Source organism: Poeciliopsis prolifica, unplaced genomic scaffold (assembly GCF_027474105.1).
Source record: "Poeciliopsis prolifica strain line A6 unplaced genomic scaffold, Auburn_PproV2 SCAFFOLD067, whole genome shotgun sequence".
NCBI lineage: Eukaryota > Metazoa > Chordata > Actinopteri > Cyprinodontiformes > Poeciliidae > Poeciliopsis > Poeciliopsis prolifica.
In genome coordinates, this window is record NW_026562442.1 from 1,491,805 (window position 1) to 1,552,905 (window position 61,101).

The 61,101-nt window shown below is 38.6% G+C and overlaps 2 protein-coding genes and 1 long non-coding RNA gene across 3 annotated transcripts; 1 reads left to right on the top strand and 2 right to left on the bottom strand.

Moving 5' to 3' along the window:
- Positions 1–6,817: 6,817 nt before the first annotated feature.
- LOC129351483 (uncharacterized) lies at positions 6,818–8,383 on the bottom strand. The gene is made up of 2 exons (XR_008604742.1): positions 8,248–8,383; positions 6,818–7,481 (listed from the first exon to the last, which is right to left on the bottom strand). It is a non-coding gene; the product is annotated as an uncharacterized LOC129351483 (long non-coding RNA).
- On the top strand, positions 7,273–51,019 carry sema3c (sema domain, immunoglobulin domain (Ig), short basic domain, secreted, (semaphorin) 3C). Its single transcript, XM_055020334.1, has 18 exons — positions 7,273–7,422; positions 11,580–11,751; positions 24,590–24,750; positions 25,293–25,355; positions 29,803–29,922; positions 32,752–32,842; positions 35,506–35,625; positions 35,704–35,846; positions 35,916–36,030; positions 37,072–37,141; positions 38,497–38,641; positions 39,536–39,758; positions 41,624–41,712; positions 42,216–42,257; positions 42,994–43,151; positions 44,901–44,968; positions 46,496–46,626; positions 48,769–51,019. Exons 2-18 carry the CDS (start codon positions 11,661–11,663, stop codon positions 49,189–49,191), a joined length of 2,253 nt encoding a protein of 750 aa, XP_054876309.1. The 5' UTR covers positions 7,273–7,422; positions 11,580–11,660; the 3' UTR covers positions 49,192–51,019.
- Positions 51,020–51,358: 339 nt separating this feature from the next.
- Positions 51,359–59,483, bottom strand: cd36 (CD36 molecule (thrombospondin receptor)). Its single transcript, XM_055020335.1, has 12 exons — positions 59,157–59,483; positions 58,609–58,769; positions 58,377–58,521; positions 56,436–56,591; positions 55,785–55,876; positions 54,755–54,804; positions 54,606–54,675; positions 54,243–54,430; positions 54,041–54,159; positions 53,884–53,957; positions 52,049–52,103; positions 51,359–51,946 (listed from the first exon to the last, which is right to left on the bottom strand). The coding sequence occupies exons 1-12, from the start codon at positions 59,277–59,279 to the stop codon at positions 51,770–51,772; spliced, it is 1,410 nt and encodes a 469-aa protein (XP_054876310.1). The 5' UTR covers positions 59,280–59,483; the 3' UTR covers positions 51,359–51,769.
- Positions 59,484–61,101: the final 1,618 nt, after the last annotated feature.

Below are 61,101 nucleotides of genomic sequence, written 5' to 3' on the forward strand. Positions count from 1 at the left end.
ATATACTGTCTTTACATTTAATCCTGGTGATAATGTGAATATTTACAGTTTGGAAAACTGGACATTTTGTGCAGATAAGTGAATCTGATCAAAACTTTTTTCAATGTCCAATTTATTTGCAGAGCACTTGTAAAAACAGGTTTAACAAGTGCTGCATAAAAACGGTAGAACAGTAGAATAAATTGATGAAAAGAGAAAAAATAATTGAAGTAATAAGTAAATTAAATAAACAGAAAAGTTGCAGTATAGAGCCTCAATTAAATGCCAATGAATAATAAGTTTTAAGAAGGGATTTAAAACGATCCAGACTGTGTTCAGGTCTAATAATCCAATCATGATGCAATGAAGGCATGGATAATTCCTTTAAACTCCTAAAAACAAAAATAAGATTTCACCTTTGCTAAAAGCTGCAGGTGGTTAAAAACTTGATTTATCAACTGAACTAACTTGTTTGTCGAATTTTAACTGGATATCAAAGTTAACACCAAGCCAGACAAAACGGAGCGAAAGAACCAAAGAGCACAAATGTTTTGACCAAATAATCTGACTTGAGGTTTGTTATGATTTCTCACTGATCTTCCAGTCAAATCTAAGCAACAAAAATGGCTGCCATCCAGACTCATTTCTTTAAAACCTGCGGCTGTCCTTTACACTAATAACAACGTCGGCGTCCAGCGATATATTTACTAAAATCACACTTTGACAGGATGAGCCATTCTTCTTGATTACAAGCCCCCGTATCCTCTGCATTCCAGTAATTGAAACGTCCTTCAGGAAGACGTGTTGATGATTAACGGGGGGAATGATGAAGGACTCAGACTCGGCTGGTGATGTTAGAGGAATTAGAGAATCCCTTTTCACGCTGCTTGATGCTTTTCTTCAGTGATTAATGCTGCAGACGGAGCTCCAGTCATCACAAACCGCTCTCTGTGTTGCTCCTATTAGCACCACTTAGCTTAAGCTTTTATCTGTAAACACTTTGCTTTTTGGGGAGCTGTTTGATAACCTGAACTTCCACTCACCTTTCACTGGGACTCATTGCTCGTTGTTGCACTTTAATTTCCTAAAAGCAATTGTTTGGGGGTGGGGGGAACTTTTCCTGAAATGGGAGAGCTTGCGTGGCAAAAACCCTGCGAAATTCAATTGCTCTTCCATCTTTACAACTCCAAGAATTGCTTCCAGTTCTCTCCTCCCAGCAGCTGTGGCCTGCACTAGTCCAACAACGTGTCCTGCTTTCCTTGCCAGTGGTTCTAATCTTGCATCGTTCTGCAGTTATCAGCCTCCCAGAGACACTGAGCAACATTTTAAAACAACTCCCTTAAACACATCGCCTCCAGGCCATCAGATTCAGAAGGAGAAAAGAGGAATTTCACAGCTGTGATGCAAAAGATGCATAATTTACTCAAGTTCATCCCCACAAACATCTGTGATTTAATACATCTTCCTTATTTTGGAATTTCCCAAAGAGATCATCTTATGCAGAAAAGTAGGACTGTCACAATGACAAATAAATTATTGGAATTAATGATAATATTGCCATTTTGAGAACATATGATGATGATGATGATGATGATGATGATGATGATGATGATGATGATGGTATAAAAATGCAAGTTTGCCTAATTAAAGAGAAGATAGTGGAGAACCATCACCTTTTATTTTTAAAATAATACATTTGTCAAGTGACTATACATGAAAATTTAATATATATCTTATGTATAAGTATGTTCATTGCCAAAGCTGACAGTGTTCTAATATTAACACTTATTTTTTTAAATAAGTGTGACAAACGTATTCACATCTGATATAAATTGCATTTATTATTAAAAAGAAAGCAGTTTTTTTTCAACAGAAGCAGAATATTGGCGAAGCTTTACATACATTTTGCACAACAAAGTACATTTAAATATTGAGCGTCTTTATTTTGGAGAAACCTCTTCAGTCATTCTTTAAGAAAAAGTTTCAAATTGATGACAACTTCAAACGATACATGACTTTTGAATTGTTTCTTGTCACAGCTGAGGTGGTGCATATTCACCTCTCCTGCAAAGCTCCTTTTTTATCCGTCTTGTGTTTTTTATTGTTTATATGTGAAAATAGAAATGCGACTGGAAGAAACTGTTAAATGTTTTGAATCAGATGAGTTCATGCTCACTTCAGATGGCCAGATTCTCTTTAAGAAATGTCTCGCATACCTTAAAGACAGCGTCAGGGTTCCTTCAGTCATTTAACATAACTCAGGTTTGGGGGGGAAAAAAGGGACGCATGGCTTTAATTAACCACTGACAAACTGATCAAACATGTCACCATCACATGCTATTTCTCCCTCTTCAAACCTTTTTTTAGGTGAGCCAAATTCTTGGCCACGATCTTTTGGAATAAATCTTTCTGTTCTTTAAGGAGATTCCCATGATTTAGGAGGACGGTGTCCACATCAGAGCCGTCAAGGCGAGCCGTTTTATCCCAGTTTAACATTTTCTGGAGTCTCATGCAGAAACCAGTAAACTGTAAGCTCGTAAAAGCTGCAGCTCAAAACCACAATTTCTGGAACAGCCTCTGTAAAATTTAGTAAATTAAGTTTATTGGTCAAATAAAGTTATGAATGTGAATACACTAAGACTGTTATGAGTTCAGGCTCAAACTGTGTTTCACAGGTTGCATGGCTGCTGAGGAAAGGAACTGGAACCGGGACCGATCAGAACCGGATCTCTTCACAATGAAAGTGACAATGAAATGTTTGTTTTATTGACTCAAACTACCAAGTTTTTCTACTAATTTTTGCATCTTTAATTCAGTTCAGTGTAAAGGAACTGAAGTACAAATGGAGAAGGCAGGATGTCGAGTTTATCTGTTCAAAATGCTTTAGGTCAGGTGTTAAACTCGAGGCCTGCGGGCCAAATCTGGCCCGCCATAGCTTTTTATGTGGCCCTCTGGATTCTCCACCAAACACTAAGTGAGATTAAATATGTTATCAATCTAATTAATGCAGTTTTTAGCTGTTTACTTCTGAATTATATCAAACAGTTCCTCCAGTTTCTTGAGAATTATCAAGGAAATTCACATAAAAACAACAAATTTTGCATTAATATGCAATTGGGAGTTTATTGCAGATTTTTCTCAAATTGTCAAAAACTTTCTTACTTGTACTAAACAGCTTCCTCAGCCTTTATTGATGTCATATTATAATTCATGATCTATATAGAAAAAGATAAAAAGTTGAATTTACTATCATATTTAAGCGCAAATATTTCCAAATTAGTTCAACAAACACTTTGATTCTTATTGCAAAAAAATGACAAAAAGAATCACAAAATCCTGGAGGAACTGAAAAGATGTTCAGTTGATTTATAGTGAAGACTTTTTTCTATCCACCAAACTTTCCATAGTTTCACACCAAAATTCACATTTACTTGAAAGCATTACACACAGTTTTACTTTTTAAATCATAAGTACTTCTGTACTTTTTGTTCCTTAAGACAAAGAACTTTTGTAAATAAATTGGCAATAATCTTTTTCAAGCTTTAAAGAACACGAATAACATTTTTATATTAAGCAAATCCATTCATTTTAAAATATTTTTAAAATACTTTATATAAATTCCCATTACTTTCTTTCTTGTTAAAGAAAGTAATGTTCATTTTCCCCTCAGGAAAATAAGAACGACTACATTGCTTGATAGCAAAATGCAAAGATCTTCAGTTTTTTCAAACATAGGGGGTCACTGAACCTCGAAATCATCAGCATGACACTTTTTTCTCATTATTTCTCGGCTTCAAGGCGGCCGCTTGGAGTTTAGATTCATTCCATCTGAGCAGTCGACACATATTCTGTCCGACGTTTCTGTACGCTTTTGAAAGTGGGAAAAACAAAAGACAGAGAGGTGAATAATGGGATCACTAATTAGCTGCCAGGGCCCCAAAGAGCAGATCTGATGAAGGCTAAACAGGAACAGGCAGCATCCTTGGAGTCCAGCCGCTCAGCCGCTGAGGGATTTCGCCACCCTGTAAAGAAAGAGGTGAGAACTTCTCCTAGAGTCACGCTTGGTGTCAAAACAGCTCAGAAGAAATTTCCCTGCATTCCCTCCTCCACTCCTTCCCTCTTACTTAGTGTCTGAAGTCATCAGCCAGAGCCCGTATGACCAGAGAAAGCTAGAAATCTGGAGTGAGTTTTCTGTTGTAGTCGAGGGTGGTCTTGTTGTTGAATACGGACATCAGGCGTGGATGATCTCGCTTTGCAGATGAAACAAAAAACCATCATCGTCTGGCACCGAAAGGCAGGAATAAGGGAAAACCAAATTAGGGAAGGGAACAATTAAGTGAGCTCTACCCTGTCCACATGTTCGCACTCAAATCCATTTGAACCTTTGCTTTCCTTCATAAGGAAAGAATGCTGTTGAATACAAAGCGAGGCTCTGTGTCGGTGTCTGAGTGCAAAGTGAAACGTGTTGCACAGAAAATGGTGGAAAGTTTGACTTTTTTTCCCCTGATAAAAGCAGGAGAGAGCTCCTCTACACACCAGAAAACCTCAAATAGCTTTTTATGTGTCCCTCTAGAGTCTAAACACTAAGTGTGCTTAAATATTATGTTACCAATCAAATCAATGCGGTTTTTATTCATTTACTAACCAAATTATACAAATCAGTCCCTTCAGTTTCTTGAATTATTGTGGAAATTTAGAAAGGAAATCACCAAATCCCCACACTTTTTTCATTCTGTTACATTTACCAACATAATTATCGCAAATATCTCGAAATTAGTACCAGAAACACTGCAAATTATCACAAAATCCTGGAGAGACTGAAAATATGTTCAGTAATATTTAATTTTAAGAATTCATTGATATTTAAACAGTTAACATTTGATGGTTCCCATAGAGTCTTTGTCTCCATGGTTGTCTTGTGTCTCTTGGTTGCAAAGAATTGGTGACCTTTTTCGGGGAACTGTTCGCATCTTGGTGGTTGACGGCTCCCGATCCCACTGCTCAAAAAGAAAAAAATGAAAACACGTTTCTGCAGAAGTGGAGACACATTTCAATGAAATGCAATCTTTTGTTGATATTTTAAGTTGTTAAACTGCTTGTGAAACAGTCAGCTTTGCAGGAGGGAGGCCTTCTTCTGACTTTTGGTTTCCTTGTGACAAATGCGTAACATCTGCTCTGCTAACGAGGGGCAGCTTCTTCAAAGTGGTGCGCGTGGCTGACAAAGACATTAATTAGGAACAGAATTTTATGCTTTGCAAACTCAAAATCCACAAAGCTGCACAGACTGAAACAACCCAACTGACTGGAAATGTTATTTGAGAGTAAAACCCTAAAACTTGTAACCAAATAAAGATATTATATGATGGCTAACTGTCAAGCGGGTTTCTGAGTAGCTGTGCTTTATGTCTGGATGCACCTGAGTCCGTTACCTCACCGCTCTCATTAAATTAACTTACAGCCCAGTTTGTGTCATGGGGGCTGTAAAGGATACGCTTGATCTCAATTTTGCACTCACCCACTCTTTCCTTTCTTCTCCTTCTCCACCTATGAGGATAAAGCAATCGAGGTTTCACGTACCAATGAAAACGCCGCCGTCGCTCCAGTGGTCCCATCCTGACACTTTAATTGGAGAGGCGTAAATCTGGATCCTTTGTGCAGGAGAGGGGTAATTATTTCCTCCTGGCTGAGCCACCAGTGATCCCCTCTTTCCTCCTCCTTCAGCTTCATTTTTTTCTGGCTGTCAGACACTTTCATTACAGATCTGGTGTTTGTTTTCTTACTGCTTTATTTTCCACAAACCTTCCCTGAAAGCTAAAAAAAATCCTTGCTTATACCTGCAGCGACACAAATACATGCGCACACAGTGAAGAAGGAAAATCTGCAAAGAGCTTTTGATTAAATGGAAATATGGATGGAGGACAGGCCTGGTTTACAACGGTTCTGCTTCAGCTGAATCCACAAAATCCGTCCAAAAACTAATGCTGCCGCAGGTTTGGCATGGCTTACTGACTTAGTATAGCTGAGCAAGGTCTCCTTGGTGAGCTCATTCATAGAAAATATGCTAACTGTACGTTTGTTTCAGCCGTGTGTTTTTCCAGTCATCACTGGGTCTCTCCTCCACACTTTGAGATGCATTCTCCTGGTTTCAGCATTTCCCTTCCACCAAGAAGACCACAATGGAGCCAAAAAAAATCTATTTTATTTATTCCAGTCATGAAATCCATCCTTCCTTTGAGGGAAAGCCTTTCAAATTAAAACTCTGGTTTAAGAAAGAATGCGTGAGTGAAGCAAAATGTCTTAGTTTGGAGCCAAGATACCAAGTCCTGCAACGTTCATCCATAATCTTTAACATGCACAAGCTAGTGTGATCATTTGCCTTCATTTAAACGATAAAGCTTCTTCCAAAAGGAGACTTCTCAAGTCTTTAATACTGGACTCAAAGATGGCGGTGGATTTTCATTACAAATGTGCGCAACACTTTTTTTGATATGCTAACAATGTCAAAAAAACATGGCGGATTCTTAAATTTGGGAGCAGCTACTTGTATCAGAAGCATTTTATTATCTAAAATTGACTTTTTTGAGCTTTACATCATGTTGTAATGTTGCAATGAGAAGTCTTTTAATCTTCATGGCAACCTCTCAGCTGTGCAAAGCGGTGGAAAATGTGGATTTAAAATGTTTCTATATTCTGGCATTTAGGAAACACATTATTTTGCCTCAAGAATAAAACAATCTAGTTTTGTTGGAATAAGGAAAAAATAGCTTCACCAAATAGACTTTTCAATGCATCATAATTTACTAATATACCAGAAATGAAGATGAAACATTAACCAACATATTTAACGTGTGATTTTATTGACAGGACACATTAAAATGAGCTGTTTGTTCAAGGCTTTGTTTAATAACTTTGTAATTTTGTGTTTTTCTTACATAAAATGCCCTGAACTGCCCTGCTGCTGAAATGTGCTTTAACTTGATTGACAGAAAAACAGACCAGAAATGATAATTTGACTAAAATCAGGTGATTTTTTTTTTTTTCGGACAGTCTTGCAGATTAAAAGCCTAATGGATGCATGTGACCTGTGATGCCTCACCATCACTGTGTGAGGTTTGGGTCCTTCTCTGATGCTTCGGGCTGTTAAAGTGATCTGTTTGCTCTCTAGTGAGGAAGGAGGGAGGAAAGAGGGAGGAAAGGAGGAGGAAAAGAGGAGGGGGCCATGAGCGGAGAGTGTAATAGGACACCGGCTCACTCGTCTCTTCATTCTCCTCCTCCTCCTCCCTCTTCCCTCTCCTCTGTCCTGTTCTGGCTCAGTCAAACCTGCTCTCTGAGCACTTGGATGGAAATCTTCCTGTCAGTGTTGGAGACTTGAAGCGAGGCGTTTCAGGATAAGCGCGGGTCTCGTTTGCCTCTCTGCGGTTGGGACAGGCTCTTCCCTGGAAGGTGAGTCCGTCTTCCTGGACCTTTACTCTGAGGGCTTCTGCTCTGCGGTGTGTCGTTTCCTGTTGGATGCAGAGGGAAGTTGGTGTGCCGCGGGCGAACAGGTGCAGAGTCCCACCACTGGGAAATAAAACTTAATCTGACTGAGATAGAATCACTTTGTGCTTCTTTTAAACATCGGAGTCCTGTTTCATATTTAAACGCAGTAGGATTTTCCAGAATGACTCACTGCTTGGCCACAGAATTGTGACCTTTTCAAAGGTCTTCTGAAGACACACAATCAAACCTTTACTGTTTTTATTACTAAACAAGTTACCTAATCAGTTGATATGAAAGAAAGCTTGAACATATAACCTTAGCTGCTGCTCAGTCATGAGTTTAAAGGCGCGTGCGGCTGCAACAACCCCACTGACAACTGACTGACAGGGTGTGGAACGAACACGCGCTGTCCTGTTAGAGCCCGGACACAGAGCAACTTGTTTACCACTGAAAGTTCAATTCTTCACGCACAAAAATGCCCTGAATTGTACAAAAACATAACTGGGAGCAGATGGGATCCCTGGAAACAAAGATCTATGCTGCAAAGGAATTTGTCTTCCACAATATGGGTTTATGAGCGGCTCCTCTGATGGAAAACTCATTGGGCTGAAAGCCAAGGACAGAAGATAATAAACACAATTATCATCACCCTCCGGAGAAAACACAACATCCATCGCAGCAGCAATCTCCTTTGTGCATAGACGCAGAGATTCATGGCAGACTCGCGCTGGAGTTTTTGGCTGAAAACTAATTGGAGTATTTATTATTTTTGCTCAAACGGTAACGCACCTTTTATCGGCGGTGCCTTCAGGACCTCATTCATGCCTGCTGATGTGAGGTGAAAGTGTCCGAACTGGAGCTGGCGGGATGTCAGATGAACTCCCACCATGATGAGTTCAGCAGCTGTGAGACCAACATTTCAATGCCAGACGCTCTCGCGGGGAGATCAGCGTCTCTCTGAGTGAGCAGGGAGTGGTAGGTGTCAGGGCTCGACAGTTCAGAGGATCGCTTTACGTAAAATATCTCAAATAAATGCCTTTCACTACAAAAACACAATCTAGTTTCAAGTGCAAACATAAAGTAAGGCAAAACTGAGTTATAAGTAACTTTTCAGCATAGTCAATAATTCTTTAATATTAATGAAAACATACTTGTCCACTAGCAGTTATTTTACTTATAACGAGGCAGTTTTACCTCTTATAAGTTATTTTGTCTTATTACAAGCGAACTAAAAACGAGACGAGTAATAATGAGCAAACATGCAGAAACACAAAATCTTAAGGATTTTTTGTCTAGTTTTTCTAGACTGACAAGTTTCAGCAAGATATAGGAAATAGTTTTTAGTCAATTCTTTAATATTGCTAGAAAAGTACGACTGAAATAATTAACTGTGGAGTTAGTATATTTACATAAATATTAAAAAAACTATTTATTATATCTTAGTTTTGTCTCATTTCAGAAATCTGTACTAAAAACTAGTCTGGAAATACTTGGTACGGTTTTGTGTTTTTGCATAGTTTGTCCATTATTACTGGAGTTAAACCTGTTTTGATGCTGTTTGAAGATGCAGATTTTATCCTCCAGATGCTGTTGCACTGTTTCGATGCTGTTGCACTGTTTCAATGCTGTTCCACTGTTTCGATGCTGTTGCATTGTTTCGATGCTGTTGCATTGTTTCGATGCTGTTCCACTGTTTCGATGCTGTTGCATTGTTTCGATGCTGTTGCATTGTTTCGATGCTGTTGCACTGTTTCGATGCTGTTGCATTGTTTCGATGCGGTTGCATGTTTAGATGCTGTTGCACTGTTTTGATGCTGCATGCCTGAAAGGAATGTGTCTGCTTTGTTTTCCATACTGTTATGTTGTTCACAGGGATTCTGCTCCCCATTAGAATAACTGAAACTTTATTTTGGGGTTTTGCTTTACTTTGGTGTTTGGTTTCTCCCATCTACTCTGCTCAGCGTTGGTTATCTGTCACAGCTGCACCGAGTTTCTAATCAACCACCTGCTCCTGATCCAGTGATCATCCTGTCCAGTATTTCATTTTCTCAGTTTCTCTGCTGGGTTTCACTCTTGCTGCCTTCTGTATTCTGTAAGTCTCTGCACACTGGAAAAGCCCAAAATCTTACCAATCATATTTCAGTTAAAACATCTTATTGCACTTGAAATAAGACAAAACTAACTTGCCTTTTAGTAACTTTTCAGCAAGGATATGGGCTTCATATTTATATATTTATCATAAAATCATAATCAGCAGCCAATCATAATAATTATGGCCAATTTGGTAACTTTGGTCGATTAAAGTATTGCTAATAGAGTGCATGTTTATAAAAACCGTCACATTTCACAGTTAAGTCTCAAAATGCATAAACAAAAATGCATTAGTTTTGCGGCACGGTCAAGCTGTGGGTTGGGGTAGGTACTCGGTGTGTGTGTGTGTGTGTGTGTGTGTGTGTGTGTGTGTGTGTGTGTGTGTGTGTGTGTGTGTGTGTGTGTGTGTGTGTGTGTAGCTGACGCTGCGCTGTAAGCCCTGCAGCAGTTTTAATGCGCCCCGTGTTGCTTTACTGCTCTCAAGTTGAGCCAAAAAGATCTCATTCCTCATCAGTTTTCCATATGTTGCACCTGAACAGTTAAACTCCACTCCGGCTCTCCATCAATCATCATTCACTTCACTACGCAAACACACGCCTCCACCTATTTGTTTACAACACCCCCAAACTAAAATTTTTATTGCAATCATGTACCTTTCTTTTCTCATGTCATTATTTTTTCACCACACATTCATAAGTCATGAGGTCAGAGATTCAGACCGCGGTAAATAATGCATATTTCTTGTTTTTTTGCATGCAGGAAGGTCACTGGTGCAGTGTGGGTTTGTACAACACAGGTGCTGTAGCAGGCGATTCTTTCTGCAACTCAAGAGTTATGCACTGCAGGGGATAACGGCCCACAGCGCAGAGCAGAGCAGATCCTGCATCCATCAATAATTGAGCTGCTCTTGTCCAGTTATGGAGAAGGAACAAGTAGCAGCTGGAGCGCTTCTTCAGCTGTTTTTCTTTTTGTGTAGATTTGCCTCATCCATATTTAACAGTGGTACATTTGGAACACGGTAAAGTCAGTGACATGATGTTCTACTGAGTTTTTGGCTAAATTTGTCTGTCCAGAACACACCAGGAACGGTTAAAATGGTCAGTTCAGTATAAATGTCTCTGATTTGTTCTGTTTTATCGGCTGTTTGCTGTTCTGCACCGTTCCAAGACACTCTGGTTTAACCAGCGGACAAGAACCTTTCTTCCCCCTGCAGCTTCTAAATAGACCTTCTCTAGAGCCGACCCTTGACCCTTTTAGAAAGTACGCTTTATAAAAATATACAACATGCTGCAGTTTATTGACAAACTCTGCTAGAAATGTCTGTTTCAAAACAGAAAATGAAGATGTTGACAGAAGTTTGACTTTGCTTTCGATGGTTTTTGCCTCCTCATCTTTGTAGATTTCTTTATTACTATCAAGTCACATTGAAATAATGCCAAACATTTCAACCTGTTTTACAGTAGATGTGGGTTTTATTCTTATCTTGTGGCTATTTTAGTTCAGTGAATAAAAATAAATGAATTTCTTTTGTTTGGGTTCTTTAAATTGGGTTAGGAGTTCGTTAGTCAGGTTCTGTTGTCATTGAAGCAAAAAAGTGTTGATTAGAGTTCATTTATGATTTTATTGATTGGGAAAATATATTTTCAACTGCAATTAGATGTTTTGGATTGGCTTTTTGTTCATAAATAAAATATCAAGAATTTATTTACTCGTTTGAAGACCTTAAGACAGGTTACAAAAGCCAATCTAAGGACTGAATAATTTTTTCATAGTTCTGTTTATATTAGTTGTATTTGAAATAAAACGTCAGACTTGAATACTTATTGCTTAGACAATTAAATCAGTCATTCATGCAGACATTCGCACACTTTATTACATATTGCTTCAAAAAAAGTGAAAAAATATGTTTTTGCCACAATTGGTGCCATATAATTGAGCAGAAATTAGATGTTTGAGAATATTACACGTAATCTCTGCGTTATCAAATCGTTTTCTCAGACTTCTTGTCCTCTGTGAAACCTCTCCTGCAGACTGCGGTGGCGGGTCGTTCTCTGAGAGGTGAAGACGTCGGCGGGCCGGAGGGGTCGGCTGGGTCGCCTCTGCTGTCAGCGATGGTGTTTTCCCTCCTTGCTCTCTTCTTCCTCATCAGCTCCGTCTCCAGCTTACCTCAGCCTGTGCCAAGAGTTTTCCTTCCCTTTGGAGGTAAGAAAAATAAACCCGTTCGTCATCAGCGTATCTGTTTACCTAAGAATGAAAAATGTCAGGTTTACAGTTGGTTTTCTGATCAAAGTCCTGTCTTAAAGGCAAACTCTGCCCTTCCTTTTGTCTTGTTGTCGGCCAAATCTCCGACCTCTGAGGGAAGCGGTGCCGCTTGTCAGAACCTCCCTGAATCTGTTCCAAGTTGAGCTTTAATCACAGCTCTCTGCACGGTGGTGGGCCTCTGCACTGCTGCTGCCTCTGGTTTTGATTCTGTAGATTAGATTCTTGAAATTTTAATAATATTTCCTTGAAATCAGAGCATGTTGGTTTGAATCCGTCTAGATGAAAAGATCTAACACTCAAGTCCTTTTGGAAGTGAGGAAGAAGATGTTTGATTAGCTTTCATCACTTCACTGTGGATAATCCAGAACAAAGAGGCTGTGGCTGTCAGGTTTCTGCTCCTAGTTAGCAAAGTGCTGCTGAATGAAGTTGGATCTCTCTGTACATTTCATGCTGTGGTTCCTCCATGCTGGACCTTCTAACGTTCTTCCATTCTGTCTTTCTCTCTTTTCCCTCCATGCCTCCTGGCTGCTCTGCTTATGTTTTCATTCCAAATGTAAGCCAGCCTTGAGTCTGACACCAGGAAGCGGCTCATAGTTTGTCCTAGAAGTTTGATACAACAAATGACTGAAAACAAAGGAAATACAAAGCACTGCAAAGGATTTTATGCAGTTTTTCCAACATCTGAAGACAGATATTTTGTCAATTTTTCTTTGAAATATACTTTATTCTCATTCAGATTTGATAGAGGTGATATATTGACATAACTTTTTAACTTAGATTTCAGTTTGTGCTTGACTAGATTATTTAAACTCATGATCTGAAACCGGGGTGTAAAACTCATTTTTGTTTTGGGTAAAATCAAGACCATAAATGTTCTTAAAGGGTCGGTGCCAGAAAATTTGATGAAACCAGTTCACAAACTGTTAAAATATTTAAAACTAAATAATATTGTTGAACATCTTTTCAGTCCCTCAAGGACTTCAGGATAATTTTGTGATTTTTTATTTATTTATTTATTTATTTATTTAGCAATAAAAATCAAAGTGTTTGTGATATTTGTGCTACTTCATGTTGGTAAATGTGACTTTTTATTACTCGTTGCATAGATCATGGACTAAACTGGTAGCTGTTTAGTACAAGTAGAAAACTTTTTGTGAATTTTTGAGAAAAATCTGCAATAAACGCTCAAAAGAATGCGGGTATTTGTTGATTTTGCGTGATTTTTATGATCATTCTGAAGAAATTGGAGGGACTGATTAATATAAGTTGGCAGTAAACAGATAAAAACTGCATTGACTTGATTGATAACATAATTTGAAGCACATTTAGTGTTTAGTCTAGAATCTAGAGGCCCACATACAGGGCTATGATGGCCCAGATTTGGTCCATGGGCCTTAAGTTTGACACATGTGACCTTAAACTTTGGATGTATGTTTAGTGTCATTACTCTGTTGGAAAATGAACCTTCACCTTTTGCATCCTCCTGGATTGCACCGTCATCCTCTGGGTAGATGTGACACTCTGAGGATGGCGTATCCAATCAGATGTGCTGCTGTTCTCGATGCGCAGTGTTTACAAATGCATTTTTGGCTTTTTTGTGGCGGCACGTAGTGTAACAGTCCTTAACATGGCTTGGGACTCAATTATTAACAGTAACCAGGCAGAAATCTGTGCTAAAAATTAAAATAAACATGTTATTGCTTTAAAGATCATGTATTGTGAAGAATTCACATTTTGCATGTTTTAGTTTTACTTCCATTTGAGTTTCTACTTCTTCTAAAAACAACTCACAGAAAAAACAAGCCACAGTTTTTGGCAAGAAGTTGATGTTTTTGATACATTTAGCAGGCAGTGCTCCTCTCCTAGAAACCCTGTTACCTAGCAACCCCAGCTGAGCTCCAGCACATTTGGTCAGCTGGTTTTACCGCCGTACAATGGCTGCTGGAAAACTACCTATTCCTTGACCTGATAGCTATGCTCCCTGCCCTTCATTAAATTGTTTGTTCCCTTTAATATATAATTAGATCATCTTTTTAAATTGGAGCAGAGATTAAAGCACAAACAGGTGGAGTGCTGTTATGCTACTTTGGGAGGTAATAGATTGCATTTGATTCTGATTAGTGGTATCAAAAGAAAGCAGGCTGAATACAAATGCCTGTTGCTTTTTTCAGAACATGACTGGATTGACCAACTTTCTATTGAGCTATCAATTAAAATACATTCAGGTTGTGGTTGTAATGTAACTTAAAGTGTAAAAGTGGTGCTAATACTTTCCCGAAGCTTGAAACCTGCACTATTTCTGCATCGTTTGAGTCTCTGATCGACCTTTTGAAATGTCAAAGATGGTTTAGGAGGCTCAGTTTTCCTTCTGAATGTGGACTGAATTACATTTATTTTACTTAGCAGTAGATAACTGATCAACAAACTCTGCCCCGAGTTTTGAATGGCCTTGTATCTGCACAACATGTATTTCCTTGTTTTCAGTTTATCAGTTGATCCTATTGGGGGGAACAAATCAAAAGAAGGATGTTCATTTAAGCTTTAAAGGCCAACATCAGGTGAGAGTTTACATTCCTGCTTTGATTTAGCTCATCGGGGGAAGAACCAGGGGATGCTGCTTTGTTTTGGAGTCAGAAATCATCGCAGAGGCGAAGAAAGGAGTTTAGCAAGGTGGAGCACCATATGTAGGGAGACCCCAGGGATGAAGGCGGAGGTTCATTTCTTAGACAAACATTGGAGGGAGTAATTCGGTGAGATGTTGAGTGTCGGACTGGGAAAGTGTTAGCTGGGAGGTGACGGTGGTTTGGCACCTGCTGGGAGTTAAAAGGGTCAACAATTTGACGGGATTCCTCAAATCCCACTTGAGATCTGTTCATTTTTTCAAGCCGGAACCAACTAATCCGAGAAAATAAATCTATACTGTGGACGTTAAATATTCCTCTGTCATTGCTGAAACTCAATCCAGGGGTAAAAGTGGGCCAACGGGACTCCCAGCGCACCCCAACGTCCTGCAGGGCAGCTGCAGCCTCCGGCATTCCTTTCCCTCTATTGGAAGAGGCGAAAGAAAGCAGCCAAACCGCAATTAAAACAGCATAATAAACAGCGCAAAACACAGCTACCCCAAATAATAAACCGTAAAGTGGTGCCTTTCTCTGCCGGGCCTCGGATAATAAACACAGACCCAGCCGAGAGGCAAACCTATTTAAGGGATGCCCAGTGTGATAAAACATAATTACCCCCTCTCCAGGGACTTTAAATGTCACTTCTTTCTCAGCATCTATTCTGGTGAGTTTTATGACAGTTTGATGGCGTTTCTGAGGCATAATGAGCGTATAACAAGAATGTGGACATCTTAAAGAGAAATATAATTGCAGATTTTGGAAATGAATCCAACAACTTTCAGAGTACAGTCTGCCTTTTGTAATTACGTTGCAAGTGATGCTGCAAGCTATGGTGACTTAATTAGCATTTAGGAAACACTCAGTTCATTGGTGTTTATGTAGATTTTCTCAAATATTATATTCTGGTGCCATTAATAATAAATATCTGAAGTGCAAATGTGTTTTTTGCAGGGTAAAAATAAAAACAGAGATTTATGTTCAACATTTTGACAATAAAACCAGTATTTCTTGCAACAAAAATGCAACATATTATCTTTTTAGTTACATTTATGGAAAAAAATGCCATTTATAGCCCAGTTTGGCAGATTTAATCAGGTTTGTTTGCTCAAAACATCTGCATGGTGCAGCTATCAAGTTGTTTTATCATAATAATTCACAACACATGCAAGCAACAATACAGATTATTCCCATATGTCAAACTGTAAATTGCACACAGTGGAGGAAATGAAACTCCCAGAGAAAAAGTTTCATTTGATGTTTATTTGTTCTGCTACTGTATATGAAGCTGAATCAGACGTTGCCAGGAGCGCTACCGGGTCTGAAAGCTCCTCTCATCCGTCCCTCGCATTGACAGATGGTTCACTGGTCTGTTTATGATCAGCATCATTTAACCTCATCAACAGCCTCATTCTGGCAAACTCTCAAATTCAATACAAAGCGAAGCAGGAAACATATACAGTGTGCGTGCCAATCAGTAAAATCAGGCCAGCTGAGGACGGAGCAGGTCTGCTCTGACGTTTCTGTGGTTGATGTTGATGTTAGCACGCTGAGCTTTTTGGAGTGATTGATTAAAACGAGCTTCGTGGTTTCATTCGGTCCGGCGTGAACCACATGGCTTTGAAACGTGTTGGCATGGAGATCAACTCAACGTGGGAGCGGACACACCGGTTTCCTTTCATGACTCATTACTACCGCCAGTTATCCTTCATAATTCATTCAGAGTCTGGCTTCTGTCTTTCCTCCCTGTAGGAATGCTACAGGAATGCATGAAAGCTAGTAAATTTGACAAAAAAGAATCTGATTACAATTAGATGGAAAACTCTCCACTCAGTCATTAAAAGTGTGTTTTTCTACAACTAAACTCTCCACTAAAATCAACTGTTAGCTTTTTATCCAAGATGTTTGACTTCTTCTCTCTTATGGGCATCCATCTAAAATGATTGTTCATAAACAGACAATGTGCCGAGCACTATTTTCTCAAAAATCAAAGGCAAACACTGACAGTTCTGCTGACTGCTCAGTGTGGCTTACTGCCTTTGGTTTACATAAAGCCTGCACAGTAGCTTCTTCGCCCTCTGTTTTTGAACTAAATGAAGCCTGTAAAGTAAAATCAGTGACGCTCTGTGAACATGAGGAATGTTTGGTCTTGCCAAGCTGACACACTTGAATCAAAAACCTCGAAGTGAAATGGAGCGTGGCCGTTTGATGGCATATGCTCCTGTCGTAGAATGTCTTCATATCTGATTAAGTTATGCAGCGTGAATGTTAATAACAATCTGCAGCCACAAATCCATCTCCGTTCAGTTTTAGCAGAGACTTTGACGCCTTCTGGACGACTGTGGGATTTTTGAAAAGGATTGATTCGGCATGGGGGGAGGGGTTGCAGTCAGCAGAGGTCAACTTTTCAATGGTTTTGACACACAATGGTGTGACGCAACGTTCAGTCTGTTGTGTGGCAGTACCTAAGTGACGTGGTTGCAAAGGGTCAATGCCGTGACCTGTGCTCTGTCTGCATTTTTTTATGTTTTTGTGAATATTTTAACACTTGTATCATTTCTAAGATGCTGAAATTGTAAGAAGAATTGTAAGTTTTAAGCTTAAACTGAGGCAGGCTTCAAGATCTTGCCATATAAATGAGAGAATTCAAACAATTTCCCTTGATCAAATACTGGAGGAAGAAAGTTCCACCTGGTTAAGCATTTCCTTTTTCCTTTGGCTGTCCTCTGTGGGTCACAAATTCATCTGCAGTGAAACTCCTCTGACCCGTGTCTCCTGGAAGTCTTCCCTTGCTGTGACAGTCTCCATGAGAGCCTCAGTGACAGTAAAATCCCAGAGATTTACCGTCTGCTGGCTGAGTGGAGAAACCAGAAGCTGATGTGTGTAGGGGAGAGGTCAGCGGCTAAAAGGCCCAGTGGTTGACAGTACGAGTTCGCCTGCCTGCCAGCGGCACGGAAAGAGAAAGTCAGGTGCTAATTGGGGCATCAGGAATGCAAACTAGCTGCTGGGGCAGCATCTTGGGCTGATGGTCATCTCTAGTTTCAAAGCTTGCTGGGGAATATTAGCCATATCCTTAACAGGTTTGGCTAGCAGTGAAACCTGCTGTTGACGTTAGCGCTGGATAACATCACTCTGCACAACGCTTTTCATTCTCATACGTGGATTTAGCGTCTGCTTTGGAAACAGGGATGTCAGAACTAAAGCATTTGCTCCAGACACATGATTCCCATTATAAATGTCTGCATATAAATAATTGTCAGACAACAGCCATGGAATTGATAGAGACCGTTGATAATAAGCTTATGCCATCTGAGTGAGCTCTGGCTTCTGACATTGCTGCACATTTATGCACGCTGGATGAATTTTAAGTGCCGAGAATGGACAACATGCCTGTTGGACAGACAATCGGACGACTCTGTCAGCCAATGCCACACAACTTGGGTGGTCGGCACCTTCGCTTTCCCTTTGCTGCGTAACTACTGCGGCAGTTATTACAGTGAACCGCCAGGGCAAGTCTCAAACAAGAGACGATGGCCAAAGGTTCTGGCTGCGCTCATTTTTCATCGTAACAGGTCGTGCCTGCAAGTTGCCTGGACACAGAGTTTTATTGGCACTGTAGGTGTAGTGGTCTGCACTTCTTTTGCATAAGTGCAGCCATCCAGAAGTGAACAGAAGAGCTCTTAAACCAGCAGGTCAGACAAAGAGCAACAGTATTTGGAACCAAGTCTGAAGCTCTCATTGTCTTGTGTGGAGAGAGGAATTGCAGCGGGGCGGTATAAGCTCCTTTACCATTTGGTGAATGGGGATTCTCCCACCAGCTGCCCCTAACAACCACATAACAGGTACTACTTCAAGTATATGAAGAACAAGCCTAATTAGCTTAGAGTTAATGTATGCATGCAGGCCTTTGAGGCGGAAAGGCAACTGATGAAGACCAAATTTACTGGTCTGCACAGGGATCCTTTACTGTTTTTAACTATCCAAAAAAGCAAACACAAGTTGCCTTTTCATCATGAATGTGCGCTTTTCTTTCTGTTTACTGCTCATGTTGAAAAAACACATTTTCACAATTGCAGTGTTTCCGTTAATTAAGAAATTAAAATTTAAAAAACATGTGAATAAGCTTGGTTTCTGATAAGTTGTGAAAAACCATGACAGCGGCGGATGTAAGCAGTTTTATGCTTACGTGAAACTGTAAGCATGAACTGATGTGGTGATGTCATAACTCATCACATCAGCCAATCAGAGGAGACGCCGGCGTCCTATTCAAACAAGCCCCTTGTGTTATGTAGTGTTATGTCACTCCATGCCACAGTGGGAAGAGTAAGAGGGAAAACTGTGCTCTTTCGTTTTGGCTTATTTTTCCACACCATTACATTATGCAGCAGCGTTTTGGGGAATTTGTAGTCTGCAATTATACAGAAGAACTTTTGATTAAACAAGTTTGATGCTTTTTTTTTTATAAACTGTTAAATGCTGTTTATAAAATAAAACAATAATCCTACTTCTTAGTGTCATCTTGTCCGTTTCGCCAGCAGTAAAACATTCAGCTGTTGATTATTTTCCCAAAACGTGACTTTTGTGGAAATTGGTGTTGCAATTTAAAAATACTTGTGTATCCGGCTGAAAGGAAGGATCTCAAACTAAAGCTGTTCTCTTTTCATAAAGGAAAACACTGAAACATCCAGTTTTACACTAATAATTATGTCCCTTCTTGTTGCAAACATAAAGATTCCTTCAATGCTGAAGTGACACCAACTCACTCATTTGGGCCTGGCTGCCAAAATTTCCAGACCCACATTCGCATCGCCCATGAAGATCCCACATATTTTCCAGCCGCTGCAAATCTCTAATATTTTACAATGCTACATCACAACAAACCACTGTTTGTTTGGGGATCCCAAACCAGAACCATGGCAGCCTTGTTTACTGCTGTCCAACTCTGGTATTTGATCATGCAAGCAATTTTTGGAGCCAAGCCTGACAGAAAGGAGCCTCTTTGTGGCTATTGCATTTCCTCACTTGGATAGTCACAAAGAGAAAAAGCCGAGAAGTGAGCGCCGAAGTCTCTTCTGCACTTAATTGTTGCCATACAAACAGGCACATAATGACAGGTCTCCTCCTTGTTAGAGCCACATGTTTTGGTTTTGCGTCTCATGCTTTTTCACCACAGACTTGTAACAAAAAGAAAAGAATGCTCCTTTTTAAGTCTGTGGGATGCCAAGCTTGTTGCCTCTGTTGGTCAATTCTCCCTTCCACCCAGAGAATGTTTTCTACACAGTTTACAAAAAGATGGAGTTGTTTTTGATGATCTTGCTTCATGCATTTGATGAGAAAATTTTCATGTTAGTCATTTGACTGACATGTTGTGACCTATTTAGGACTTTCCCCCCCCACATCAGGTCACAGAGAACTGAAACTTGACTTGGTTTAAAAATAAAAACTTGACTTTGATGCATCTCTGAAAGACTCAAGACCTGACTTAGACTTTACTTAGACTTAAAGCGTCTCTGGTTATGATAACTTGCCAAGGATGGCTTAAAATTGCAGCTCTCTGATAATTTAAGCAATTAAACAGTTGATTAAACAGTTAACTGTCCCTTTAAGCCCTTCTGATCTGGTGGTGCCTACCAACAAGTGAGCAGTAAATCCTGATCTGACCTCATCTGCAGCTGAAACAGCAATCTGTTCTTGAAAACTGGATGACCTCTGCGGTATCTTGGCGAAACAAGAGGCTTTTGTGGAGCTTCGACTCAGCTGAACTCTTAATTCTCCCGTCACCAACTTGCCCTTTTCTGCTAACTGCACTGTCCACCATGCTGGTCCGATCGGATTGCATCACAAGCGGTTTGCCATGGAGCCAATAGGATATTATGGGTCAAAGCTCATAATGAAAGGCAACACACAGGAGACTGCTGTGAGGTCTGTAGGGAGGTACAAGGCCCACCTGCCAGCATGCATAATACAAAACCCACCAGCTGTCAAATTCAGCCTTGCTTTTTCTCTTCTTATTTTCCTTTTCATTTTCATCAATTTGACTTTTTTTAAACAGGAAATTAGCTCAAGAGTGTAATTTTATTGTCACTATCCTTTGTTAATCCGCACCTAACAAAGCAAGACAGTTTACAGCAATACCTCGTTAATGATCTCTCACTTTTGACAGTCTTTCCTCTGGGGAGTGACCTCAACACCGAGGAATGCAAATAAACCAAACTAATGAGCGTCACGTACTCCTGAAAATTCCTTTTATCCCCAAACACGCAGTATAAATAAAAACTCTACAGCCTTTTTCAAACGCAGCATTCAGGAAATCTAATAAATAAAACAGCTACAACGAGGTCTTGGTGTGCAATTGGACCCCAACACCTGGCCAGATTAGTCAAACTCAGACCGAGGTTATGAGCTGGCAGATATTCTGTAAACACACGGATTGGGTGAACTTGAGGACTGTGGAAAGTCTTGGTTGTTTACAGCGGCCCCTTGTCTCTCCGTCAGAGCAGGTGCTCCATCTGGCAGGCTGAACTTTCAGCGCTGGAGTCCAACGCTGCAGCAGTAGGAGTGACTCATGTGTTTGCACGAGGCTGTAGGCAGAGCGATACCAGATCCAACGGCATGCAGACTCTGCAGGGTTTCCGTTTGGCTCTTTTTTGAGCGGACACACCCCTGCTGCATCTCATCCCAGCGTAACGCTTAACTGACCTTCCACTCTCACAAGAGAGCATAAAGTCTCCGAAAACAAAACGGACCACCATAATGTTGAGAAGTCACCACACCCCTGCAAGAACAATTTGTTTCCTTGGTGGAATGTTCTGGAGCTGTTCTGTCTGTTTTACATGAAAGCCTCTGTGTCTGGCTCGACTTATTGCTTAACATTGTTTTTGGTGGGGAAAACAATAACCTAGAAGTTGATTTTCTGTTCAGGGACTACAGATGGAAACTAAATATGGTGCAAAGCATCGTTTATTGATATTTTCACACATTGTTTCTGCTTTAAATAAACTAAACTGAACTGCATGAAACTTTCTTGCCAGTTTTTTTTTTTTTTGCTTTGTTTCTAAAAAGTTCTCGAACTCTTAAGTAAATGTTGATTAAAACGTGGCCAGCATGTCATTTTGATATGAATATCTATAAAAAAAAGTTGCCTGTTGACACAAAAATGAAAAACAAAATCTAAATTTAAAACAATAGAAAACAATAGTTACCCCTCTGAGCTGCAAAAATTTAGTAACATCTCTCTTTTTTCAACCAGTCTATGAAATGTTCAAACCAGCAGAAAAACAGCTACACCAGCCTGATACCCCAGCCTGATACCCCCAGCAGAGCCCAGCCCGTTACCTACCAACCCAACCTGAGCTCCAGCAGATTAGGTCAGCTGGTTTTATCACTGTATGCCCTGTACAATGGCTGCTAGAAAAGACAAGAGTGTTGCTTTTGACTTACCTTTCAGAAGCCACGTCTTGGTTGCGCAGGAGGCCCCACTTATGCTTTCCAAATATGTACAGTTGCATAACTACGCATGTTTGCTCTGGAAAAAATTGAGACCACCACCTTGAAGGCCTCCTGGTTATTCCACCAAATATAGATTTCTGGACTCTTCTTGAGTTAAAACATTTGTATTGTTTTTAAATGAATATGAACTTTTCTTTGCATTATTTGAGGTTTTAAAGCAACGCATCTTTTTCAATATTTTGACCATTTCTTACTTTCTGCAAATAAGAGATAAATTGTCAGAAGTCCATAGAATAAAAAAAATGTAATTTTTTTTTGAACATGTAGATATGAAAAGTAAAAACAAAGAAAGAGATCATTTTAAGTGGTCTTTTAAGTTTTTCCAGAGTTGTATACATATAACTGCTGCTTTTTGTCTTACCGAGTCCTTCTGTCGACTCGGTAAGAATGAAAGTTCAATTTCTGACTATTCTTTCCTGTAAAACTGCCTTTGAGCTCAATTTACCTAAAAACACAGCTGAAGTAGGGAGTGAAGAGCCGTGGGAAGCGTTCTTGTTCCTGAAGAGGTTAACTTGCCTTTATGTAAAGTTAAACACTTCAAGCCTTACGTTGCGACCGCGCCAACCGACGGCCCCTGATGGGAGTGAAAAAAGCCACTTTACCAAAAGATAAAACCTCAAAAGCATATGCCACACAATCAGGAAAATGTGACTTTAGCTTAAGGGATTGTGGCAAAGCACAACCAACCTGTTTTGTTGATTAGAGGAGGGAATACAAAGAGCGCTTAGAAAGGGTCAATACAGGAGAGGAAACGGAGGGTGTAGATCTACATTGCCGCCCCCAGACTTCGCTCTCAGAGCAGATTGAAAAAGTGATAAATATGCATGAGTTTGGCTTCAATAGTGAAGGCCTTTGATGGCATGGTCAGGGATTTTCCATCTCTGGAGCAAACAGCCTGAAAATAACTGTCTGAGGCCGTTTATAGTGGGTGTGTGAACCATTCAACGAGTGACAAACTTTCAACAAACCATGTAATCACGACTTCCCTTTAATTCAATCAGCGAAGCGAAAGTCATTCACCAGCATGTTACTCATTGACAAGTTTCAGACTTCCCGATGAACTTCTTCCATCTGGAATGTTTTTGGGCTTTCGTGTCAAAGAAAATGTGTTTAAGAACAATTCTGAGCCAATTGATGACTCCAATTTGTGCACATTTCTTCCATTTTATAAACAGACCAATTTTATTTCCAGGTACTGAAATAAATGCGAGGTAATGTTCATGCTTTTATAATAAATTGTGCACATTATTTATGGAAGAAATCACAAAAAGGGTCAAATCTCATGATAATTTTGCTGAAACTGAATATTTTGGAGTTTTACGTTTTACCATTTCAGTCATTCATTCATTCAAGCGTCACACAGCAACGCACCGTTTACCGGAGTCATCATGTCAACAATGGATCGATTTTAAAGTTTCCTCACCAATGGGAGACGACAGTTTTATATCTGGTCAGTTTCGCCACAAGATCTTAACAAGACAAAGGAAGCTAATAAAAAGAAAACAGTCAGAGCAAAGAGTCATCTGATTGCGATGTAATGCAATATAATGATACAGAAAACTTTCATAATTTAAATTTCCAGACATTTTATGCATTCTGGTGTATCACGTCGGGTTGCTTCTGGTGCAGATGCTGCAAAATAACCGGATAGATGCTGCAAAATAACCGGATACTCCTCCAAATTAGTGCCACATACGGAAGTGGCACTAATTTGGGAGTCGGGTAGATTGGAATTGGGTTGTTCAGACAGGAAAATATCTGATTTTGGTCAATTTTTCTGCTGCCTTACTGACTGCTGGAATAGGAAGAGACTACTGCATGAGATTAAGTGGATCCAGAAAAACAATTCACTGATCGAGTTTGCTGCAGCTGATGGGTTAGAAGAAGCACCACATGTTGAGTTTCAGAAACACAACATAACTTACCTGAATATGACGCATCTTATCCCCATCTTCCCTGGTCAGCAATCTTTCAGAGGATTCCCTGAAATAATCTGGAGAAGGTCTGGATTTCCTTCCTATTCCCCACAAACTACTGTCAAGAAATCTGTCCCTTTTTGTCTAGTCTCTTTTTTTAGTTTTTGCTTTCCTTTCACATTTGAAACTTGCCTTCGCCTCGAGTTTTCCCTCACCCTGCAGCAGCTTAAGGGATAATAAAGCTTCTGTTTTATTTCTTTCGGCTCAGATTCAACTTGGCTTTGAACTTGTTTGAGCTTCGTCTTGACTTTATCTCCAACCGTAGACTTTATCTAGTCTAGGAATCACCTTAAGTGGTCATGACTACAGCCCTGTCTGCGTCAAGAATGCTCCCTGCTTCATGTGCTTCTTGTATTCAGAAGAGATTAGGTTTTTCACTTGAGCTTGACAGAACAAAAAAGGTTTGCTTTTATATCTCGACTGACTTCTTGGTAGTATATTGTAGATGGAGCGAGTGCTTTAGTTGCAGTTTGTCTTTGTGCCAAGTCAATATCTAGTGGCATCTGTAGTTTCTCCTGTTTTAAGGCGTATTTAAAGAACAACTGCCAAATCCTGAAAGCCACAATATTAAGTCTTATCTCTTTTTTTATCTGTTTATTAGGAATTTACCTCAAAAGCTCCTTTTATCTCGGTTTATTTGAACATTTCTTTTAACATTTTCTTTGTTCCTTGCAGATCTGAAGGGATCGCAGTCGTTTGAACACTTCAGTATATCTGACAAGGCCATGGACTACAGGATCCTGCACATGGATGAGGACCAGGACAGGATGTATGTGGGCTGCAAGGACCATGTTCTCTCCATGGACCTCAACAACGTCACCCATGGCACACTTAAGGTCAGCAGATGGTTCGAGTTAACACACGAGGAAAACCGCTTCCTCTGCAGTCCGTAGCTTTCCTTCTTGTTACCCCAAAAACAAGACTCAAAAACAGGAAAAAAATATTTGCTACAATTGCTGCTGATTATAATAATTGTTGGTTATATGCAAATTGCCTTATATTTGCCATAATCTGTGCAATTTTAGGGTTATTTGGAAAAGCAGTGAAACTGCCAAAGTGCTCTTATAGCAAATTGTGAATCCCGTGAAGGAATTATCTTCCATGTAATTGACAGGCATGGAGTGGATAAACAGATGAGAAAGCATTTGGTTTTCCCCTGAGAGCCCCTCGCTGCATCCACTTCTTTTCCTCCAGTAAATTGCATGACATATTCATTTTTGCTTGACCTTTGAACCCTTTTCCGGCGTTGCAAACACATTCTCTGCAGGTGAAAGCTGTAATTACTCACACTGAGTTATGAAAATGCATTATTTCAAAACCACCAATTGTGTTTTTATTTCACAATCTTATGTGTTGCTGTGTTTTTTTTCACCTGCAGTTGTTTTGGCCTGCAAGTACAAGCAAAATACAAGAATGTCAAATGGCAGGAAAGGACTCTACAGTAAGTACCTCATGTTTACGTTTTTGTTTTTTAGGTTTGATAATATGAAGTGATGACAAATGCAACAAGTCAGAGAAAAAGATTGAGATTAACTCATGCAAAAATCCAAATTTTTCACTTTTAACTCTTTATTATTTAGGTTTAAGGTTTTGATATAAACTGTATGCAGATCCATTATTAAGAACTGGACACATTTTGTTTTGTATCCTTGACAAGCATTTGTGATATCTTAAAATAAATTCATAATTCTTCTTTTTTCTGAGAATGTTTGGTTATTTATTTGGAATTTGACATAAGTTGACAGACTTAAAATTAAAAGGGAAAAACATCAGAATTTTGATTTTAAAAAAGGGAGAAATTTGATTAAAAGTCAGAACTTTGAGATTGAATTCAGAACTCTGACTTTAATTTTGACTTTTTCATGTGAATACCCAAACATTTTTATGAGAACTTTTTGGGATTTTCACATAGATGGATACAGAAGTACAACTCTGAGTTAAAGAAGTCCAAATTTTGAGAGGAAAAAAGTCTTAATTATTTATTTTTTCTTCAGTTGCCCTAATCCTCCTCCGTTAGAATATTAACTTTATTTTTCCAGCACCGACTAGAAAGCATTTGTGTTTCTCTGGCACGATGGCCAAGATCAAAATCAAAGCTTTTGTCACCTGTTCCCAAATCTGTTCTCCCAAAATAAAGCCTCCCCACCCTGACAGATTCTTCTCCAGCATCTGTTAGCTTGTCCTGACTCCAAATACACTTGTAGCCAGCAGCAGATTTATGTCGAGGCACCAACTGGAGTCCCTGCTTGGTTCATCTTTTAATGAGCGAGCTGGAGGTAAACTGAAGCCTGTTGTAAATTAACCAGAGCTGACTGATGGACAGATTTCATTAGGCACTCTGGTTCTTGTTAGCTGCAACACGTTTTCTAATGAAATCATCCGGCGAGCCTCAGCAGACAGATTTCTCCTCTGCATCTTTCCTCCTTTAATTGGATTGTCCTCAAATGAGTGCAGCAGAGAACAGAAACAATGGTTTAGCTAAAAGAAGCACACATTTCAAACTAGTTTAATAAAGCAAATGGAAGCTTGACTTGTACAGCCAGGTTGTCATTTGCCGTTTCAAAAATAGAGGGAGAGCAGCTTCCAGTAAGTGAGTCGTTTGTGAGTAATCGCATGTGTGCTGCTGACACGCGCTCTCAAATATTCGGGTGAGCCGTCTCCACCCAGAGCCCCAGCTTCCTCTGTCAGTTTAATTTCTTAACACTTTCTACTGGTTTCATTTTCTGTTTGACTGTAATTCCTGCCTTCTTTGATCACTTTTCCTGTTACTGTCGCTGTTTTTTAGCTTTTTTCACTGCCATACATTTCATTTTCTCCCACCCACGGTCGACTGTCTCAGAGTCGTTGTTGCTTGTTCAACTTAAATTTCACCTCCTGTCTCTATAGTGCTGCGGAAAAAGGTTTCTTATCTTTCAGATATAAAAAATAAGACAAAAATAACTTGAATAAACACAAAAAAAATCTGTTTTTACATGAGGATTTCACTTATTAAGGGAAAAGATGCAATCTGAACCAACCTGACCATGTGGGGAAAATTGTTTTGGGTTTTCAAGGATGAACAGGATGTTTAACCCTGAAAAACCCAGACAAAAACAAAAAATTATAAAAAATTTAACAGATTTTTAACAGGTTTTCTAAAAGTTTATTGGTTTTGTTTCCCATCTGATCTTTATCTCGGATCGTAATGTTTTGCTTTTCACAATATTTTGCACCATTGCATGCAGATTTCTTGATTCCACAGTTGCAATAGTAATAATGCCTGAGCATGATTTGTACAATTTAACTCAATTTTTATAAAACGTCTTAAAACACAGTCAATTTGTGATTTAACAAAGACACATTTATGTTTTCAGGCATGGTCAGGTGGGTTTTGATCGCTTTTCTATCCAAGACTTTTGTGTTGTTTGCAGCAGAGGAAAAATCAAAACCAGCTCCAAAGGTTTTATAAATTTACTGCTTTCTCAGAAAACCTCAAACAAAACCCAACGTGATCGCATTGAATTCAGAGTGAAGGCGCTTGGGGGTCATGAGCGAAACGCGAGAGAAAAGTAGAACTTGATAAGGCTCCATGCATAAACGCTACTCTTTACTTCTGATCAGACACGACCGCAGGCTTTATGTGGTTCTGTGGAGATGAACGAGGGATGAAAGCGAAGGGAAAAGCAGGACGGACAGACAGACATAAACCAAATGGGGATGGATAACAGAAATGGGCGTGAGTCAGTGAAATATTCAGTTGCAGCTCACTAATGGCTCTCGGTGGATTTCTGCTCGCTGACCAAGATCTGCAGCAGCTGCCAATGCTGGAGTCCAAGTTCCTGACGACTCCCTGGATTCGTGTTCTTGTCCTCCCCCACTTTGCTCCGATCTCTTTCTCCACACGTTTTCTGCAAGCTTACGCTCAATTACCAACAAAGTTGATCACTCTCACTGCTACTGAGTTTGGTTAAGAGGCAACAACCCAGCAGTGGTTTTCATGTAGTTTCGTCTAAGCTTAGGGGGGCGTGCTATGATTTTATTGACTAAATGTAACATAATGCACATTTTAAAACAAACATGACGTGCAGTAATGGGACACAATATAAATGTGTGTTTTTCTGACTTATTTTGATAAACAACTTAAAAATGCAAGGAACTCTGTAAATGTCTGAGATGAAAGAGAGCAGAGAGAACAAGACAAGTTTTGTTGAAGTCATTTTAACTAAAAGATGCCAGACTAGATGATTGTCTGGTAAGGATGGTCTCACTTTTGAATTGATCCATTTTGTAACCATAGAGAAGTGTAGTAGCCTACTTTCAGCCAGCTGAGCTGAAGTGCACAGCACTAGCTAATGGTGAGCAGCTTTAAAACTCTTGAGCTTTTTCTGAAATGTCTTTTCATAGAAGCCTTAAGGAAGGATATGACACCATCCCTTCTGTTTGTGTTTGTTTGCATGTTTTGGGAAATAACCCTTTTCAGAAACTTCTAGAAACACAAATCAGCAGGCACTGCCCGTCACCTAGCAACCCCAGACAGTTACCTAGCAACCCAAGCTGAGCGCCAGCACATGTGGTCAGCTGGTTTTACCGCTGTGTGCGCTGTACAATGGCTGCTGGAAAGCACAAATGTTTTGTTGTTGACTTGCCACCCAGAAAGGACTTGCAGCATTCTTGTACGTTGTGCAGGAGGCTCTACTTCTGCTTTTCAAGGATAAAAATCTGATTTTCTAACAACAATATTGTGCAAAAAGTGTAACAAGCATGTTTTGTATAGACCATAGGCCACCTTAACCTGTTCACTTTTTAAACCTTACACCATGACGTCGGAAAGAGCCTACGCTTGTATCATTCAGTGAGTATCGCTGATCTTCTTTTTCCACTGGCCTCAATACCAGGGCGGTGAGCACTGCTGGGTTTATGTTATCATGAGCGAGTCATAACTGAGATAAGGTTGAAATACTGCCTCATGCGGAATATTATTCAGGAGCCATAAATGTGCAGTGAAAACGTCGTTCACCTTGTGTTTAAATTTGAAATAACATCCAAGAAAGAGACCGGATATCTGCTTGCTTTTTGTAAAAGGAAGCAGTGATGCGTTTGTGCTTTACTGTCATGTGTGATGAAGTGAATAAAAATTCTTAAAGAAGCTCTGGTGATGACAGAATTCATTTCAGTTAAAAGCCCCAGTGGGAACCTTGGTAATAGCAACATTACTTTATGCTAAGATTAAAACAAGGCCCCATTCAGAGGAACCGAGACCTGCAGCGAATATGCTTCAATGTTTTTGAAAGAAACCCCTGAGATCATGTAGACAAGAACCTTTTTGTTTCAAAAAGATTATTCCTTCAGATTGTCCAAAACGTTGTTTTTATAGACAACCACTGGGAGAGTAAATAGTATTTTTTATTTTACTTTGTCCCAGCAGAAACTTTTGTATTTAACATCTGTTAAAAATATTGCAGAATATTCCCCTTTATTCAGACACTAGAGATGAGAAACATCTGAGTAAAATACAAAAATATGCATATCGGTCACTTTTGTTTTTAATTTACTGAACTTTCATTTCAGTAAATTAAAAATAATCAATTTAAAAATAATCTATAATCCTGTATAAACCAGGATTATAGAAAAATAGTTTGAAAAAAATGTGTAGGATCCTTTTTTTTCAGTCTATTTCATTGGCTTACTTTCATGCCAAGTTTTGCCACAAGGGTAAAGCAGCAATTTAACAGCGACATTTAAATCCAGAATTTGATTTATGAGAGGAAAAAAAACATTTAATTTAGCTCCTCATATTTTGGAAGGTGTTTAAGTGTATTTCCTTCATAATAAAGTCATTATTTTCAGCTTGGAAAGTTGTAAGAAATGCTTTCATGTTTGACTTTTTTGTTTTTTGTCTCACTTTCCAGCACGGCTGTGGGAATTTTGTCCGTGTGGTGCAGCCTTACAACAGAACTCATCTGTTTATGTGTGGCAGTGGAGCCTACAGCCCCGTCTGTGTGTACATCAACAGAGGCCGGAGACCAGAGGTGGGTTCAAAATGATGGATTCTCTTCATTATGGAAATAAACTAGTCAACCGCAGCTGAGAGCGAAAAAGCACTGGCTATTAAGAATACCCTTCCAGACTTTTGGCTGTGGAATAACACTACATCTGGAGCTGGAGGAATTGTTTGACAACTAGTGCATTTCAAATTGCTATAATCACATCACTGCATTAGCAAAGTTAAGCATTGCCGTATGTTTTTAGCAAAGTATTTGATTTCATAACTGCATATGTGTCAAGTTTCCATGTTGTCAGTTTGATGCTGCGTGAGATAAGGGAGTAGAAGAAGAAACTGGAGGTCTGCGCTTTTCTCGTCACTCGTATCCAACCAGCAGAAAAGACAGGGAAGCCCTGCAGCAGAAAAGTCCTCACTCTGTGTTCCCATTGACCGTGTAATTGTGCAACTTGACATTTTGAAAATAAATCGCTTAATGGAAATGCGCCAGTTAGGAAAAAACTCCCTGAAAAGTTTTGTGCTCTGTGGCATAGCGCCATTGCAAACAGAAAAAAAATTTAATTTCTGCCAGATTGTCAGAAATTTTATTTTTTTAAAGAGGATTTTTTTTTTCCAAAAATATTCCCTTTTGAAACTCAATATTGTTCACTATTTTTCTACAAAATTTTTAAGATTAATCACAAAATTTAAAGTTTTTTTTTTATTTTTTAGCAATTTTTGAAAATGTATCAATTTTTGAACATTTTTTGTCATAAATGTACTCCTCCTTTTTTCTGCCCACAATATCCAGTTGTAATTTTTGGGCTGAATCAAAAAATTGTTTATCCCGCGAAACTGCAGTAGCAACACTTTTTTTGCGACATGATCAACATCTGGATGTCGCCGCTGGCTCAAGCCACGAAGAAGAAAAAGAAGAAGAAAGTTGCAAAATTGTGTTTTTTGACATTCACGGAATATTGACAATGTTTTTCCCACATTTGTAATGGAAACAAACATTCGCCCACGAAGCGCTGCCAAACGTTAATAAGGAGTGAAAACCAAACTTTCTCTGCACTCTGAGCCTTTTGTCATTTGTGCTTTTGTTTGAAAGCCAGTCTGCTCTGTTCTCCAGCTCGTAGCTTAATCATGTCGCTGCCTCGTGAAACGAGATCTGCTGAGCATGAAAAGTCGCTCTAGCGGAAAGTTCAGAGCTGTCCGCCTGGTCGTTTGTTTCTTGACGGCGTCCCAGCTTGTTGTGGTGTTTTGAAATTCAATATAATGGAGATGACAAGTTGTTTGACAGCTTGACAAATAATTAACTTTTTTTTTTAGTTAGATTCATTCATTCAAAATCTAATTATCTAGTGTTTCCTTCACCCCTAATTAACTCTGGCGTCTATAGTGTCTGAAATCAACATGTAATTCCAATAATCTTGCATTAAACAATGGCATAAAAATCCTTTTTATTCATCTCACTTTGTTTACTTGACATTATAATGAGGGTTGTGACAATATAATAGCTTAAAACTGAGAAATGTGACACCATTTGTCTCAAAGCGTTTCAGTGAAGCATTGGGGCTCATATTTTTAGTTCTTAAGAACAGAGAAACACTTTAAAATGAAGCAATCAGAGTTCAAACTCTGCATGTATTGGCAACTAAAATCTTGTTTTTTCAAGCTAATTTGAGTGTCTGAGAACATTTGAGTCAACTTTAGCCAATTAAAATGTCTTTTATATGGGCAGTATGTAAATTAGACTTCTTTTCTTTAGCTTTACGTTTTATTTCTTCATCAAAAATAGAGTTGTTGTGATGACTTCCTGAAGGCATAGCTACAGAAAGACCCCATTTAAATCAAATATCCATTCATATTTGATCTAAATAGCATTGTTTCCAACAACTGAATGAATTACAATAAAGTTTATGGGTGTCTGAAAAATACTGTAACAGCATATTGACTTGATAAAGCAATAGGGGAAAAAAACAGATATGTATAGTTTTCCAAATTGGATGCAAAAAGTAACATTTGAGAGCAAATCAAAGCAATGTCTCTTTTTATGGTCACTGAAAACTTATACAAAAACGAAACCAAACTTTAAGAAGGACTGAGACTAAAGTCGTGTATCATAACTAAAAATCTCTTTAATCCTCCTTACGCAGCTTCAAACATAACCTCAAATGACAACATGCTTCATAATATTTTACAGATATAACTATCACATCTGTTCACAGCTTGTAGTCCCACTTTACCTTTTTTCTTCAAGCCAACAACTGGGAGAGAAAACTTTGCACTAAGTGGTCAGTTCAAGGTGTTAAATATGACTCTTTGTCTTTATAGGGTGTCATATTATAAATTCACATGAAAAAGATGGTAGAATTTATTATTTTACCTCTAAAATCTTTCAGCAATCAAACATCCAGGTCAAGTCCCGATAGATGAGTAAAACATTTAGCAGGAGTCGTTTTAAATCTCCATTCCAGGAATCTGCCAGCTGCACTGCGTCCACCTCCACAAGCTTTTGGCAAACGCACACATTTTCCTGGATTAATACTTCCTAACTGATGTCATCCAGCGAGCCGCATCCTAATGGATGGGACAGGAAGTGCTATCATTCACCCAGGCCGAGCCTCTGCCGCTAGCAGGGTGTTGGAAAGATGGCCGCCCAACACATCAGCAGGGAAATTCCTTGTCTGCACAAAAAGTGGAATGTTATTTTCATGTCCCTCATGGGCCGGTTAAGGTAAACTGACGAAGGTCTGGGTCTCTGTCTGTTATTTAAACCAAATGCAAGGAAAATCTGGCTTCTTTCTGACGTTAGCAAAGCCATTGCAGAAAAATCCTGTCAAATTTTCTGTCTTTTTCTGTCACTTTGCAAAAGGAACAAGTGTTTCATGTCGACTCGGAGACGGAATCGGGAAAAGGGAGGTGCTCCTTCAACCCTCAAGTCAACACCGTCTCTGTCATGATCAGTAGGTGCTTCTCCTCATCCTCATTTCATTATCTTCCATTGATGTCAATACAAAAAGTGATCAGTTTCGCCTGCGGGAGGTTAACGGCTTGTCAGGAATTTGCTTGTGTTGCTTTTCAGACAGATGGGATAAACAGCAGAAATGCTGATGTCAGACATCAGGCATTAAAATGTTCTTCAAAGCAGCAGCTACTCTGAAAACAACCTCGTTTGTTTTGAATTAGACTCCTAAATAAATAAAATGTTCATAATACATCTGAACTGAAGTAAATTATTCAGAATTATCTCATTAATTGGTTACATTGTTCTCGTTTTCTTCAGAATTTTTATATTGGTTAAATATTTCCAATCAGTTTTCTGTCCTCTGCAGCAAAACACCTCCACAGCATGATGCTGCCACCTCCATGCTTCACATTATGATGGATTTCTCAGACTTCGTCATTTGGAGAGAAAAATATAAAGAGGCCATTATGACTTAATAGATCAAACATTGTTTAATCAGACAAGAAAATAATTTAATCTGTTTTTAATAACTTTTGATTAGTGCAGGACAATTTTCACTGTAGATAATGAATCTTGCCGCCTTAATTTAGCCTCTTTGTGAGGTTTTGTTTGGTTTTTTTTGCACATTTTCATGATTAGGTCATAAAATATGTCCTTGTTGTTTATATTTGTTGTCTTTGGCACCTTCAGACATCAGAAAATTGCAACAAGTGAGATTTGAGGAAGCCCACACTTCTCTTCTTGAAATATTTTAGGTTTTTTTTAGACTTTATTCCCTCAGTGTCACACAGTAAAGCTGTACATTTCAAGTGTTTACTTAAAATACATCCACAAAGTGTTAAAATACAGGAAAAGTCAGTTCAGTTTGATAAAATGTTGAACAGTGGCACAATATGTACATAAATATGTGGTTTCAATCTTTTATAAACTTCACATTTATTTAATTTGTTTGGGCCAGCAACAAACACAAAACCAAACATGAGTTTAGTTTTAATATTCAAAATTGTAACAGAAGTTTGTAACCAAAGAGAAAAACTCAGCAGATGTAATGACTCAAAAACAATCTGCTGTCTGTTTGTGTTAAATTCTGTGATTTTGGCCGACTGATTTGTCCAATTTGTAAATGTTTCTGTAAACTTTTCATGAGGAATTGAGTTTTTTTTTTTAAATAATTTCCTTATTTATTAAATTATTTCCTCCAAAATGTGTATAAACAAGTGATTCTAGTGCTACATTTATATTTTTACAATGTTTTCAACCATTTTGATATTTTTTTGTTTTGTTTGTTTGTTTTTGCTTTCCTAACTTGAAGTTCCAACCAAACACTTACAGTCCTTGGAGTTGATGTCTTTTTCATGTTGAACTCATCAAGTCCTTTGATCTGATTGGTCGAGGGGTATTGGGTTGCGTTTTAGGCGACACTTTGCACCCTAGCTCGGCTTTCCGACACCTGAGCGTTGCCGTGCCAGCAGCTTTTGGGCCAGGAGAGGAGCCTCACACGAAACGGCGATCCAGAGTGGAATAACCTGCAGGGCGAAGCAAACAAGGAAGGAAGGAAGGCAGAATATAACCAAGCTTCTGGTTTTAATTAGATCACTTTTTAATTTGTTAATCAGCAGGTTTTAGACCCTCTGTGAGCGTCGACATGCCGCCGGCATCAAAGCTTTTTTAGCAAACCCAGCTTGTGTGTGAGGTTTAATCATTGCCTTGCAAAATATCCAAACAAACTGAGCTTTTTTTTCATGCTATAATTTCAAACTTTCCCCTATTTTGAGATTTTACATGATGTGCATTTTTATGAAAGTTTTTTTGCACTTTTTGGGATTTTATGCCTTTTCAGGTTTGAGAAAAAACTTGAATAGAGTGTCTAAACGGCACTAAATTCTCAATTGTGTTTGAATCTGGGTTTTGACTGGACCATTTCATGACCTAAATATGCTTTGATACTTGTCATTGTAACTCTGGCTGAATCAATCAATCAACAAGGCATTTCAAAGTACTTTACATCATATAAACACAAAAATACAAAGTTACAGAAGACACCACATAGTCAACTATTGAGAACATCAGTAAACATTACATTTAGCCAAGTGCCACCAATACACATCAGATACTGTGATTAATATTTAATTTATGGCTCAAAATAAACTCTAGTTACATAGGTTTTTATTTAAAGGAAGTCAGAGTTTCAGTTGTTTTGCAGTTTTCTGGAGGATTGATCCAGATTTGTGGTGCATAGAAGCTGAATGCTGCTTCTATGCTGAAACGATAGGAACAATCTTAAACCTGAATCGCTCTAATAACCTCCTGTATCTGTGTAGTCTGAGAAAATTTCATTTAAAAGCATATCTATGCAATTAGTTTTCTGGTGTGTAGATTTTAAAAAGCAGACTGTTTTTAGAAAAGACTGCTACTAAAAACAGTTTTTAGAAGCAGCAGAAACTGAAATTAACGAGATTTCTTTTTAAAATGTTCCTCTTTCCTTCACTGGTTTGTGTTCATGTCCTTCATAAAAGGCCAAACTTACAGGCTGAAAATGTGTTTTTCTGCATACTGAAGTTATTTTGGCCAAAAGAAATGTTGGATTGCTTGTCATGATAGAAAATATTGTCTTTATTATTCAACTTGTTAGAATAACCTGGTGCCTCTGCGTTGCTGCAGATCAGGAGCTGTTCTCAGGCATGTACATCGACTTTATGGGGACAGATGCTGCCATCTTCAGGAGCCTGACCAAGAGAAATGCAGTGCGAACAGATCAGCATAACTCCAAGTGGCTCAGTGGTGAGAAAACTCAAACAAGAGTTTGACTTTAATTATTGAGTTAAATAATAGAAATCCCTGTAATTCTGTTTTGTTCAGAGCCAGTTTTCATTGATGCCCAGCTCATTCCAGACGGAACTGACCCAAACGACGCCAAGTTGTATTTTTTCTTCCGCGAGAGGTTAACGGATAACGACGGGAACACTAAAAACATCCACACCATGGTGGCCAGAGTGTGTCCTGTAAGTATCTGAGTAAATCCACTCTTTAATTCGCGGGTCGCAGTTTCCATCTGCAGCTTTTGTCTGCAGAACGACACCGGAGGGCAGCGCAGCCTCGTCAACAAGTGGACCACCTTCCTGAAAGCCAGGATGGTGTGTTCGGTTCTGGAGGACGACGGCACCGAAACACACTTTGATGAACTCGGTTGGTGAAAATGACGTTTTATGTTCTGTAGTTAGATCTGTCGCTCTCACAAACCTCATGTTTTCATGCACACTGCAAAAAAAAAAAATCAACATCACCAAACATCTTTAGTCTAATTTCTAATGCAAATATTTTTAGACATTTGAAACAAGACAACACTAACGTAAAAGTAATTTTCTAACAAAATATAATATTGATAAAATAGAATTAGTTCCTCTGGTAAGTGAAAAAAATCTGCTAGTGAAATTAGTACTTTTACTCACTATTAGTGAATTATTGACTCAAAAAAGCTCCTGCTCTGCAAAAATACAAAATCTTATCAAATATTTTTGGTTTAGTTTCTAGTGCAAAAATTTCAGGAGATAAAACCTACTTGCAAATACATTTTCAGCAAGATACAGGACCTTTTTTGGAGCCAGTAATTTTTTTATATTGGTAAAAAAGTTCTAGTTTTATTGTCAGAATATTAAAGTTGTGATTAGTGAAATGATCTGCTGATAGAACTAGTAGATTTTCATCAATATTAAGGAATTGTTTACTTAAAACAAGCTTCTATATCTTGCTGAGAAATTGCTTGCAAGTTAGTTTTGTTCCATTTGCAGATAACTAGAAACTAGACCATAATTACTTGAAAAAAATATATTTTTTCAGTGTGTATTTTGCTGAAAAGCCAGTTTTGTCTTATTTCAATTTAGTGTTTTTGCAGTTGGGCACACTCCAACATATTTTGAGTCCGCCAAAAGCCGAATCCGTCATCATTTTAAACACTCTTGCCTTAACAGTTTAAAGTTTCCCAGCGGCTCGTTTTTCCATAAACATCCCACCGACCATCTGATGTTTAACCTGGATTCTGATTTAAGATCGTCATATTTGTGAACAATTTTGCCTTTGCTGACCTTGTTCTTATTTTCTGAGCACACCAGCGTTTCCCTTCCTGTCGAGACAGAAAGCCTTTCACTGACTCGTGCATCCAGAACTTGTCGGAGACTTGAAGGGCGAGGAGGAAAACTTTTGGGAATCTTCCTCTGTTTGTCCTTACAGAGAGCGTATTTTTGCTGGAGACGGATCAGCCCAAAGGCTTGCTGCTGTTTGGAGTCTTCACATCCACAAGGTGAGGCTGATGCAGCCAACTGTAACATTTCTGTTCATCACTGCGTGGAGAACTAGAGGAAGGCCTTTCTTCCATCGCATCGCATTTTGCATATTTGGACATGTCCTGGTTTTGCTAAGACTTGCTCATGTCATGCTCTCTTATAAGGTTTCCACAGCGTTTGAAAAAGAAAAAAGTACCACAGCATAATAATCTTCTACTTTACTACAATTCTAGCAAGAATTTTAATTGTTTTTCTTTTCAGTTGCCCTAATCTTCCGTGAGTACAGAAATCGATTATAAATCCTGGAAACTAAGAAAGTCACTTAATTTTTTCTGTACATAAAGTTGATGCTTTTTAAATTGAAACATTAGTTAAAGTCAGTAAGTTAAGTGTCAAACTCAAGGCCCGGGGGCCAAACCTGGCCCACCGTAACTATTTATGTGGTCCTTTGGACTGCAGGGGAATGCATAAATAAAACCTTCAACATAATAGTTGTGTACTTAAATTTTCATCACAGAACATCTAAAGATTCCCACACTTTTTTACACGGATACTTGAGTTGTGAGTTTACTGCAAATTTTCCACCAAAGTGGTTAAAATGTTGAGTTTATGTGATGCTAATTCCCACCTGAAGGTGGCAGTATTTCTTTCTTCTGCTGCGCTGCTTCCTCAGCTTTACTTGACCTCAAATAGAAGTCTGTTGTCAAACAAGAAGTCACATTTACTGTGATGCATATGCACAAATATTACAAAATATTTAGCAAATATTTCTGAATTATCTCCAACAATCAGTGACTTTGATTGGAAAAAAACAAGTTAACTCGTTTAGGGACTGATCACTTTCAAAATATGTCCAATGTTGTTTAATTTTAAGAAGTTCTCATTGAGTGCAGACACAGCTGTTTATTACTGTCTTCAAGAACAGCCATAATCTTGATGAGATCCAAAAAACAAAAAGGAATCATTAAATTAATCCAGAACTTATATCACCGTCATCTAATGAACCAAGCAGTTCAGATTTAGTCTAAAAACTGAGAAAAAAATAAGTAACTTGATCCATATTTGGTGTTTTCTCATATTCACTTGTTACCTCAGGTTCATTCAGAGTTTACACTAATGTAGAAATATTGTTTTCTCTGTCTCTACACAGTAAGATTCTGTTTCTTTTCCCATGTGTTACTCAGAGCTGCTTTTAGTATCTGAACCAAACCACATCACATATTTAAGAGGAAATAGGTGAGCTGCCTCCAGTGGCGTTTGACAACACTTCCTTTCAGGCTTTTTTTTTTTTTTTCCGCTCTCACATCCCCTGAGACGTTGTTAAGTGAAAACAGCAGGAGGTTTTTACCAGCTGCGGTTTTTATTCCTGCAGCTCCGTGTTCAAAGGGTCAGCAGTGTGTGCGTACAACATGGCGGACATCCTGACCGTGTTCAACGGGCCGTTCGCTCACAGAGACGGACCCAACTTCCAGTGGGTGGCTTTCCAGGGCCGCATTCCCTACCCAAGGCCCGGGACAGTAAGACTCATTCTCATCATTTTACGTTTAAAAAAAAAAAAAAACTTAAGTTCATTTGTATGGAACATACAGTTTAAACAGTTTAAATTTATGAAACAAGCAATAAACATTGCATTTTGTCAAACGCCAACGTTGCTGTTTCGGCTTTTTTGCAGTTTTCTGGGAGTTTGTTCCAGATCAGTGCAGCATAAAATCTTAGAATAATTATAATAATAATTGAAAACTTTGTGAGGAAGAAAGGAAGAAACATTATAATGCAGACAGAAGCGAAATCTATACAGTATAAAATAACAAATTTTCATTTATTTTAACATTATGTGTGATTTTCAGTAGCTATATGTGCATCATCACTGCTTGTACAGGACTTTAACGCTGACTCTAATTTAATTCACTTCATAAGTTTATATGAAAGGAGGAGATTTTATAAAATGCTTGTCTTGAATGACTAAACACATTATTAATATTGTTATTATTATGCAGTTGGTAGCACTGTTGCCTTGCAGCAAGGAAGTCCTGGGTGCGATTCCCCGCTCGGGGTCTTTCTGCACAGAATTTGCATGTTCTCCCTGTGCATGGTGGGTTCTCTCTGGGTACTCCGGCTTCCTCCCACAGTCCAAGAACATAACTGTCAGGTTAATTGATCTCTCTAAATTGAAATGAAACAAATGTCCTTGATAAGATTTAGTTTTTGCAGTGCATTCAACCGAGACAAGCAGACCAAATATTTGCACATAATTTCCAGTATAATATGAAAAAAAAATAGATCTAAGTATTTTGAGTGCCATCCTGCTATGGAAATTTAAATAAAATAACTCCATGGATAATAAGACAGATTTTATTGGCTTGAACCTGTGATATTATTTTTATAAGGTATTGTATAAACTGCGTTTCCAGTGTCCCGGCGGAGCCTTCACTCCCGACATTCACACCACGAAGGAATTCCCAGATGATGTGGTGAACTTTGTCCGGAACCATCCGGTCATGTTCAACGCCATCTACCCGGTGGGACGGAGACCCCTGGTGGTCCGCACCGGCGCCAACTACAGGTACACGGCGGTGGCGGTGGACCAGGTGATGGCTGCGGACGGGAACTACCAGGTTCTTTTCCTGGGAACAGGTAAGAACCATGTGCAGCCGTGTCCCTTTGTGTCTTTTTGATTTGTTTCCACAAAAATAAGATTATATAAACTGTCAAAAACTCCTTGTACTCACTTAAAGATGGATAAAAATTGACCTGCATAAGTAATAATAATATTAAATTTTAATTCTACTCAGTTCACATTAAATCAATGTTTTCCTGAGGGGAAATATCTTTTTAAAAATTTAATAGCATTCAGCATTCTTTAACTCACATGAACACTAGCAACATTTTGCCTTAAATTACATTTTAAGATTCTGTTATAAACATAAATTTTTTCTCACAAATATATATATATATGGAAAATATGATTAATAAGAGACCCACTTAATTTGTCTAATCATTTTAAATAACATTGTGCATGAATTCTTGAGTCTCTTGTCACTAAACAATTGGTTTAATATTCCAGTTGCTGAGTTGTTTTATATGTAACCGATTGCTCAGTGCAGCCAGTTATCAGATAAACGGATAGAAAAGTTTACAGCGTGCAGATTGTGTTGCAGCTGGACTGATAGAGGAATAGATGTGGATTGATCATTTGTACCGATTCACTCGGGTCGATCAGGTCATTCTGGCCTGTTTCCAATGTCGGAGCAACAAATATATAAAACAAATTTTTAACTGAAACTTTGTTTTTGAAGATTTTAATCATGATTTGATCCAAAAATACTTTATAAAATGTCAAAATAGAATTCATTTTTCATTCATATGATAATTAAAATTTAAATCATTGCTGATCTTGGCTTTATTTGTTCATGAAGTCCATTTTTTTCAAAGTATGTCTTTGTTACTGTTGTATAAATCCTCTTTTATTTTTAAAATTCTGACTATTATTCCACAGGGAAATATGTATTTTCTTCTACTTTAACTCAAAGTATCTAGTACCTTTCAATCAATAACAGTAAACAAGAAATTCGATTAAAATCACAAGTGATGCCACAACAGATTCATATGCAGGCAGGTGTATAGAAAGAGGGAAGAAAGCTCAACAAGAAACACGAGTGAATCAAAATCTCCATAAGCAAACACAAGAATCTAAATGACTGATGGTGATTCATCAGAGGCTTGATGACTCAAAACGCTGCATAATCATGTATATTTACCCAGAGGGACACAAAATGTAAATTTGAAGTTGTAACTCAGGAAGACATGAAGAAACTGCTTCATTAATTAGACGACCACAGTTTGAACAGAGGCCTCTGTCTGTCTGTCTGACAAACTACCTAGCTTGTATTTGCATGCGGCGCATATGGAGCGTTTATTTTCCTTTGAGTGTAAATTAGCATCAGGCTGCAGTGAGAGGCTCCGGTGCAGCTGCTGGTGTTTGCGGAGCCGCCGCTCTGATGTTTGGATTCCTGAAGAGGAGCCAGCGCCGGCTGACTCAGGGAGGAAGAAGAGGAGGAAGAGGAGGCGCTCTTATCAGACGCACCCAGAAGCTGATGATGATGATGATGATGGTGCTCAGCTTCCTCCTACGTAGCCTGATGACGCTGATGATGATGGTGGGGCTTTGGGAGGATGTTGAGTCCTGACCTCCTTGGCGCCAGATTAGGAGATTCCAGTTTATTCCTGTTTGAAACGCAATCTGAGAATTTGATGAAAATGTTTTACAGAATAAAAGAGGAAAAGAAAATAGTGTGGAAAATAAACGTCCATTCATCTTTTAGTTCATCCATCCATCCAGTCATTAATCTATTCCATGTTTCTGTCCATCTGTTTGTATGTCCATCCTTTCTAAATAAATTCTGTGGTAAAAGTGAATCAGTCTCTTTCCAGCAGTTTCACCTTGGAGCTATTTCTGTTTTTAAATAGTCTGCTGACCCTCTGCTCCTCTCTCTCCTCAGACAAAGGGACGATCCAGAAGGTGATAGTTCTGCCCAGCAACCGGTCCCTGCATGGCGATCTGGTCCTGGAGGAGCTGGAAGTGTTTAAGGTCTGAACGCCCGCCTGCCTTTTGTCTCTCCTGAAAATCAAAAGCAGAGCGGTGACGGGTTCAGGTTGACGCCGCTGAGGCTGATGCAGCACAGACTGCAGGGAAACGCGTTGGCACAGACAGACAGACAGACAGACAGACAGACAGACAGACAGACAGACAGACGTCTGGCTGCTACCCTGACTGACCCTTCGCACATGTTGCTTTATCCTGGCTAAAATCTGCGCTGACTCTCCGGCTCCTTTGATCCCCGACGCCGCCTGGGCTGCAGCGCTCTTTGGAATCTGTTCTGAAAACACAGGATATTTCTTCAAGGAAAGCAGGAGAAATTGATTTTAGATTTAATTTACACATCTGTTGCACTAAAATAATCTCAGCAGTGAAAATAGGAGTGCAAATTGTTTTAAATTTAATTTGATGGCTGCTTTCAAAAGTCAGGTTGTAAGTGAAGAGGCTCTTTATTTTCCCAAGTTAATTTTCACTTTTTGTTGTTTTTCATCCAGAATCAAGCTCCTGTCACAAATTTGAGAATCTCATCCAAAAAAGTAAGCAACCCCAAAAGCCTTTCCCCTTTTTGTTTTGATTTCAGTTTGATGCTTTGCTTTGCAATGGCAAAGTAGCCATGCTGAAGATAGAAAAAAGAAAACATTTTCACAAGTAAACCCAGAAATTTTTAGATTCGTTTCAGAAATTTTGAAAAGTAAAAAATTTTCAACCTTTGGAAATTTTTGGACTTTCAAAAGTTTAACATTTTTGAAAGTCTTTAAAAAATTCCAAGTTTTTTTATTGGAAAATTCTGAGATTCATTATAAAATTTCTGCATTTTTTCCTAATTTAGAATTTCTCAACCTCAGAAATCACCTTTTATTCTGGAAAAAAATGTTGAGATTAATTAAAAAATTAAAAAGTTTTTCTGTTCAGGAAATTTAAACTTTTCAGAGTCAGATATCCATAAGATTTTTGAGAAAATTTCTGAGATCAATCTCAAAATTTGACTTTTTTCTTGCAAGTTTCAAATGTTCAAACTCAGAAAATGTTCCAGAAAATGTTTGACATTCTTTGGCAAGAATTGACTCTCCTTTTTCTTTTTTCCATCTACAATGACCCCAACATGGCATTGTTATTCATTATCTGTGTGTAATTGGCGAATGATGAAAATCTTCTAGGGAAAGCCTCAAAGCAAAGGAAACATTGGTTTCAACACTCTGCCTCGTTCTGCTGTCATCCAGCCACTTATTAAGACAAACAGGCGACTGACATCTGAACTGTTTGCTTTTGCAGCAACAGCTGTACGTCAGTTCTGAGTTCGGGGTCTCGCAGGTCTCCCTGCACCGCTGCCACGCCTACGGCTCGGCTTGTGCGGACTGCTGCCTCGCCAGGGACCCCTACTGCGCCTGGGACGGGCTGAGCTGCTCGCGCTTCTACCCCACCGGGAAAAGGTAGAGCCGCCCGCTTGCAGCTCTAGGCTCCGTAGCTCCAGATGACGTTTCCACGAAAGCTGCTTTTCTGACGCTGACGAGGTTCAAAGGAGCAAGAGATGAAAATGTAGAAAAAACCCCACAAAAACATGAGTCATGTTTGAGGTTTTGGTTTATTAATCAGGGTTAGATTTATTCCACAAAAAACAAAATGGATTTCTTTTGTAAATGCAAATGGAAGAGTTCAATCTTCCGATATCAAAAATGAGAATTCTGAGAAAAAAATTTTGAATATTGAGGAAAAATGTTAGAATTCAGAGAAAAATGAATTTAAAAAACAGATCGGGATATTTAGAGGTCAGAATTTTGAGGGAAAAAAAATGTAAAATTCTGATAAGAAACTAGAATATTGAGAAACATGTCAACATTTTGAGAAAAAAGTTAAAATATTGGGGAAAAAAGTCAGAATGTTTAGAAATCTGACTCTCCTCAGTTGCTTTAAAATTTTTTTCCACATTTTGTGCAAAGTGTTAATACAAAAGAAAACTGAGAAATTGGTGGAGCATAATCACATTATTACACAGCAGATTCTCAAACTTCAATGTATTTCTTTGGAAAGAAATTTCAATGAATTTCTTTCTTAGACAGGAACCCAGTTCCTCCATTATTATTATTATTATCATCATCATCATCGTCACAGTTCTGATTACAGACACTCTCAGTGAGTGCCGGTTGGAGACATCCTCAAAGGAAGCGGATCCAAGTGGAAAACCATTTGGACCGACCCAAAGAAATGTTTAGAAATGTTTAGAAATCTGACTCTCCTCAGTTGCTTTAAGCTTTTTTTCCACATTTTGTGCAAAGTGTTAATACAAAAGAAAACTGAGAAATTGGTGGAGCATAATTACATTATTACACACCAGATTCTCAAACTTCAATGTATTTCTTTTCTCCTCTATACACAATTAGTGCATAATTGTGAAGAAAATGTTTAATGGACTTAAACGTTTCACGAATAAAAATGTGAAAAGTATCTGAATCCAGAGAAACTGTATTCAAAAGTTACTTAATTAGTTATTACAGTTCAAAAACATTCCCACAGCATGATGCTGCCAAACTACAGACAGACATCTTTCTGCTTGAATTTGCAACCTAAAATTTCCCAAACGTCTGTGATTACAAAGTGACAAAATGTGCAAAAGATTCAGGATTCTGGATCAATTTGCAAGGGATTTTCTATCATTTCTACCTTGAGAATGTTGTAATTAATGTGTTACAACAAATATGAAATGAATGAGCGGCCCAGATTGCGGTCAGCAGCTGATGCATAATTTATTCAAGAATAGAACAAGCTGTCCTTATGATCCATCAGTGATGACTTGATGTCACAAATCCCTCGTTTCCGTTCTCTTCCTGCTCAGACGTAACGCAGAGCGCCAGGAATGAGCGACCTCTAAGCGAACGCGGCTGTGGTCTCTGTGAGGCCCAGCTGCTCGTCCCCCGACCGCTCAGCCGGTCCCGGGTCGAGTATAGTTCGGTCCCGGAACAAAAAGCTCAACTTTCTGTGTGTATTTCATGTTTTTTCTGCTCTGAAATGTGTCAGCTGTTAACATGCTTCCTCTGCCAAGCTGTTCCGCATCAGAGCGCCACTCGGCGGAACAACATGGTCACATTTTCCTCATGTCGTTCTGGCACCAAAACCTCCTAACTTATTACTGTGTATTTTCACTTTGAGTTATGTGTTAAATTGTTTTTTTTTTTCTTTTAAAGGAGAAGCAGGAGGCAAGATATAATGCACGGAAACCCACTCACTCAGTGTAGAGGATTCAACTTAAAAGGTATTAAAACAGCTGCTATGAGGTCACTTTTACACTTAAATAAATCTGGTTTTCTGGCTAATTTAAACCACACAAGGACAATTCAGCAAGTATTAGCTAAGTTATTTTTTCTCACTGTCCGTTCAAATCAATTGGAAGAGAGAAACAGTTTTGTTTTTGTCTTCCCGGCCATTTATAAACCTACTAATTTGAGGGATTTTATTCATCTGATTGTGTTTTGTACGGAGTCCCATAAGGGACACGATGGCATTTTTTTTTTCTTTTGTGTGATCTTGCAAATGTACAATGGCACATTGTAGATAGAAACAAAAGGAGTAAATATACACCAGAAAACTCAGATATTTTCAGATTTATCTCAGAAATTTTCTAGAGAAACATGGAAAGTTCAAAAAAATCTAACAATTTTCCACTATTGAAGCTTGAAAATTTCTTCATTTTTTCTACAAAACCTTCTAGAAGATTAAACTCAAATTTGTAGTTTTTTTGGTGGAAATTTACAATTGTTTTTTTCTATCTACAATGACCGAGATTCAAGATTCTAATGCGGCATCTTGAATACTGAGAGTCTTCCTGGAACAATATAACGTATAATACTTTAAATATATTAAAGTATTGTTGGTAAAATTCATTTTCATTTTTTCATGTTTCTCTTTTGTTTAAACCAAACGACAAACTTGTGCAAAATGCTGGAGCAAAACAGTTCAAACATGGGCTTTCCATTCTTAATCTAAAATGTAAACATCACAAAAACTTTTGGCGATATAAAAGAAAAACCGAAAGAAAAAATCCAAAATAATTGGATTGTTGTTGAGATATTTGTATGAGGTAATCCACCATGTCATAAGCTAATAAATAACAAGAAATGATGTAACAAAATTGGACTTCAAAACGTAATGAAACATAATAAAAACTTTATTACACAATAATCAAGGCAAAGTGTAATAAAATCCTTGAATATATTTTGTAATGCTTTTGATGTAAAGTCCAATCAAACACAAACATGTAACTAATAAATTGGTTATCAATCACTGATTGATAGAGTTTCATAAAAGAAATGCATTTTGATTGAGGAAATTTTATTGTCACTGTTGCTTTATGCAAAATAGACCAACCTGCACTTGCTAATTTATTGCAAGGGAACTCAAAAGAAAATATTTCCTCCATAGTTTTTTGCCCGTTATGCTTTTTCTAAAAATAAAATCTGCACAAATGTCTCACTAATATATATTCATCCTGATAAACAGCTGCAGAGTATCTGCTCCCTGGTGTTTCTATAAAGAGTTTGGGGAATGAGCCATATGGGTGTTATCACCAATTAGTCTCAACTCTGTCACCACTCCAGCTTTCTGATTGAGGCGTTTAAATGCAAACAGAACGGCATGATGGGAAACCGAGTTGGTCTGAAACTTTGAAGGGATTACTTTGTGCTCAAAATTCTGGATGGGGTTTAAGCTGAGCTGCATGTCAACAACTCTGAGTCTCCAGTTTTCTTCTTCTTCTGACTCGGAGTGTGTGTGTGCTTATCAGCCTACAGGAACGCTGTAGAGATGGTGCAGTATGGCGTGAAAAACAACACCACCTTCCTGGAGTGCGTTCCAAAGTCTCCTCAGGCGTCCATTCGCTGGATCTTTCAGAGGGACAACGACAGGAGGAAAGAGGTCAGCCTGATTTTTGAAGAAGTCGACGGTCTGCTTTATGGTTCGCCTTTATGGCTGTTTAAGATGAGCTTGATTAAATATCCTCCGACTGATCTTCAGATTCCATCAAAGCTAATGACACCACATCACAATTTCATTCAGTGATACAGTATCTATTACATACTTGGCCCTCCTTAGATCAATCAGTCGATCGATCAAGTTTGTTTGTAAAGCACAATTCAGCAACAAGGCAGCTCAAAGTAATTTACATCATAAACATTAAAGATACAGAAGACATCTCATAGTCAAGAATTGAGAAAACCAATTAACTTCACATTTTGTCACGTGCCACCAATACACATCATTATGTTTATAGTAATGTTTCATTCTTTGACTCAAAAATCAACTCTAAACATGTATGTTTTTGTCAGTGTTTCAGCTGTTTTGCAGTTTTCTGGAGGTTTGTTTTAGATTTGTGGTGCAAATCTGGTAGGAATTGTTTGAATGTTCAAATAATCTCTATTTCCATGCTGTCTCTATGTAATAACAATCTGAGTTTTTCCTATAGAAAGTTTTTTTCTATAGAAGAAATACTCACACTCAACTGTATTGGGTTTTTACCAACTTATATTCCAGGCTTTTGTCAAAAAGCATAAAGTATCACTCAGGTTTTCTGTTTCATGTGTTCTAATTAATCCTCTTTCCTCATCTTTTTATGGATCAGACCTTTAGAATGAAGGATTTCTGCTTTCTGGTAGCCCACTTTGATGCCCAAGTGTCCATCTGGGCATTTATTTCTGTGCATCTATTTGCAAGTCAGACCCTCATTAGCCTAGTTGGAGAGTAAGTTTAAGTTTTTTTGGAGACAGAACTAAAATAAGATAATGTAGTGCTACAAATATGCATAAGCATCACGAAGGAATTATGTAGTGATGAACCGAGAACTGTCAGAATATGTGACAGAAAATGGATTATTAAGAATTAGGATTATTAGATGGGTGTAATAATTTAAAGGTGATACTGAAGCACTTCTTAAGTCACTTACTTCTAATAAATTACCAATAAGTAACCAAAAGGATCACAATGTGTTTAACTAAAAATACAAGCTTCATGTAAAGTCAATCATACACAATTTTATCTATGAAAAGCAGTAATGGAGCCTCCTGCACAACCAAGAAGAATGCAACATGTGGTTTCTGGAGGGTGAGTCAACAACAAAGCACTTGTCTTTTTCCAGCCGCTGATGAAATAGCGTAATAACAGCTGACATGCCGGCGCAGTGTGACTTAACCATCAGGAGGTTTTTGAAAAGGCTCTTTTTCCAGACACCAAAAAAGGTGAAGGCATTGCCAGAACAACTGTGTTTGTTTTGGGGGTTTTTTTCCAATTGCTTGACTGGACTTGATGGACAATAAATTGTTCCAGAAGCTACTGCAATAATTGATAATATTGTTGTTTTAAGACCATTTTCGGGTAATATCTTGGTAATAATGCCATAATAATGAAAGAACAAATTCTTGAAGATCAATAAACTTTAAATTCTAGTAAACCTTTAACACCGGAACTAGAAGATATTTTAAATATCCAAAAATAAATAAAGAAAACAACAAATAAAATGAATTAATAAGCAAAATTGTTTTTCAAAATAGAAACTAGTTGAGAGCAAAACACCAGACTGAAGAGTTTTATCAACCAGTTTTGACAGAAAGAGAGAAAAACATTAAATTACTAATTTAATTTATCATGTGCACTGCAAAACTCACAATCACGCCAAGTATTTGTTGTCTACTTTCTACTTTAAATATCTTAGTAAACTTGAATTGAGACAAAACTTAATTTAAAATATTTTTTCAGCAAGATATAGACATTTGTTTTAAGTAAATAATTCCTTAATAATGGTGAAAAAGAACTTGTTGCTTTGGCAGATAAATGTACTTATAACAAGACAATTTCCTCATGTTATTAGTGAAATAATCTGTCAATATTCACTAATATTAAGGAATTATTTACTTTAAAAAGTTTCTAAGTCTTTAGTTTTGTTCTATCACAAATGTAATAATATATTTGCACTAGAAACCAGATTAGAAGCACTTGGTAGTATTTGGTATTTCAAACGGAAGTACAAAACTGGGCAAAAAGTAAATTTTGCATGATTCTGTGCAGGTGAAGCTGAACGATCGGGTCCTCTCCACTGAGCACGGCCTCCTGATCCGCTCCGTCCAGCAGTCCGACCGCGGCCTCTACTACTGCCTGACCACCGAGAACGGCTTCAAACGCACCGTCGCCAAGATCCGCCTACATGTGCTGAGCGACGGCATGGTGAGCGTTCTGGCGGACAAGCGGCAGGCGGCCTGGGCCTGGGCCCGCGCCGCGCACCCCAAAGCCCTGCTGGCCGCCTTCAGCCCCGCCGAGAATCTGGCCGTTCAGCAGTACTGCAAAGAGAGGAAGGACTTCCAGAAGCTTCAGCAGAGGCAGCAGCAGGAGCAGCAGCCACCCGGGCCCCTGAGGGGGGACCTGGCCAAACTGAGGCCCCTATTGGACCGGAGGAAGAGCCGCAACAGACGCAATCACCTCCCTGCGGTGTGACGCATGGCAGCGAGAAGCAGCAGAAACTGCCACACATACCTCCCTCCGATCCTCCAGACCCGCTGCGGACGTTAAAATACAACCAGAAGGTTGGTTCGGGGAGATTTAATCCCACAAAATCCAGTTTTCTCACATGAGGTAACGTGACCAGATGGCTGTGATTTTTCAACCACGAATTTTTGGTTTGCTTTGATCGTCACAACACGATAGGAAACGGACGACTTCCTCTGATGAACTCTGCGCTCAGAGGATAACTCACCTCAAATCAGCTGATTTAATACGTTCAATGGACCTTTATCTGTTGCTATTGTAATTGAAAAAGGTTCAGAAGAGACATGGATGCATTTTCGGACGAGAAATATCCAAGTAGGAGATCACACTTTGCTTTCATCATATGTTCCTGATGCTACAAACATAGTTATTATAACAGGTGCATCAAGAATATCTACAGCCCCTCTTTGGCTTTTTCTCCTCGTTTACTGCATCAAAACCCGTTCACTCTGTTTCCAGGATTTCTGGAAGAGAAACGAGCCCACAGCATTACAGAACCTCCACTGTACTGAACTGTAGGCTTCAGGTTCTTCTCCACACAATAATAGTTCAGGTTCGGTTTAGTTTTCATCCCACTAACATTTCTATTCCTTTATATTTAAACTCTGCTCCACTGTGGATCACTTTAAGGTTTAAAAGGTACTTTGGAGAGTGTAATGTAACTTTAAAAAGTAAAGTTTAAAGTTAAAATAAACCTTCAGTTAAATTTATTTCCAAATAACTGTTGATGATGTTTTTCATTTAATACCCAAAAATTTCAAATATCACATTTTTCAAGAGCAGTGTCTGTAATTATTGTTAAAATAACCTACAAAAAGAGGAAGAAATAGATATTGTCACTTTTATCACAATCACAAAATATTGTGATAAAACCTAAAATCCATATCGCCCAACGCAACATATTTGTACAAAATAATGATTTTGCAATAATAAATGCATTTATTAACAGCGTTTTACCCAGATAAATGTTTGTTGCACTTCATAAGGAGATAGCGCCTCAAATGTTTGGATACAACACAAATAAAAATGTCATGTAAAGTGGCCTTAAGGAACAAAACACAAAAACCAATTAGGAAATCTGCCTCACCAGAAACAGCAAAAGTATAATCTGTGTTACAAATCAATTCTTTTCATTTTTATTATTTGTTTTGCTAAATTTTTTGGTCTATTTTTTTGTGTTTTGCGCCTCCTGGCTGCACAGGAACTTTAAAGGAGGTCCACAACTGTTATGAAGCTGCATGTCTCTTAATTTCTTCCATATTTCTGTCCAACAGAAACGTTCCAGCTGTGATCTGATGGTCTGTTGATCTGCGTCTGGGTTCAGTTTAAAAAAACAAACTGACGTTTCAGTGAACGGCTTGGAGGTGAGGAGTTGAGGCCGTCTTCAGTAAAGTGGAAATCCCTTTTTTCAGACATAGTGAGGTAGTCTGAGTTAGACATTTTGCATTTGTGAATAGTTTTTTTTCAACCTATAGATGATGTAGATAGAAAATATTGTTTTTGTACAAAGTGTTTTATGCTTCTTTAATGTTTTAAATTAATATTCTTGCCACGTTTGGTCAAAATTGTTTTTTTTTGTACATAACTTTGGTGTTGTTTACCAGCTGTGACCGCATCTGCGAATTCAAAATATTTTAAAGCAGCATGCATGTTCCCTCCTTCAGTCTCCGCTTCACATGTCAGACTTTTCATTTCAACTCTGCGTAATTTTATTGTCATAAATTCTATGTATTTGTATTTATTAATGTCGTAGCCTGAATAAATCTGTTCAAGTGAAGTTCAGCCTATATTAGCTTAACATGTAGATTACAAAGACACTTTCCATCCATCACTTAAGCAAAATTAATAATTAATTTAAGTATTTTCTGGTCTATTTTTTCAATTTTTTTCCGTTTGGCCTCAATCAAAATAAGACGTTTCTCTAATACTGAAATACACACATCGAGACATGCAGCCTGCAGCTTGTCGTTTTATTAGTGTATAATTTGAATTTCAGGCGAACAACTGACTAAAGGGCATTTCAAATCAATAAAACCCTTTAATGATCTCATGATCTTTATCAGCCCTTACCGATTATAGTCACGACTGCATTAAATGAAACACAAGACAAGTCATGAAAACTCTTTTTCTGACTTTAATTAATTATGAACACACTACTTTATATGCACATTTGCCCGTCTACCTTTCAGTCATAGGGTGTCAAACAAACCCATTCCTCTCTGCATGGAGACATAAAGGGTTTACCTGACAGCTGAGAGGGGTTTCTGTTTCTCCCTCAAGAAATCCCTGATTCAGTTCATGTTACAGTGTTTGAAATCAAAACAAGAATTGGCAAAGAAATTCAGCTCTCCTGAGCGGTTAAAAAAATCACAGTATTCCTCCCTTTTTCAAATAAAAGGAGATCTGACTTTATAAATAAGACAGAGACTGCAAAAATTACAAGTCTATATCAAAAAGGGTTGATGTCGCCTGGCGGTTTGAATGCACTGTGGTTATATGTGCAAGAAACTGACGAACCTGCGATTTACTACGCAAGCTCTTTTTTGTTGTGGCTCCTCCGCACAATAAAGTAACCAAGAAGACACAGGACGAAGACGCCAATACCGACACCCAGGAGCACTTGTTGTATGATCTCCAACATCTGGATACGAGATATGAGCTCCTTCTTGAACATCGCTGCTGTTTCATCATCCAGTGTTGCCGTCTGAAAACAGAAAGGTGAAGATGATTACTGATTCACATCACCTTCAGGTCTTGTCAAGTTACAGCCAAAAACTTTAAAGTGTGTTCTGCAAATTTCCTGTACCTCATTTAGCCAAACAAGAGGGAATATGGTATAGTCCTTTACTTTCTTGAGCACCCTGCAAAGAAAAAGCTCATCGATTCTTGTCCAGAGTATAATTTCAGTGCACGCATTTTTCAGAGCGTCTGTAAACATTTTTGCTGTTTAAAAGAAACTCAAGACGTTCATTGCACTCAATTTTGCTGCTGCAGCAACTCTTATCTCCTAACGTGTAAAACCCTCTGAACCTGCTTCACTCTAAATACCCCGTTCCTGCTTTTAGCATCACATTTTCCCCATCATTTCCCATCTGATTCATGAAGCAAACACATGCATCCTGTTTGGGAAGTGCAAGCAATTTTGCACTCTCTCTGAGTTAGATTGCAGCCGTCCTGGCACAGTGTCACTGTGACCTGATCCAACAAACAGCAGGAAGAGAGAAAGAGATAAATGTTCTCTCACAGCAACGTACAAGGACGAGGTGCAGAGGCACACCTTGAAACTGCAAGGAGGACAATTGTTGTGATTCTTGTGGGAATCTTTTCTTGGAAAATATTTTTGGAAAGATGTTTACTTATGCGATATTTTGTATTGTTGAATCTTGGATTCATTAGACATGAGAGGCAACAAGCCTTAAACCAGTCACTGCATTGCAATGGATTAGATTTAGTGGCCATCGTTACTTCCAGACGAGGACGAAAAACCTAAACGAGCAGCCTGAGTCAACTGGGAATGTCGGAATATTTAGAGTCCTGGCTAATGTAGGTTCCATTCACACCTTCAAGTACTGATTATGAATGTAACTTTACCCTTTTAACACCCACTGGAAACATCTTGCTAAACTGCAGGCAAAACAGATTACTGGGCCTCAGTAGGGGGTAGTTTTTCTTAGAAATGTTGATTCTATTTAGTAGGACAGCATAAGCATAAATTTTTTGCTTGGCTATGCGTCTTAAAGAGCTGGCTGCCAATTACAAAGGATCAAAAGACTGGCTTGCACATTTAGGAAGTTCACACAAAGCATGGCAAACTAAAGTAGCAAGCATGGACTATCCCATGCCGAGGTTGACCTTAGCTGCAACACATGAAGTATGTCCGACTAGCTGACTTCAAATTAAAGAGGGAACAATGATGCAGGAGTTTGAAAGCCTTGATCAACAGCATCCACTTGACAAGTTAGTCTCTCTATGTCTGTCAGTCTTTGCATGAACAGGAGAGGGTTAAATGTCCTTTAGCATCATCTACTGTAATGCTGGCATTGACCAGTATGGCAACAAAGGCCTTGGCCAAATATCAAAACCCTCGGTTTACAAGTTTGAGTACAACTCTAAACCTATTTATTGTGTTAAGACATGGAATTTAATCAGATATCAGATACTAACAGCTAAAATTAGCGTTCTCTCTTGACTGGCAAGGTCAGCCTTAGAGATAAAGCGAGGGGTAAAGTCACAGTTTTCAAAGGAGTCAGCTGAAGTGGTGTCATTATCTCCTGAAAATCCCATTGGGAGGTTTTCAGAAGGGACGATTGCCTTTCTTGCCAAAACATACCTCAGTATTTCCTTTTATCCTTATAAACTTGATACTCTGAGCCCTACAGACTGCAGCCTTGTTTATGTATTGTATTTCTGAGAATAATGGGACCTAACAGGATATTTTTGATGCAAATCTAGCATAATGCAAATTGTTTTTAGAGTGATTATGTCAATACTGATAAGGTTGGTACACAGACTCATCTAGTGCCTCTACTCGGTGTGTTGTAAAGAAGAGAATTAGAAAAAAGCTTCCCCAACTTCCTAGAAACTAAACACAAAGTTAAATCCTTTTCCAAAATCGTTGAAGAAAATAAAGGAAGAACTCACGTGATGACTTTTGATGGTCCGTACATCATGTTCACTTGAATTCTCTTGGCAAAGTTCAGAGTAAACCCAGTGGTCTGGTGGGAAAACAAAAACAATCTCGTCTTAAAATTACCCACTGATCTTCCAAAGACAAAACAAGAAAAGTTGATCCTCATACAGGTTCAACATCCAGAAAGGTTTTGTGGTGCTCTTCGTGGGGGTTTAATCCAAGCACATCCGTCCGCAGTGATGGACTGCCATGCAGGAAGTGAGGCAGCGAGATATAAACAGGCCTCCCTGTTCAGAAACATAAAGCTAAATATTAAATGTCAGATTGAAATAAGATGGATTGACTCATTTTTGGTATTTTCTAAACTAACCTTGCTGACAGGTACTGATGTCCAGCACGCCGGCCAATGTGCAATTTTTGGTGGTCTTCATGTTTGAGCAGAAACATTTGTTGTCTGGATTGTCCAAAGGGGAGGCCAGAGTTGATGGGTGAAGTGAGTATCGGTACACATCGATTCCTTTCAGGTCCATCGTCCTCTCATAGCTGGCTGACACAGACCTGAAGTCACAAGAACCAGAGGGACTGTTCCAGGTTCCACAACCATTTCAAACACAGCTTCTCTGAAAAGTTCTGACCTAGTTGATTAGTGCGAGAGGAACGTGTAAAAGTTCAGCCTGAATGCCAACATAACAGATCGGATGAGTGGCTCCAGATACAGCGAAACGTTAATCACCTGCAGATGTCTGAGGAGAAGAAAAAGAGCGGATCCTTCTTGTTCAGAAAGGGAGGGAAGGAGGAAGCATCTAAGAAAGAGCAGAAAGAAAATCTGGTCATGGAGATGCAACATGGAGTCTAGTTTTTGTTTTGACTGAAGTAACATACCTGTCCCATTCAGCTTGTCACAGTACTCATCGTTCCAGAAACCCAAGCTCCTATGGCACAAAACAAAAAGATAAATTGTACATTTTTAATTATTTTTATAATATAAGCTTATGTGAATTATTTTTATAATATACCCCTAAATTTGTTGACAATGTAGGTGTTGTTTGTGTCGAAAATCAGAAAACTTTAAAAATAAAATAAAAAGGGCTGCGACCAACTCAAACTTAAAATAACCTGATCTGGATGTCTGTAGTCGTCTCCATTGACCATAGGATTGCATAGTTGAACATTTAGAAAATATATTTGCTCAATGGAAACAAAAAATGACAGAAAAGACTATATATATATATATATATATATATATATATATATATATATATATATATATATATATATATATATATATATATATATAAACAATTTATTTATTTTTTTTTTAAATGCTACAAAGTGTTGTTTCTTTTGGTAATGTTTGGCAGTGTAAACACCTTTTCCGCTTCCCACAAGTCACATGATCAACAACCGGATGTCGACATTGATGCAAACCACGAAGAAGACAACCGTAAGTAGTTATTTATTGTGTGAACAAACTTATTCACGTTTGATTTTACTTACGGTTCATATTTAAAACACCGCAACTGCGTTATTGATTTTTCCAAATTAGCAGAATATCGACAAAGTTTTGCGCATATCAGTAATATAAATGCAGCTATTATTAGATGTCCTAAGCAGAATTTAATGCAGTGGTCTCAAACCCATGCAATGCACCTTTTATTTGCATCTTTGCTTCAGCACACCTGGCTCCAATATTGGCTCATTAGCAGAGCTCTGTGGATGCTGACGAGGCAGTTTTACCTTTTCATTCAACCGTGTAGGACAACAACGAAAGGCTGCAGGAATACCACCAATGAGGCTTGCACACTTTTCAGCAATTTTACACTGGACATTTCATTTAAAGTTTTGTTAAATAAAAATGTATAAAAATGTCAGTGTGGACAGGAGATGGTGACCTTAAATGAAATTGACTGACTTGCTTTCTTTCCACATGTCGATCTTTCCCACTTTTGAAATGTCATCTTTCCCAGTGAAGACATCGTAGGGGCCATCGTATGTTTTATTGTACTAGCAGAAAGGAGGGGAAAAAAGTCCATTAGTATTTTGTCTGAAATTAATAATTTAGTACCAAGAACTTGGAAAATTGCATTCCAGAACCTACAAGTTATTACTTATTTGCTGAAATTCATTTGGTACTTAGTGAAAACCAACATGTTCGTCCCTTAAATCTTAGCAACCAATTTTTAAGAAATTAACCTTTTAATCTCAGAATGTAGTCACATTTTTTTCCAGAACTTACCAATTACTTTCCCTGAATTTACAATGAACTTACAATGAATTTGTCAGGAACTCTCAGTGAAATTTTATTTGAACTGACCAAGTTTTATTTTGGACATTGCCAGGCGTTTTTTCACCAAACATTCTCCAAAATTTCCTGTTACTTTCTAGGAAGAACTTGGTCAGTTTCAGGAAAGTAACTTGATTTCCAGCTGCAATTCAGCCAGTTTGACATCAAAGGAAAGTACAAATTTTTAGGAAAAGTTGTGTGAAAACTAATGGTAGCTTTGCATTTCTTGTGATTTTCCCCAGGTTTTTTTTAATTATTATTTTCTAGATCTTTACTCACATCTAAGAAGAAGCCCACATCTCCTTTCAGTATGGGATCTGTGTATCCAAAAAGCAGCTCTTTGACTGTGCGGCGCTGAAATAAGGAAGAGTTGGTGGTCTTTATCAGCGTCTCCACGATTGAATGTAACGCTGCTGGAATCGCTGAATAAGCTCCCTGAAAAACAAATAAAAATGATCCCAATTTGGAAAAGCAGTTTATAGAAACAGATCATGTTGTACAAGGTGATATGCCTCACAGATATACACATTTTGATCCAAAACCGATGTGCACACAGAGGTATTTGTTCCCGTGAGAGATAAATCTGAAAATAATCTTCTTCTATGACTCTGATCCTTGAAGGGAACAAGCAGCGACTCCTGCCTATTATTTGAGGCTTATTAAAGTTTGAAGAAAGGGCACGCTCTGTCAATAAAAACAAAAATTGACTGCATTGTTCAATTACAACCTCTGGTTTATTAAAATGTACATGCAAGCAATTCGATGCTCTATTGGAGGACCAATTCACCACTGAAAACAGGGGAGAATATCTAGTTAAACTATTTTTGGATGGAATTAAAACCAGCTTAGGTTTGTTTTTGTTTGTTGTTGGGTTTTGTTTTTTTTTTTTTTTTCATTTTGGACGAAACCAGAATGGATAGGAAAATTAGCCAGAAGGCCTTTCTTGCAGGGAGCTTAATTCTGGGAAAAAGAAGGCGAGGTGAGCTGAACAAGGCGTAACAAGGTCCACTCTGTGAGATGCAATAGATAAATAGATCAAAGAGCAGATGGATAACAAGGGTTCAAATTCGCTTTCAGATTAATATTTCAGTCTAACCCTCGTCTGCTCTGCTGAAGTTGTCGTCAATAAAAGCAGCTGGTGAAGATGAAGGATCAAAATCGATCCTCCCACAGTTGTAAACACCTTCTGTTATTGTTTTTGTGTCAGTCAGCGACTGATCCTCAGCATGTTTGTCTTGCAAAACTAAGAATTCAATACTATTTGTATAAAATAAACCAACCAATAACTAGCAGGGTTTGTTGTACGATTAGTTTTTCTGCGGTTTTGACGGACAGCTACGGTGCCTCGGTTATGTGTGTTAATTAAAGCATACAGCCCCCGTTTTGTCCATATATTACTTAACCATCTAAACAGTCGTAAAATGGAAACGTTGAACCTTGTACTCTCAGCAACACGATTATTACTACATATTAAAGCTTTAAAGTTTTGTTTGCTCATGATACAAAGTACACAATTATTAGAACATCTGGACACTTACTGGTATCCATCATTAGTCGGGTGTTCAAAGTGCGGCTCGTGATTTTGACCCAAAAGGTTTGGACACCACTGATGCCATTTCTGTTCTGGCAAACACCGACTGACGCTTCAAAAAAATCCTTATTTCAAAAGTCAGAAAGCAGTTTGCATAGCAACAAGAAAAACTTGAATCCTCTTGGCAATGTTTGTTTCCAAATGATTTCAACATTTTGCCTAATAATCCTACTTGTCTTTTTGTCTCAAATATGTTTTTGCACCCAAATTGGTCTGTGAAACACAAATAGTGCCAATGAAAAAAAAAGACTTTTAATGTTTTGAGCTAAAAAGTTGCAAAAAGTGAGATTTTTAATGTCGGTGGCCATAAACCGTATCTCAGAATTAACCATCACAATTATTTTAAAAAAATGACACAATTTCTGTGATTGATCTTATTTTTTCTTGGATGCTTCTAGCCTTTTCAACACACCAAGAAGATAGTCACTTTTTCAAAACTCTTTGTACACTCACTGTCAGATGTCATAAAAGCCAGAAATCACCTCAAAAACAAGTGTTTGCAGACCAAAGCAGCCCGCTGCAAGTCAACACAGCTTGCTTTGCCGTTTCTTCTGACAGACTCCAAAATCAAAGAGGGATTGCATAAACGTGGCAGAGCTGCATAAAATTAGGAATAAAAACATACTTACAGCCACCGCCAGGTTGAGTGAGGTGATTTTGTCGTCTTCTGTTCCCACTGACATGGACGGCTCAAAGATGGCACCGTTTGGCAGCAGGAAGGAGACGGTGTGATTGGGGTAGAACGTGATGTTGTCCTTTGCAAGATATCTTGTCCTGAAAGCACAAACAGTCAGAAAACAGTTGATCAAGTCCTCCTGAAGACATCTGTTCAATGACAGGGAGGTAAAGAATAAAGCTCACATGTAGGTATACGGTCCTCTTTCTACCACTACTGGTGTGGCGCCGTATTCCACAACCTCCAGCGGATTCACCACCTCAAAGAGCCAGAACTGCCGATACACCTTTGCCCCTGCAGCCGCCCAGTTCTCGTACGCTGTCGTCCCCGGCTCAATGACGGCTTCCTGCACCCCGCAGACACACAGACAAGCTATTTTTAACATGCCTCAAGACTGCCAGCAGGCCAGCATCTCCACTGACACGTTAAAAAAAAAGGTGGATGCTCTCTTTTAAAGGCAATCGTATAGATGTCGCCTGAAAAAGCTCCTCTGAAGCTCTCGCAGATGGTGATCTTTAGATGGATCAGCTGTGCGGAAACTCGAGTCATATTTGGCTTGTTTTGCAGTTTGAAGCAGCTTTCAAAATAGCATACGCCTGATCTCTATTTTCTCCTGATTCACCTTGATCTCCACACACACACTCACTCACTCACTCACGCCCTCACACACACTCTCTCTGACACGCTCTGTCACTCCTTACCCTCTAAGCCAGGGTGAAACTGAACTCCATACCTTCTCCACGGTCCCCTGAATGATGTTGTCTCCCACGGGGAAGAGGATGCCTCCCAGGATGGCCACCAGTGCCCCGACCACGGCTCCGGCGATCAGCCCACACCTTCTGTTACAGCAGCCCATGGCGGTGTGTGTTTCCCTCCTTCCTCTACGTGTGCCTGTCTCTTGGCTGCCTGTTCTCCTGTCTCTGCGTGTGGCGTGTGCTGCAGCTTGACTGCGTTTGTGTTCCAGGCAACGGGAGGAAAGCGGCACAGGCAGGGCTATACCATTGGAGGGGCTGACTGAGCCGCTGAGGCCAGGTAAAGGTGCACACACCCCCCTGGCTGAGGCCCAGGAAAACCCTTCATTTACACTATCTAATGGCGTGGTGGGTTCAAGGGTCACTCTAGGTATCAGACCAGGTGATAACCATTTCAGACTTCGTAGAAAAATTCAAAAGGGAAGAGTAGCTTGTCAACTTTGCTGATAATAAAAGACTTGATTGCTGACATTTAATTTTTGTACCTGCTGGTATAAAAATTAGTGCAGTGTTGGAAATAAACAGCACTGCACTGAACCCCATTGAAAACCTGGTTATTCCAACAAATATTGATTTCTGAACTCTTCTTGAGTTAATTATTTCAAAATGCATATGAACTCGTTTTCTTTACATCATTTGAGGTCTCCAAGCAATCCAACTTTTTCATTATTTTTGACCATTTCTCATTTTCTGCACAGAAATACTAAAAATGTGCTGAGAATTTCCGACGTGTTGTCAGTAGTTCATAGAATAAAAGAACAATGTTCATTTTTTCCGATAAAAAGATCAATTTAAGTGGTCTCTTAACTTTTCCAGAGCTGTATGTGCAGCCAAGATTGAGGAGCCTTGTGATGTTTATCAGAAATGTTAGCATTCCTATTTCGGTAAGAAATTTCCTTGAAAATTCACCATGACTTTATACCTCTTATTTACAAAATATTATTAAAAGAAGCCATATTAAACCCAAAAAACATAAAAAGGATTATCATTTCTGCTACCTGAGAGTGCAACTGTTAAAACATGGGACTGTAGTACAGCTTCAGAGTCTTCAGTCAGAAGCACTTTCAGATTTGTTGTGAGACTGACTGCTTACAGAGATCAGTCCTGACATTTGGGATAAATTACTTTATTTTTTAATTGCACAATGAATACTTTACAAGCGATAATAAGACTTATCTTGTTCATTATTTATCCTATTTACTGACCTTTATCTTTTTGTCTCCTGCCTCAGTTTACAACAGTCTAGAAAAAAAAGCCACTAAATGGATAATTAAATGTTCATTCTCTCTCTATGGCTGCAGTTCAGTCATTTTATGAGTGATAATGAAGTGAAATGTGCTTTATGACAATCCATCCTTGCTCCATCCTTATCAGGAAACTTTCCATTTAGAAATGATTGCACATGAGTTTTTGGAGCCTGATAAGAAGAAATGAAATCCTGTGTTTGTGTGCACATGCTCGGTCAATAACTTTGATTCTTATAATGCTGTTGCAATCCATGTGGTTCCACTGTTTTTATTGCCTTCAATCTTTCAGCATAAATAACAGCTGGTTGTGCAACACCTCTGTGCTTTCCTTATGTAAAACATGATAACTGGGCGACCGATTAAAACTTAAAGGCATATCCTTGCTTAAGTAAGACAGAGAACAGACCTGTCTTTTCCTATAATGCATCTGCATTGTGTTTTAGAGAGAAAGTAGACACAAAATTGAGCTAATGTTTTTTTTTGTGAGTTGTAAATCCATGTTGCAATCGCCCATTGAACAAGAAACTAGCCCACAGCATCACAGAACCTTCACTGTAGCGAACAGTGAGCATTTTGTTAAAATCGCAGCAGCATTTTGTTGAGTCCATTTATCAATAATGTGCTCATCTCTTTCTCATTTTGAAGAGTGTCCAATTGCTATTTTCTAGAAACTCTGAGG

Coding starts and splice junctions, on each gene's coding strand:
- cd36 (XM_055020335.1), bottom strand. CDS start 59,279: ATGGGCTGCTGTAACAGAAGGTGTGGGCTGATCGCCGGAGCCGTGGTC. Junction 54,676..54,754: donor TGACAAGCTGAATGGGACAG/GTATGTTACTTC, acceptor GCTCTTTCTTAG/ATGCTTCCTCCTTCCCTCCC. Junction 53,958..54,040: donor CCTTTCTGGATGTTGAACCT/GTATGAGGATCA, acceptor TTTTCCCACCAG/ACCACTGGGTTTACTCTGAA.
- sema3c (XM_055020334.1), top strand. CDS start 11,661: ATGGTGTTTTCCCTCCTTGCTCTCTTCTTCCTCATCAGCTCCGTCTCC. Junction 43,152..44,900: donor TTCTACCCCACCGGGAAAAG/GTAGAGCCGCCC, acceptor TTTCTTTTAAAG/GAGAAGCAGGAGGCAAGATA. Junction 46,627..48,768: donor ACAACGACAGGAGGAAAGAG/GTCAGCCTGATT, acceptor GATTCTGTGCAG/GTGAAGCTGAACGATCGGGT.